At 35.7% G+C, this 64,357-nt stretch overlaps 10 protein-coding genes across 13 annotated transcripts; 3 read left to right on the top strand and 7 right to left on the bottom strand.

Annotated features, from left to right (window-relative positions):
• Window positions 1-6,884: 6,884 nt before the first annotated feature.
• On the bottom strand, window positions 6,885-12,136 carry LOC140890839 (COP9 signalosome complex subunit 4). Its single transcript, XM_073298959.1, has 14 exons — window positions 11,929-12,136; window positions 11,686-11,837; window positions 10,896-10,999; window positions 10,761-10,821; window positions 9,797-9,889; window positions 9,623-9,723; window positions 9,365-9,473; window positions 8,693-8,737; window positions 8,469-8,537; window positions 8,279-8,370; window positions 8,110-8,152; window positions 7,760-7,819; window positions 7,540-7,599; window positions 6,885-7,276 (listed from the first exon to the last, which is right to left on the bottom strand). Exons 1-14 carry the CDS (start codon window positions 12,056-12,058, stop codon window positions 7,202-7,204), a joined length of 1,194 nt encoding a protein of 397 aa, XP_073155060.1. The 5' UTR covers window positions 12,059-12,136; the 3' UTR covers window positions 6,885-7,201.
• Window positions 12,137-14,448: 2,312 nt separating this feature from the next.
• Window positions 14,449-20,715, top strand: LOC140875755 (probable protein phosphatase 2C 55). Of its 2 annotated transcripts, XM_073279547.1 has the most exons (7): window positions 14,449-14,744; window positions 15,301-16,216; window positions 16,718-17,042; window positions 17,265-17,414; window positions 18,918-19,208; window positions 19,451-19,500; window positions 20,320-20,715. In XM_073279547.1, the coding sequence occupies exons 2-6, from the start codon at window positions 15,462-15,464 to the stop codon at window positions 19,481-19,483; spliced, it is 1,554 nt and encodes a 517-aa protein (XP_073135648.1). In that variant the 5' UTR covers window positions 14,449-14,744; window positions 15,301-15,461; the 3' UTR covers window positions 19,484-19,500; window positions 20,320-20,715. The 2 variants fall into 2 exon arrangements, with proteins under 2 accessions (XP_073135648.1, XP_073135646.1); XM_073279545.1 differs by lacking the exon at window positions 20,320-20,715 and having other exon boundaries at window positions 19,451-20,291.
• Window positions 20,716-24,313: 3,598 nt separating this feature from the next.
• LOC140891688 (arabinosyltransferase RRA3-like) lies at window positions 24,314-26,554 on the top strand. The gene is made up of 2 exons (XM_073300294.1): window positions 24,314-24,696; window positions 25,263-26,554. The coding sequence occupies exons 1-2, from the start codon at window positions 24,520-24,522 to the stop codon at window positions 26,373-26,375; spliced, it is 1,290 nt and encodes a 429-aa protein (XP_073156395.1). The 5' UTR covers window positions 24,314-24,519; the 3' UTR covers window positions 26,376-26,554.
• A 2,243-nt stretch (window positions 26,555-28,797) lies between these two features.
• LOC140875416 (APO protein 4, mitochondrial) lies at window positions 28,798-31,386 on the bottom strand. Its single transcript, XM_073279092.1, has 2 exons — window positions 30,912-31,386; window positions 28,798-29,617 (listed from the first exon to the last, which is right to left on the bottom strand). The coding sequence occupies exons 1-2, from the start codon at window positions 31,178-31,180 to the stop codon at window positions 28,894-28,896; spliced, it is 993 nt and encodes a 330-aa protein (XP_073135193.1). The 5' UTR covers window positions 31,181-31,386; the 3' UTR covers window positions 28,798-28,893.
• A 987-nt stretch (window positions 31,387-32,373) lies between these two features.
• On the top strand, window positions 32,374-34,947 carry LOC140887541 (uncharacterized). The gene is made up of 8 exons (XM_073294833.1): window positions 32,374-33,173; window positions 33,260-33,788; window positions 33,856-33,910; window positions 34,003-34,067; window positions 34,142-34,207; window positions 34,278-34,355; window positions 34,434-34,610; window positions 34,682-34,947. The coding sequence occupies exons 1-8, from the start codon at window positions 32,800-32,802 to the stop codon at window positions 34,718-34,720; spliced, it is 1,383 nt and encodes a 460-aa protein (XP_073150934.1). The 5' UTR covers window positions 32,374-32,799; the 3' UTR covers window positions 34,721-34,947.
• Window positions 34,948-34,954: 7 nt separating this feature from the next.
• Window positions 34,955-38,399, bottom strand: LOC140887544 (lysophospholipid acyltransferase LPEAT1-like). 3 transcript variants are annotated; one of them, XM_073294856.1, is made up of 8 exons: window positions 37,710-38,399; window positions 36,987-37,237; window positions 36,508-36,572; window positions 36,224-36,292; window positions 35,955-36,088; window positions 35,644-35,784; window positions 35,344-35,407; window positions 34,955-35,112 (listed from the first exon to the last, which is right to left on the bottom strand). In XM_073294856.1, the coding sequence occupies exons 1-8, from the start codon at window positions 38,226-38,228 to the stop codon at window positions 35,093-35,095; spliced, it is 1,263 nt and encodes a 420-aa protein (XP_073150957.1). In that variant the 5' UTR covers window positions 38,229-38,399; the 3' UTR covers window positions 34,955-35,092. The 3 variants fall into 3 exon arrangements, with proteins under 3 accessions (XP_073150957.1, XP_073150964.1, XP_073150948.1); XM_073294863.1 differs by lacking the exon at window positions 34,955-35,112 and having other exon boundaries at window positions 35,119-35,407; window positions 36,987-37,024; window positions 37,118-37,237; window positions 37,710-38,398; XM_073294847.1 differs by lacking the exon at window positions 34,955-35,112 and having other exon boundaries at window positions 35,119-35,407.
• A 3,098-nt stretch (window positions 38,400-41,497) lies between these two features.
• LOC140875765 (anthocyanidin 3-O-glucosyltransferase 5-like) lies at window positions 41,498-43,060 on the bottom strand. Its single transcript, XM_073279552.1, has one exon. The coding sequence runs from the start codon at window positions 43,027-43,029 to the stop codon at window positions 41,584-41,586; it is 1,446 nt and encodes a 481-aa protein (XP_073135653.1). The 5' UTR covers window positions 43,030-43,060; the 3' UTR covers window positions 41,498-41,583.
• A 5,508-nt stretch (window positions 43,061-48,568) lies between these two features.
• LOC140865866 (protein FAR1-RELATED SEQUENCE 5-like) lies at window positions 48,569-50,065 on the bottom strand. The gene has a single exon (XM_073270697.1). The coding sequence runs from the start codon at window positions 50,063-50,065 to the stop codon at window positions 48,569-48,571; it is 1,497 nt and encodes a 498-aa protein (XP_073126798.1).
• A 6,545-nt stretch (window positions 50,066-56,610) lies between these two features.
• On the bottom strand, window positions 56,611-58,799 carry LOC140888374 (protein BRASSINAZOLE-RESISTANT 1-like). The gene is made up of 2 exons (XM_073296057.1): window positions 58,382-58,799; window positions 56,611-57,639 (listed from the first exon to the last, which is right to left on the bottom strand). The coding sequence occupies exons 1-2, from the start codon at window positions 58,667-58,669 to the stop codon at window positions 56,944-56,946; spliced, it is 984 nt and encodes a 327-aa protein (XP_073152158.1). The 5' UTR covers window positions 58,670-58,799; the 3' UTR covers window positions 56,611-56,943.
• A 2,592-nt stretch (window positions 58,800-61,391) lies between these two features.
• Window positions 61,392-61,868, bottom strand: LOC140865859 (uncharacterized). The gene has a single exon (XM_073270687.1). It carries the CDS (start codon window positions 61,866-61,868, stop codon window positions 61,392-61,394), a length of 477 nt encoding a protein of 158 aa, XP_073126788.1.
• Window positions 61,869-64,357: the final 2,489 nt, after the last annotated feature.

The following is a 64,357-nucleotide window of genomic DNA, read 5'->3' as shown; positions in this document are numbered from 1 at the left end:
AAGTGGTATCAAAGCCTTGACATAAAATTTCTTAAAATTCTGAGTATGCTCTGTGGTTGCATTGACTGATCTTCCACATCAGAAAAGATTTTTTGAAGATTTTATAAGGCAGGATTCTTGTAGTCAAAATGACGGCAAAATATGAGATAGAAAAGTTCAATGGGAGCAATGTTTTGCTGTGGAAATTGAAGGTGCAAGCAATTTTAACAAAAGAGCGTTACTTGGCAGCTATTGGAGATAGACCGGCGAACGTCACTGACGATCAAAAGTGGAATGAGATGAATCAAAATGTTGTTGCCAATTTGCACTTGGCAATAGCGGATGAAGTTTTGTTAAGTATCTCTGAAATAAAACTGCAAAAGTTATTTGGGATACTCTGACAAAATTGTACGAGGTCAAGTCACTACACAACAAAATTTTTCTAAAGAGAAAACTTTATACTCTTCGGATGGCAGAATCCTCATCGATGACCGACCATATCAACACATTGAATACTCTATTTTCTCGGCTCACGTCTATGGGGCATAAAATAGAGGAAAAAGAACGTGTGGAGCTTCTACTTCAAAGTCTACCAGATTCATACGATCAGCTCATCATCAATGTTACCAACAATGTTCATTCGGATAATTTGAATTTTGACGACGTCTTAACTGCAGTTCTTGGAGAAGAGAGTCGTCGAAGGAATAAGAAAGATGGGTTGGCAACGTCGAAGCAAGCAGAGGCTTTACCGATGACGAGAGGAAGATTGACGGAGCGTGACTCCAGTGGGAGCCACAGATATGGTAGATCCAAGTCAAGAAGTAAGAAGAAAAATATTTACTGCTTTAAATGTGGCGGTAAAGGGCACTTCAAGAGAGAGTGTACGAAAATTATCGAGAAGGGATCTCAAGAAAATGTTGCTAGTACTTCAGGCGGTGGTGAAATATTATTCAGCGAAGCAGCAACGGTTGCGGAAGGCAGACACAAATTTTGTGATGCATGGATTATGGATTCAAGAGCGACGTGGCATATGACGTCAAGAAAAGAATGGTTCGACCAGTATGAACCAGTCTCGGGAGGATCTGTATTCATGGGAAATGATCATGCCTTGGAAATCGCTGGGGTAGGTACCATTAAAATCAAAATGTTTGATGGTACTATTCGCACCATACAGGAGGTACGACATGTGAAGGGCCTGACAAAGAATCTTTTGTCTTTGGGGCAATTGGATGATATTGGGTACAAAACCCGTGTTGAGAAAGGGATCATGAAGATTGTAAAAGGCGCGCTTGTGGTTATGAAGGCGAAAAAGGTTGATGCAAATCTGTATGTATTGTTGGGGGAAACACACAAAGAGGCGGAACTAGTTGTTGCATCAATTGGTTCGGGAGAAGAATCAACAGTGTTGTGGCATAGAAAGCTTGGGCATATATATGTCAGAACGAGGAATGAAGATTCTCTCTGAACGGAAATTGTTGCCGGGGCTTACAAAAGTGACTCTACCCTTTTGTGAGCATTGTGTTACCAGTAAACAACACAGATTAAAGTTTGGCACATTTACTGCCAAAAGCAAAGGCATATTGGAGCTGATTCATTCTGATGTTTGGCAAGCACCGGTGGTATCCCTAGGAGGAGCGAGATATTTTGTCTCGTTTATTGATGATTTCTCTAGGAGATGTTGGGTGTATCCAATCAAGAAGAAGTCAGATGTTTTCGAAGTCTTCAAAGTTTTCAAAACGCGGGTTGAACTTGATTCTGATAAGAAAATCAAGTGTTTGAGGACTAACAATGGAGAAGAATATACCAGCGACGAGTTTGATGCATTCTGTCAGCATGAGGGCATCAAAAGACAGTTCACGACGGCGTACACGCCTCAGCAGAATGGAGTGGCGGAGCGGATGAACAGAACTTTGTTGGACAGAACAAGGGCCATGTTGAGTACTGCGGGTCTACCAAAGTCATTTTGGGCAGAAGCAGTCAAAACTGCTTTTTACATCAACAATCGTTCTTCTTCAGTGGCGATTGATTTGAAGACTCCGATGGAGGTGTGGACTGGCAAGCCAGCTGATTATTCTCGGCTACATACATTTGGAAGTCCGGTGTACGTTATGTACAATGAGCAAGAAAGATCAAAGTTGGATTCTAAATCCAGAAAGTGTATCTTCTTGGGCTATGTTGATGGAGTAAAGGGGTTTCGCTTGTGGGATCCTACTGTCCACAAGCTTATCATCAGTAGAGATGTTATCTTCGAGGAAGATAAAGTGAAGGGAGACAAAGGCACACTAAATTCAGAAACTACTATAATTCAGGTGAAAAATAATACAAACGAAGATCAAGTTTCTTGTAAAGCAGTACCAGAGCATGAGGTACAAGAACCAGTTGAGCTAGAGGTTTCCAAACTGAGGCAGTCAACTCGAGAGAGAAGACCACCAGGTTGGCTTTCAGATTATGTCACTGAAAGCAACATTGCATATTGTCTATTAACAGGGGATGGTGAGCCATCGAGTTTCCATGAGGCTACTCAAAGCTCGGATGTATCCCTATGGATGACAGCGATGCAGGAAGAATTGGAAGCATTGGACAGGAACAAAACTTGGGATCTTGTTACACTACCACGAGGGAGGAAAGCTATCGGTAACAGATGGGTCTATAAGATCAAGCGTGATGACAATAACCAAGTGGAGCAGTATCGTGCAAGATTGGTTGTCAAAGGGTATGCTCAGAAAAAAGGTATTGACTTCAATGAGATATTTTCTCCTGTGGTTCGACTTTCAACAGTCAGGGTAGTATTGGCATTGTGTGCGGTGTTTGACCTACATCTAAAACAGCTAGATGTGAAAACGGCATTTTTTCATGGTGATCTTGAAGAAGAAATCTATATGCTTCAGCCAGAAGGTTTTGCGGGAAAAGGCAAAGAGAACTTGGTTTGCAGGTTAAATAAATCTCTGTACGGTCTCAAACAGGCGCCGAGGTGTTGGTACAAGAGATTTGATTCCTATATCATGAGCCTTGGGTACAACAGACTCAGTGCAGACCCTTGTACATATTTCAAGAGGTATGGTGATGATGATTATATCATTTTGCTGTTGCATGTGGACGACATGTTGGTAGCAGGCCCCAACAAAGATCGGGTCCAAGAATTGAAGGCACAGTTGTCTAGGGAATTTGATATGAAGGACTTGGGACCAGCAAACAAGATTCTAGGGATGCAAGTTCACCGAGACAGAAGAAACGGGAAGATTTGGCTTTCCCAGAAAAATTATTTGAAGAAAGTCTTGCAACGCTTCAACATGCAAGATAGTAAGCCAGTTTCAACCCCTCTTCCTATTAACTTCAAGTTATCTTCTGAGATGTGTCCTAGCAGTGAATCAGAGAAGATGGAGATGTTTCGAGTACCGTATGCATCAGCAGTGCGAAATTTAATGTTCGCTATGATCTGTACTAGACCAGACATTGCACAAACAGTGGGAGCAGTCAGTCGGTATATGACGAATCCTGGACAAGAGCATTGGAGCACGGTTAAGAGGATCCTTAGATACATTAAGGGTACCTCGAATGCTGCATTATGTTTTGAAGGATTAGATTTTACACTCAGGGGCTATGTGGATTCAGACTACGCAGGTGATCCAGATAAGAGAAAATCTACTACTGGTTATGTGTTTACAGTTGCAGGAGGTACAGTCAGCTGGGTTTCAAAACTGCAAACAGTTGTGGCGTTATCTACAACGGAAGCTGAATACATGGCAGCTACTCAAGCTTGCAAGGAGGCAATATGGATTAAAAGGTTATTGGAGGAGCTTGGGCATAAACAAGAAAAGATTCCTCTGCTTTGTGATAGTCAGAGTGTCTTGCACATTGCAAGGAATCCAGCCTTTCATTCCAGGACTAAACACATTGGAGTCCAATTTTATTTTGTACGAGAGGTAGTAGAGGAAGGAAGTGTGGATATGCAAAAGATCCATACGAAGGATAACATAGCTGATATTCTGACCAAGCCAGTGAGCACCGAGAAGTTTGAGTGGTGTAGATCCTCAAGTGGCCTAGCAAAAACGTAAGCAGCGGGAAAATCAAGATTGAAAGGATGTGTGGAGATGTGTTTGATTCTCAATCAAATCTCCAAGTGGGAGAAATGTTGAGAGTTGGACCGACAACTCATTAATTCCCCACGACTTGCAATTCAGAAAATGCGTAAAACGCGATTTGCACGCGGTTTCCTTGCCTATAAATAGATAGGTTCTGAATCAGTTTCAAGCATCCCAATTCGAGTTCATTTCTCAGTTTATAACATTCAAGTGTTTTGAGTGTATTTCTATATATATTTGTGAGATAGGTTTTCTCCTGTATAAGAAAGTGAGTGTCTCTTTGGAAACACAGAGAGAGGTTGTAATTCTCCAAATATTATAGTTGAATCTTTTAATTTTGCCCGTGACTTTTACCCTAATAATTTTTTTGGGGTTTTCCACGTAAATCTTGGTGTCTATTTATACTTCAATTTACATAGTTTCTATCTCGTGATGCCGCACCTGGGACCAATAGGTCGGTTCGGAACCCACCATTAAACATCATTTTGGTAGATTAGAAAATTTTCAATCCAACCGGTTGGTTTTAAATAGCAACGTAAACCAACTCGACGAACGTAAGAACTTAACCCATTTTGACATATATGTAAACTAATGTAGGGAGACAAAATTCCATCACGCCACTGATTTGATTTTGCGTGATAGATTTGATTGGAGGAGGAATTTGAAGAGCAAATTTAAAATGATACAAATATTGAGTGCATTTCAAATTGATCACAATCACGATCCAATCTACATAAATCAACAAATTCATCCAAACAATTATGATTTCAAAAACCTCAATCCAACCACACCCTCACTTTTAGCCAATCATAGTTTAATTCTAATTTGCTTACATGATACATGACTCCAAGTTCTCAATGATTCCGTCAAACAAAAAAAACTAGATTGCACTTGTTTCGTCAAAACAATATATATGGACACAAATTTCAGCTATTACTTAATTAAACCTACAACTTCTATAATTCAAATTTCGTTTCTATTAAATTGGAGTCTAATAGAACAAAATATCCAGCTTGAAACCATCTTTAGACTTTTCCCTATTACTTGGTCCCAATTTTGTACATTCGAAAGACTCGTTCAACTGTGTAGCTAGGCAGCCGAAGATTTCGTTGTCCCATTCAGGTGTAATCCTCATTTTACAACTAAGATTTGGTATGTGGCAAACTGACAAATCCCATGCCGGCCTGTCCTTTTTCGAGCCCTCGGTTTATCCAATTCTCATGCACCATTATATATTACATGCTCCACAATCTCCACAGTCGAGAGCAAAAGATGGGAAGAGGTCCTAAATACCCACTCTCTTTTCTGGATCACTTCCAAATTTGTTGTCCCAAAAACCCAAATTCATTGGTTAGTAACCCTTTGCCTGCTGTCACATGCATCTTCTCCCCTGTCAACTCTAAATCATGCGACATTTCATTCCCAAGCTCCCCTATCCATCCAACATCCCATTCCAGACGATCATTAAAGATCAAATCACTTGACGACCGTGAAAGCCGATCAAAATCATGCACAAAGCACAGGATGATCATCGACGATGAATTCCAATCGAGTGGATACTCAAAACCAAGAACACAAGGCAAGATGAAGATGTACAACTCACCGGTTTCGAGTGACTCGGATGAAAACGATACGGCGATTGCATACTCGAGATTTGAGAAGAAAAGTAAAAAGGTCATGAAAATGAAATCAAAAGCAAGATTTTACTCCAGCACTCCATCTACTGATAGCAGTGATGAGACTCACAACCTATTTTCTTCCCCAACGAGATCTTGTAGCTATGGTCATCCATTGAACACTAAAACGATGCAGCAGAAGCATATCGGACCGCGAAGATTTAAACGATTCGGTTCAAAAGAATGGAAAGATGGCGAGTCTGCCGAAAACAAACCGATACCAGAGAGGTTCATGCCACAAATTTTGGTGAAGAGGTCAGTGGATCCCTACTGGGATTTCAAGAGATCGATGTTGGAAATGATTTGGGACCAAAAAATATCTGATCCCAAGGAAATGGAATGCCTGTTGATGAGCTTCCTCTCTCTCAATTCAACACAGCATCATAAAGTCATAGTAGAAGCTTTTTCAGATATTTGGAAGGAAATGTATTGTGGATCATGCAACTAACTAGTCATGGAACTTAGGATGAACTAATACTAATGAAATCTTTTATTCTTTACTCTTTTCGTGTTCTTTACTCTTTTCAAGGATGGACTATCAGGTGCAGTACGATTTAGTTGCATAGGTCTTGGAAAATTGAAATTGTTTAAACATTTTTTTAATCATGATTATTTTTTATTTTTATATCTTTACAAAAATATCCTTCAAACATAGAAGAAAAACAAATGTAAAGAAAATGTTAAAAACTGATGAGGTTATATTTCAAATTAATGTCAAACAAAAGTCATTTAATTGAATATTTCCTCGGAGAGACCCAATGACACCACTATTTTTCAAAAAAAAAATAATGTTCATGAGGTCAGGTGTTGACCTAAGCGCTTAAACAAACGATAGCTACTAGCTCCAAATGAAAAGCTAAAATAACTATACATCATCTATTGATCCCCAGTACGAAGTGCCAAATTTAGGTGTCACCCACTCGAACCACTCTGAACAATTTCGATTTCCTGACTCACATGAGGAATTTAACAGGCTGGACACAATTTCACGATGAAATTATCCTACCATGTACAAAACATAAAACCAATGGCACGAGTTCGTAGCTATTAGGTAACCAAATCAGGCTCATGAAATTTTATAAACTCCAGACAATTGAGCACGCGTTCAAAATCGTAATATTCGAGCTAGAAGTTCGATGTGAATCATATCCAATCACCTCCATCTCAAGAACAATCCTGATTCCAACCCGATCCTACTGTACCAAATCTTTGTTCCACAATCGTGTATTGTGTTCTCTACTACTCTTTTAAGTGAAAAACACACATCTATTATTTTTAGCACTCCAAGTATATACTTATTTATTTATAGTATACATACATGAATATAGGAAATCTGAAGACTGGAGTGGGAAAAAAAATCTCTTTACTCATAAAACCTTTGATCATGGGAATGCCTAGATCAAGTAAAGGTTTAACTTCATCGAATAGTATATATCACATAAATTAGACCAAAAAAATATGAAACTAGACAGGAATAGGCAAACCCTTCTTTGCCATGCCATCAAGAATGTCGTTAAGAGCTTGGCACAACCCTACAATCTGCCAATAAGAAACAACCCTAGTCAGCACACTCTGCAAAATGAATATATTCAACAGGACATGATAAAAATCTAATGTCATTTATTGATATGTGCAAGCTAAGATAATAATTCGAATCGAACAATTTTCCATCGATTCTACCATATTTTTGTCACTGAACATGATGTCAGAGTTGGGAGATGACCGCCGGACTTGCAAATTGACGTTTGCAAAAAAGAAAATAGACAATCAGGAATTCCTACTCATCAGTGATATTGTGGTACCTGTTGATCCCATTGTCGCAGTTCTTCAGTATCATCTTCAAAATGAATGACAGCTTCAACCTGACAAAGAATTTAGGCAGCTGCTGAGTTCCAATAAAATTGCTTGTAACAAAGTAAAACATGCTAAGAGTTGATAACATGTTGATAGCAAAGTTTCACGACTTCGGAACAAAATAACAATCTGAACCAAGGATCAAGCGGACGGCTCAAAAAGATTTACCTGGTCAATAGATCCCCTCATTCTATCTTCACATATCATTCTAGAAGCTATTTTCTCAGCCTGTCAGAATACAATGCTTTTGTGAGTATTCGTGTGGATAGGTTCTGTAATGGTACAGCACAATAGAAAACCATGTCTCTCAAGTGTAAGTGAAAATGCAGTTCAAAAGAAAAATAAATGTTATTCAAACTGTCCAGGTCGAGCCAGAACATGATCATCCATAAATTATACAGCAGATTTTCCCTCAAAAATTGAATTCACCAACGAAACATTGAAAAAATGAACACTTTTTTTCCTTCGTCAGTCAACCATTATATGCCCATGAAGCAGCAATTAAGATGGAAAATAACCTTCTGAGGAGCAATACCCAGCAATGTGCCCAACTCATCAAAGCTGTACAAGAACATTGTTGATATTAAATCAGATGTAACAACTAGGACAGCCCAATATTATGAATGACATGATTGTTCGCTACTAAAGTGTAAAAGAATCCAAAGGCGAACAGACTTTCCCACCCACCTTATATTTGTGTAAAGTTTGCTAGCACTCAAGAGATTGTGCTCAATCATTGCACGATCAAGAACCGTAAAATTGTCAGGCAAAAATGCTTTCTGTCAATAGGAACTCCAAAGAGATTATTGAGAATATTATCACGGACCAACAGCCAGAAAATGAAATGCCAGCAAAACATATAGAAAAAAACTCCAACCTGATGTGGTTTCAATTCTTCAGCAAAGGCATCTATTTCTGGTTTTCTCAAAATTCTCTCTAAATAAACCTGGGAAGTCTCATGCCAAACTTTATCAATTAGCAGGCATAAAAGTATGTTTATCCATGTGTGTGAACTGGTGACAAACAGCATCCGTGACATCGAGACTCATAAGAAGAGGTTTCACAGGACATGTAGTTAGTTATGAAGAAAGAACAGATCACCTTCTGCAAGATTGGGTAAATCTTAAGCTTGGAGCAACGTTCATCCTGGTGAAAGACATGGAAAAATAATCGCTCAAATTTCAAAGCAAAGTAACCTAGCCTCAAAATAAATTTTCCAGGACAATCAATTTCAGAGAAATCATCCATAAGACCATAGTGCCAACTGGAAAAATTGCTACTTAAAAGAGTTGGCTCCTGTTGAGTTCAAGGATTCTTCATATTCAACAAACTTTTGTCTAGCATTATTCATGAAATATTATAAAAATGTACATTTCATGCCACAGAATCTGTTCAGACTTCAGCGTCTACAGTATCGCTTCACCGGTTTTATTGTCCTAGTGAATGAAAAATTAATTCATGGCCAAGAAGATGACATCACTTAAAATCATAGAAATACTATATGCTGAATACAACCACATTCAATAATTACATTTTATCCCGAATAACAGATAGCAAAAGTGCCACAAAGTTAGTCAATTTTGCAGTTCCCTTGGCCAATAAGAGCGTAGTATGCTGAAAGCCAACACTGCAGTCCTTCAGAGAAAATTAATTTTATTTTGACTGGTGTTTTAAACCAGAAGGCTGTAAGAACCTGGATGACACTACTGATTTGTAGGTCTATCAACAAACATAGACAAACACCCGGCTCAACAGACAAGCAATGTTTTATACCTTGTACAACGTAGCAAGAACACGAGAACGTTGAGGACCTGCAGCAGCCAAAATTGTGCAAGTCACAGCAGCAGCTAAAGCTTGCTCCAGAGCTTCTTCATCGATCTCTCTGTGAGGTGCCAGCAATTCCATAAGCCAACATACCAGGAATCCAATTTTTCCCCGGAATAATTAGAAAAAAAAAGAGAGAAATCCCTATTTTTGAAATTAAAAAAATAATATATTTCACTCAAAAGACATCTATCTCATCACGCTTACTCATCTCCAATTTGCCGCTTCTCAATTTGTGAGATGCCATAATACCGTAGGGCAGCTTCCAAGAACTTCCTCTTCAAATCTAGTATCCTAGCATAGCAAACCTGGTAGAACAAGAATATGTACCGCATAATGTTGACATTTCAGACCACCGACACAACACAGCCAAATACCCACCTTGTACTGTAAATTCAACACTTCATGCTGACTGTTGCTAACTAAAAATGAAGCTTTGTTGATAAAAGCTTCCGCATTAACAGCGTCATCATCCTGCAAAACATGAAATGAACATGATTCCAACTACATCTCCACGGGCCACATTGGACAGGGTTTCATATAATAAAATAGAAATAAACGTAAATGAGCTGATACTTGAAAGTTGAAATCAATGCAATACCAAAATCCACGCACAATCCGTGGAAGCACACAAACATAAACATAAGTTGCGAATAAATCCTTCTGAAGGGAGAGAAAATAATTAGGAGAGATGTAATTAAAGGACATTATACCTTTCTAAATAAAACATCGAATACGTGAATTCTACATTTCACAAAAAGTTATACCTAGGGTAAATCCACTTGGTCGTGACAAAGAAATTAGGTACGAACTATTGTTAATATTTTTACAAAATGAGAACTGTGACAGAAACATTAGGTTCAGCACTACACATTGAGCTACTCGGAACTGCGCATGACTGAAAAGAAAATGGAGGGATTCAAGGAGAGATAACCGAACTTAGTATACAGAAAATCAATGTCTGCTTTCTGTGCCACCTCAGCTCTTGCTCGGTTACAGTAAGGAGGATATGATAGTGGCATTAAAAGTGCTGTAAAACTGCTAACAGGCACTCAGGATCGTAGTTCAAGACAAAAGCACCCATTCTGTTCTCTCTATACCACAATAATAATGAGTGAAACGCCACCGCCAGTTTTTTATGGATGCAATTTTGGGTTTATGTTATATGTTATCACCCAAAAACACCATGCAATTTTTATAAGCTGAAACTAAAGATATTGGTCACATTTTTTTAATAATAATGAGTGCCAAAATTGCTAGACCTATGTCTACTTGCATGCAAAGCAGAAACATGTACTTCAATATCAAGTTAAACAATTAGACTTCAACACCAGGACAAAAGTACCTCAAGGTAAAGACGAGCAATTTGGACGCATTTTGAAAGCCTAAAGGTATCATCAATCACCCTGCACATACAAGAGAATCACAGTATATTTCAAGAAATTTCAAAGCTAGCCGGAGAAGGAAATCAGCTCGAGACCTCATTCCAGAATCCAGATCAATGCCACTGAGCATCTGCGCAGCTTTTGACCATTCTTGTTCAGATTCATACAACTCAGCCAGTTTTTCTCTGATTATCAACACCTGTACTCACGATTGTCAGTGCAAAGACAAAGTTAGTGGGAAAACATTACATGGTAAAAACAGGGTTAAGAATAAACAGCTACAATTTGCATCGTGATTGTCGAGATATAAATCATAGTTGGCTATATCAATTAATAGGAAAGAAGCACGACAAATGCAGCAACTTGAGAGTTATGATGATATAAAATGAAGAATCAAGAGCATAAACTCGTGCCACGAAATGTCATGGGTGATTGTGCACATCGGTAAATAGCCGCACACAATTCCTAGGGCCAAAAACAAGATTATTACTCCTCTTTCCCACCACGTAAAGGTCCTCAAAAATTGATTAAAGCACGACTTCCGCGAATTAAAGAGAGCAACAATAATCTCACACCACAAAACAGGCACTGCATTTAACATTTGACCTAATGAATCTATCGATCTCCATGCCAATCACTTGCTTTTGTGTCAACTCTAAAAGCTCATATAACAAAGATTTCGGTGCGAAATGCGACTGAGCAACAATTAAACACGTTCACATTCTCTTGAAAACGTTGCCCAAACATATGCAGCTCGTACACGCGGGAGCAACAGCAACTCTATAACGTGTCATGGATATGATGCAACAAACGCGGCCGCTGGACTTGTCTCGGCTAAAGCAAATTGAACGGGAAAAAACCCCATAAATGAACTGGAAAACTAACCTGCTCCTCAAAGGAAACAACGCGAGGTTGAATTTGATTTAACGTATAATGGGAGATTTCTTTCTGAAACTCCGGCTCCAATTTCCCCAGCTCCTGGGCAAACGTTTGTACAAGTTGCCTCGACACCACAAGCGGAACATCATCCGATAACGCTGAAAGCATATACAATGCGGATTAAATAATCCATAGAACACATGAATAAGCACATTAAATCGGGAGAGAGGAAAAGTGAGAACCCTTAACTGTGATCAATGAATTGTTTCGCCTTCCCGACATTGTTCGAGGAGAGGACGGAGGCTAGAATGAGCTTGTACTGCTCGATCTTTTGACGCTGGTCGCTCATCGCCGCCGCGCTCGCGAATGCACTCTTCATTATTTGGGGTTTAGGGTTTTCTACAGTTTGAGAATTGAAGTTTCGGTTATGTTCTCTTTCAAACGATGGCCCGGCAGACCACAGTGGGCTAAATTTGGCATCGGAACGGTCATTTTCATAAGACGACACCGTTTTTACTTGAGGCATTAAATTATCTGATTAAAATTAAAATCTATTTGGCATCCAACTAATTTTTCATCAAATTAGTTAACAAATTAATAAAAATAATAGCATTGTTGTAATTCCATTATGTCAATGAAATTTAATAGTAATGTGGGTCTCGGTTTTGTTAAATCCAGTACAATCAAACTTACAGTAATGAAAGCGTAATCAATTCTTAAATTTATAAATATGATAAAATATTGATACAATGACAAGCACTCGTGACATCACAAACTGGCTAACCCACATTTCACTGTCCGCAATATCGATTTTACTCGAGATCCTGAAATCCTGTATTTGAAATTTATAATAAAAAGAAAAAAATATAAGTTAAGTCTTTAAGGACTTGGTGAGAGAATAAACTGGCTTTATACATTTATAACGAGACAAACAGTATCCGTGTAGTATTTCAATATGAGATGTTAGGTATCAGTAATAACGGATCAGTATAAAGCATTCTATTAGGTGAAATGCAGTGACTGTTCAGGATTCTGAAGTGAATATCGTAGGCTAAAGAGGTGGCTCCTACCAACATTCGGTGTAGCACTTTTTCCCACGAACTCAAGTAGCATCAGTACAATCGATCATTTACGATTCAAGTGAACTCACATTTCCGGACCGAAGTCACGTTGTTTAGTGGAATAGAAATCCGGTATAGAGATTGTTGTCCGAACTCAATTCAAGTCTTTCAGTCATTCGTTCATTTCATTCATTCAGTCATTCAATCAATATCCGATCGATAATCAATCAAGAATCAATAACAGTCCAGAGATCAAATATGCAGTACAATATGATCAATGAAACGAGAAATGAACGAGATGATGTGATATATGAATAAATCATAGTTTTTAAAATTTTACCATAAATTTCAGGCCAAGTGCCAAATAATAATATTGAGAACCCGGTAATGACCTTACGAAAAAAACCTCATCTCAATACTTACTATTTGAACCAGTCGATGAATCCAAGCCAATGTAAATTCCTATAAACATAATTTGAGTGATCTTAGATTGATTAGGACTGGTAGTGAGTGTCGAAATCTTTTAAACTTATTTTTGGACAAAACTTGTACCGGAAAGCCTTGATTAAAGCTTTAAAAATTCATAACAAATAAAACACAACTCCAAAAATCATCAAAATTTCCAGAAATGTCTAAAAATAGTGCAGAAATGGTCGGAAATCAAGAAACGCCGGATCGGGGGCGCGTGAAACTCACGCGTTGGTGTGGCGGCGCGTGTGGCGGCTCGACATCCACGCGCGACTGAGATTTGACAGGTAGACATATTATTTAATTATCTACAACTTTTATGTTGAACACATTTTGAAATTCTCGACCGATTTTGCTCAGATTTTGAAAAACTCATATGATGATCATGCTTGTTTTGTCCGTGTGAAAACAGTAATTTCGGCAACATTTAAGATGATCGACTGACATATTTCAAAACTAAAAAACATTTGAGATTGAACTCATTTAAAGAAAAAAACTACTTGATTTTATAGTATCATTTGAGATTGAACTCAAATATATCTTCAATTGAAAGATGTTTGATATCGTTGCATCATAGAAAGGATGATTAGATTAAGTATTTTTATTTTGTGAAAAAGTCTACATAAGTTTTTTTTTTTGTTTTTTGAGATCGAGTTTATCTATCTATTTATCATGTTTTGAAGCATACGATATAAAATAATTATTCGTGAAGTTCATAGTTAAGTAAATACAATTACGATATCATTTTTGTGGATGATGTGCCAAAATAAGCCGCTAGATATCGAGGTCCTACTTCTATAAAAATGGATCAATATTTATATTTATAGCTTAAAATACCAACATATTGTCATTTTTTTTTCTTTTATTTTGTTTTGAGTTCTATCTCATTTTAGTTTGGAGCAGCATGTCTTCTTTTTATAGTTCCGCAATATCGTTGCATGCCCTAATTTGTATCATGCACACGGTAAAAATTGGTACATATTACTTCGATATTTTAGATTTACCTTGACTTTCGATTTTTTGGGAGGGGGCACCAAATATGTTGTGTGTGTTTCTTGGGCATCAACGTTTGTTTTATGTTTTACGATTACATACTCAGGTTCAAATTAATGAAAAAATACAAAAAAATTGCAATATTTTATAAATAAAAATTTCGGGGGCAAAATAGACCTTACCATTGGCTCACTCCTTTTTGTGGAAAGCCAGCAAATCCAGTATTCCAGTGTTATTGACAAGTTAGCCCTCAAATTCCTAAATCAGTCAAAGCCGATTAGGGTTTTCCCGTTGATTTCCTTAAGCCGAGTCCGAAAATCAAATCAAATAGCCCCTGCGAAGCTCCTGGAGCCGCCTTAGTTCTAGAGCAGACGCGTGGCTGACATTTCATTCCTAATATATGTGAATCAAATCCAACGATTTGACACCACGAACCCTGAAACCCAAATTAGGTCTTATATTTTGAGCATTCCGTAGTTAATACCTTCGACGATACTTTTAAAACTTGATCAAATTGCTCCCGGTTCACCGATATTGATAAAGGTGAGGTTTTTTTTTTTTTTTCCAGTTGTGATTGATGAAGAGGGATTTGGATTAGTGATACCGGTAATTTTGTGTGTGCGTGTGGTTCTTTTCTTGATAATTATTTATATTTATTATTTGGATGGAAAAAGATGTGGATATTGGGAATGGGTTATGGATAATTTTTAATTCGGCATTAGTTTCTTGGCATGGTGATTATAAACTATGGTGGGAAATGAGTAGAATTTAGTATTTCCGAGTGTGGCGTGTAAAGCGCTCTCTTTTTGCGGGGTAGGGTTCTCGTGGCTTGTATTTGTGGATGAGTATTAAGCTGTGTTTTATTTTATTTTTATTAATTTTTTTGGAAAATATGCTGTATTTTATTTGGTGATTATAAACTATGGTGGAAATGGAATGCTCCAGCAGGCTCTAGCTTGGTAAAGTACCTAAATATTTTTGAAATCTCTCGTGATACTTTAAAAATATGCTGTTAGTTCTAAATTTCTCATGGTAATCCGTAGAAATAATGTCGTTATTTTTATCATCTTTACTTCATTGTTTTGCTTTCATTTGTCAGGTTTTCTTGTTCCATTACCTATCTTGGTGACGAAGGGGCTCCTAGTTGCATGGCTATTGCATAGATGAATTGAAGCATGATATTATCTTTTATTAGTAGTTCTCGTGGCTTCACCATTTGTAACAATAAAGCTTATCAATTTCGTCATTTGGGCCAAGGAAATGCCATCTAATTGTTTCTCTGGCCTTTCTCACGTAATCCGGAAAGGAATCCGGGGAACAATATCTGGAAAAGAACGTGGAATACAAGGTCAGGTAGATGTTTTGATTGACCAAGGAAAAAAGCTTATTGATCAATCAAATTTTTTAACCTCTGGGAAATTCACCGATCTGCCTGGATTTGTGCGTCCTGGCAGTCTTGCTGCCGCGCAGGCAAATTTGCACACAGCCAATCGAAGAAGGAATATTTCAGTTGTTGGAGCATTTTCTCGTGCAATTTCTATACCGTCTGTATCAGGCCCTTCATTTCAAGTTTGTGGATATCACATTGAGTGTCTGTTATCAGAGCCTAATAAAGTTTTGGGCAATAATTCTCAAAAGGAACTTATGTCTGTCTGTGGATCTAGGTCAGCTCTTGCTGGCTGCTCTATCAATAATTTGAATTATAGGCCTGCTAAACCTGGCGTGGCTGCATATCATTCTTTCACTCTATACAGCAGAAGAAGCTTTGGCATTAGTAGAAATGTGAGCATGAGTTTGGGAAACAAAGAGCAGCCGAATAACTTCTTTCTCTATGGGTATTTCACATACAATGCTGCGAAGCGAAAGGGGAATGGCAATACATTTCTGGGATTTGGTTTTGAGGGTTTCCATCTATCATCACCTTCTTGTTCCTCGGCTGGCACTGCTCATGACGTGTCCTTTGAAAATTCTACCAGGGAGGAACAACATTTAAGTTTTGCGGATTCATCAAAGCTGTATGTTGATTTCATTCCATTTGATTTTTTATATTCATTAAAAGCTATACTTTATCACGTATTGAAATTTTTTGGTCGAGTTTCACCTCCGCATATTAAATATTTATTACCGCATTTAGTTCAGATGTGTGCATCAGTTTCAGTTATGTCTTGGTTTGTGATCATTTGATTTTGTTTTTCGAATTTCTCTAACCCTTGCAAGAGTAAACTCTAAACTCATCATTTTTTGTGAAGAAATGTTTGCAAACGACCGCATATTTTTGTAAAACTTTCCTTCAACTGATTCATCCGTATAAAAAGTTTATCCGTCAGAGCATCATCTAATCCTACAGTTTTTCCATCAGAGCATCATCTAATCCTACATCCAGGTAGCAAATGGAGGCCTAGATGTTCTCATCAAACTGTATTTGGAAGCCATCTTGATGAGAGATCTGAAGCTTTTTTGCTATGTTGAATTGTTTTGCCAATTCTATTTTCGATTTATTCTTTTCTGGTATTCAGGAGCATCCCAACGGGCAGGACACTGAAACTAAAATCTGGGTCATGTTACCTGCCTCATCCCGACAAAGAAGAAACTGGTGGAGAGGATGCTCATTTCATTTGTACTGATCAACCAGCAATTGGTGTAGCTGATGGTGTTGGTGGATGGGCTGATCTTGGTGTCAATGCAGGGTATTATGCTCGTGAGTTAATGTCTAACTCGGTTAATGCAGTGCACGATGAACCAAGAGGTTCCATTGACCCAGCCAGAGTCTTAGAGAAAGCACATGCTAGCACAAAAGCAAAAGGGTCTTCCACTGCTTGTATTATTGCTCTCACAGATCAGGTATCCTGAAGTAAGCATATAGATCTTTTATTGTTATCATTACCATATGCAATAGTTGATCATCATGCGTTACACATCTAAAGTTGCTCTAGGAACCTTGAGAAAATCATTGATGTGATTTGTCGTTGATTTTTAAATGTTCGGATTTTATACGAAACAATTGATAAGCTCAATGCTTGCAAGTTGCATGGATTTATCATTCGTGCTTCCTTTCTTATGTAGGGTCTTCACGCCATTAATTTGGGGGATAGTGGGTTTATGGTTGTTAGGGATGGATGTACAGTTTTTAGATCCCCTGTTCAGCAGCATGATTTCAATTTTACTTATCAGCTGGAGAGTGGTGACTCGGGAGATTTGCCGAGCTCTGGACAGGTATATTACCTCTTGTTTCCTTTATAGTCAATTTCTGCTTATTGTTCTGATGCATTCATAGATATAGCAATAACCATCATTATTCATCATACACTTATTTTTCTTGGAGTTTATTCTCTCATGATGTCGCACGCACTTGGGAGTATCTGTAATTTGTAAAGTGACTGAGTGCAAGTTATCTAGGCTACGTAGTTCTCTAGTATAGCATTTGAGGTATTTAAGGTTGCTGTGCGCTTTCCTTGCATTTTACATTGTTTGATTGTGCGTATTAAATATTTGTTTTTCATTGATGATTTGACAACTGAGCAAAAGTACCTTGCAAGGTTCCAGAAACTTAGTTTTTTGAACTCTCATTATTAATTAATTCTGCTTTCCATGCATATTTACCGCTGGGTATTAAGGTAGTGTTTGCAGATGCTTAAAAAAAGTGATCATGGAATTTTCTTTACAAAATATTCAATATTTTGTGAATAGTTTGTACGAATATGGAATATTTTGTAAAGAGAATTCCATGATCACTTCAAAATATTGAATATTTTTGTAAAGAGAATTCCATTATCACTTTTTTTAAGAATTTGCAAACACTACCTAATTCCTGCAAGATATCAAGTATCTAGTCCTGGCTTTGAAAATATGTTCTCTCATTGACCCTTGTTTAAGATTGGAGGGCTGTTGCACCTAGTCGTGATAAAAAGCACCTGTCATGTGGATCCTTTATTCGAAGCATAGAGTTGTACATAAAAGCTAGTCCTGGCATATACCTGTATGGGTATTTTACCAGTACATTTACCTACTTCCATGCCCGTGCCTGTGCCCATGCCCATGCCCATGCCCACGATTCTATGTTCAACTTTTTTTTCTATATATTAGGACTTGTTCAATGCATTGATGACCGTCTTTGAAAATCTGACCCTTAATGGGAGTTCTCTATCCTTTTAATCAAATGGATATACCACAGTTTCTTTACACTAATGCTGTAGATTTTTTCACGCTTCGTGAGTAGTTTTCCACGTGTTATATATTCTCAATTGGTGATTCATGGCTTTATGATGTAGCACTCTAGCATTCAAATGTTATTTCTTTCTCCTTGAAGGCATAAACAAGATTGTCAATCACTTTTATCTGTCTTTTACAGTTTTACTTGGACATGACTTGTTATAGTCTTGATATTGGGAATGAAGTATGAACTATCTGAAACTAATAGAGTGTGTTTAGATAGAGAAACTTTTAAGTTATAGAAGTTTTAAAAACTGATGTTTCGATGAAGAATCTCGATTAAAGGGCTTAAAAACTCCATTTCCATAAGCCAGAAAAATTGGCTTTGAGGTTTATGGTTATGTTTATTCTTTAAAAAGGAAAGAAAAATTTATTTCATCACATATCCAAATATCAAAAGTCCTGCTTGTTGGGGCAGAAGACAATTTAAAAGTCGAGATTATTGAAGTTTTTTTAAACTATGTTTGCTGTTCAAACATGTCCTAAATGGTCTCATGTGTTACACAGGTATTTACCGTCCCCATTGCTCCTGGAGATGTCATAATTGCTGGGACTGATGGCCTTTTTGACAATTTGTACAACAATGACATTACTGCGGTTGTGGTCCACGCTGTGAGAGCTGGTTTAGCACCTCAGGTGACTGCACAGAAAATAGCAGCGTTGGCGCGGCAGCGGGCACTTGACAAAAACCGGCAGACTCCTTTCTCTGCTGCAGCCCAAGAAGCTGGATTCCGTTATTATGGTGGGAAGCTTGATGATATCACTGTAGTTGTTTCTTATATCACCAGTGACCAAAATGTATGGACTCCTTTTCTCCCAAATACACGCACACAGTTACACACACATTTATGAGAATTTGTCTTTGTGCTTGCATTCTGTCAACTTTCTTAGAACTTCTCGCGTTCTGTATTAGTTTATTGTGGGCAATATGACTCATTTCTTGCATTATTCGATGCAATTCCATGTTGTAAACGAGTAGTCATCTTGATTTGTTTTTTTCCTGAAATCAAATTGTGATGTTCGTGCACGTTCTGGTGCAGGAGGAAGGCCTGCTAACCAACAGCTCTAAATAGAGAAACAGTGGTATCTGGTATGTTTTTATTTTACGATGTTCCAAAGGCAATTTCATGGAATGTTTTGGCCCTATACCAAGGTTGATGCGTGCGTTTCACGATCGAGTTTATGTTGTTTTTGTGCCGTATGCCAATCTTGTTGTCTCTTGTGTATATATACTTGCTCTGGGCATTTTGCGTGTAATTCTTACTCCCAGATTTTAAACATTGCTGTACATATAAATAAATCTTGAAGGGTGAGTTTGCCCCTTGTTTTGTCTGCTTTTGTTTGGAGAGTGTGTATTCATGGATTTCACAGCTTGTCGCCACAATAATCTGGACTGTGATTGCCAAGTTATTTCCTCAATGATGTTTCCGTTTCTTTCCATAATTACATATTTTTCTATCTAACTTACTTGTCACTTTTAAAATTACAAAACTTTCTCAAATGTAGTTTCGTGAGAGTTCTTTCAAGTGATTTTTTCGTTTTGATCCCAGAGGTCATGTAAAATTTATACTTACGCATCAAGGTTGGGTCAAATTTATTGTTAGAGAAGTTTTTCCATCTTCAAGTTTTCATACGCAAGACTCGAATCTCGGATCTTATTGCTGCAAAATTTGATCTTGGCAATTCGAATTATTAATGCTTTTAATATGCATATGCATTTGTCATTCACTCCCATTTAATAGTAGGAACCCATATTACAAGGTTAATTCAACTCTGCCTCATTAATTAAAGGAACATTAATTATATTACGGATCATCTTTCCTTTTACACTTTTACCTATGTAAAAAAATAAAATGAGAGATGGTTAAACAGGTCAGGTTTTTCATTTTCATTTGGTTTATTTTAACAGATAATTGGACGGAAAGATTGATTTCGAAAAACGTTCGTAAATTGAAGGACAAAATTGGGTCAATTGAAAAATGAAGGACGAAATTGCTGGCTATTTGAGAAGGGGTCAAATTGATTTATGAGAAGAGTTTCATAGATATACATGTAGTAACCGATTTTCTTTTAGCGGTGCAAGCAGTCATGGCTGAGCAGGAGAATGTTGGATATGAAGGATTGTGCGCAAAAGACATCAAACGAAAATTGAAGAAACCGGTGGTTTCGGATTTTTTCCATGTTTCTAGATCGGCTAATAGAGTAGCCCATAATATTGCTTGTTTTGCTTCTTTCTTCCCCTCACCGTTTATTTTATTTGGGTGAATGGAGATTTTCCTTCTTGGTTGGTACGGCTTGTAATAGACGATTATCATCAATAAATTTACAAATTTTTCAGTAAAAAAAAATGAAGGACGAAATTGAGATTGCGTCACAAAACGAGAAACTAAACTTAGAATTATCCCATATATAATAATAGAATGAATATTACCAATATAAGAAGGTTAGTTCAACTCTCTGTCCATGTCAATTATATAATAAATTTCTTTTTTTTTAAAAAAAATACATTTGTATTAAATATATAGATAATTTATCCATGTTTAGTAATATTTCTTCTATTATTTTCTTTATCTATCCTTATTTAATTTAAGGTTTTGTAAATAAGTAACGGTTAGATAGATAAAAAAATCATTTATATAAATACTTATTAAGTAAGTGTTAAAAAAATAACAAATCATTTATATAAATACTTATTAAATAAAGGTAAATTTGAAAAATTATTTATTTTTTTGAATCTTTGAAAAATTATTTATACTTCATATTTTCAATAAATTTCTTAATCTTTGTTTAAAATATATATATAATTTGGATGAGATTGGTAGTTTTAATCTCTTTATTATTTTATTTATTTTTTGTATGAATCTCTCTTAGGTAGTGTTTGGTAGAGTTTATAGGAATCACTTATGAGTTTTTTCTTAACAAAATTTCAAAATTTTGTGAAATTTTGGTAGTATTTGGAAAAGCTTTTAGAAAAACTTACGTCAAATACCCCTGTGTAACAAATTTGAGCATTTCAATCCCTATCTTATATTTTTTTGTACTCACTTTTCCCAAAAAAATATTTTGGCTCATAAATTTATGAAAAGACGAAAGGGCCCTCAATTTAAAATAAGCATTTTGCTTAATTATTAATACATCATTTTCTCAATCGATATATTATATATTTGTTCCCATCGAATTAATTGTGCAAGGATTTATTTCTTTTTTTTATTTTTATCACTTGAAATCATACAAATGTGAAATGATACAAATAACATCGATTGAATTATTTTTTAAAATTATTGTTATTATATTATATCATTAAGACCATCTCCAGCAGCACACAAAAATAGCACACTACTGGAAATTGATGCAGAAAATTGCTCCAGCAGTGGACGGCATTTTAGGGGTTTTTTAAAGTTGTGAACAGAACTCCAAATTTGGAGTTGCACTGTTCACAACGGTATAATATTTTTTTTTCTTTTTCTTTTTAATTTTCTTTTTTTGTTTTTGTTTTGAACGGTCCAAATTTTCTTTTTTTTTTAGTTTTTTTTTGGTATTTTTATAATCTTAAATTATTTATTTTTTAAAACATTAATAATATTTTATATGTTACTTTTAAAATAATTTGTGGCATATATGATAAAAAAAAATTAACATAGGATAATTAACATTTTATAACAAAATTACATAATAAAACAAAATTATAAATTTGAAATACCGAAATACATTAATGCAAATTACATAAAATCACTGAAAACCACAAATTGAATCAAAAGTACATTATTTTATCTAATAATCCGGAAGACCACTGCCGGAACCTCCAATACATTATTTTATCTAATAATCCGGAAGACTACTGCCGGAACCTCCAAAATCTCCCAAATATTGTCCAAACATGTCGACGTTATTATTAGATCCTGATTGTTGTTCTTCTTCTCTTTTCTGCATAATTTTTTCCTGTTCCTTGCGAATAAACTCCCGTCGATGAAACATGGATTGCACTATAATAGTGTAAAATGTATAATAAAAATAAATTTACCACATTAATAATTGTATAATAAAAATAAATTATAAAATATATGTAAAAATAAATAATATATGGAATATTCTTTTGGTGTAGAGATTTGGAGACTGCTGGAAATGAAACATGGATTGCACTATAATAGTGTAAAATGTGGCACTATTTTATTGCTAACTGCCGGAGATGGTCTAACCACTTGAAAACATACATGAATTTTTTTAAAATAAAATACACGCATTATGCAACAACTGACACGCAAATAAATGTTTTTTTAGTTAAATTACAATTAATAATTATTAAAAATAATATATATTTGATATATTTTCCCATAAAAGTGTGGATAGAAGGGGAAAGAATCATAAGAGAAATGATTTTGTCAAAACATAATTCTTAAAAAATCAAAAAATAATGATTAAAAATATACGTTTCATAATAAAAATATATTTTTCTATTAAAATATTAAAAGTGAATATTATTTAATCTATTTTACCTATAAAAGTAAATAGAAGAACAAAATATTTCATTGTGACTTAAATTATTTTTTAGATTCAATACATGGACATTTGATGAAAATTGGTGAAAAAAATAAATGGCTTTGTTGGGATTGTATTTGCTAAAACATGAACCACTTGCACACCCAGGCGTGTGGATTCACGATTGCAAGAGTAGGAGTTTATAATTATATACTCCAAGAAAAGAAAAGAGAGGGATTCAAATGCTTGAAATCGTTATACGGTGAGATATTAGCTTATCAATAATTTCATGAGAGTATTTGGTGCAATTTTTCAAAGTTTTTAGGAAGCATTTTTCAACTTTTTTTTCACAAAATTCATAAAGTTTTGAAATTTAGTGAAGAAAAAGTTGAGAAGTGCTTCTTAAAAGCTCCCCAAACACCATCTTTGTTAACGAAGTTCTCCCAAACAATATCTTAGTGTGCTCGATATTTATTTATCTTAAATATTATAAATTATACATTTGATAATACAAACACTGTGTTTGGATCACGGGAATTAGACGGAATTTGGTGGGATTTGGAATTGGAATTACCGTCTTAGTGTTTGGCAACTTGGGATTTCAAAACGGGATTGATATTTGGTGGGATTTCATAGGATTTCAATTAGTTAAGTGAAATCTTGAGAAAATTGGTCGGATTTCACGGGATTTCACGGGATTTGAGTTTATAAAGCAATAAAATTATTTTTAATAATAAATTCATATACTTTACTTATAAATTTTAAGTTTTTTTTTTATAATTTTTTATAAAATATCATTTATCCAAAATTTATACTATCAAATTTTAAAATATATTTTAACTTTTTGCCAAACACAAAACGGAATTTCAATTACATGGATTTTAAAATCCAAATCCAAATCCAATTCTAATTCCAATTCCAATTCCAAATTCCATTTTTTAGACATCCAAACACACTGAAAGAGATAACGCAACGAGGCCGCGAGGAGAGGTGGATCCCAAAATTGCAACTTCATCCTTTATGATTGAGTAGCCGAAAAAATAAGGCTGGAAACTAAATAAATTCATGCTGTAAAAATCATACCAATCTAATTGATGAAATAAGACTTCTGCTTAATAGGGGAAAACACTTACTGGTAAATAAACAATATTTATTTTTTTTGGAAGGTAAATAAAAAAGATAAAAATGTAAGTTTTTTTTCCATAAAAATACAATAAATAAACTATTGGCAAAAATGTAATCGGGCAATTATTTCGATGATAGTTAATTAATAGCCTAATACCCACATCTGCTTAGTTGTCAACAGAATTAGGTAAAGGATAATTGCGCAGTCCTATATGAAAATTAAGTCAACTTTCACCTCAAGTTGACTTGGCTACGCCAGCCAATAAGATTTTGAAGAGCAGACCACACTCCGTGCTCTCGAAACATGCAATCGAAACTCGCTTGACTCCTTAAACGCATCAAAACCCACGACTTTGCCACTTTTCTGCTCTCCTGGACGGAAGCTGAGACACCGATCGATCACTAAACGAGGATGAAATTCATGGGTTTCTTGAAAGATTGTTGAGTGGTTGGCGTTGTTTTAAGTTTTCTTTAATCGGGGTTGTGTGGGGGATTCAGTTTCAGGGAAATGGCGGGTGGTCGGAAGGAGAAGAGCGGCCAATTGTCGAGCCGTGGATCTCGAATCGCCGCGGCAATTGGGATCGGGGTTTTAGCGGGATGCATCTTCGCGTTCTTGTTCCCCCATGGGTTTGTCTCCTCCAAGCCGCCTTCTGAAATTCGTCCGCTCTCCAAGTCTAATCTTGAGGTGTGCAATCCTTTCTCGTTCTTTTTTGTTCCTTTGTTTTTTCCCTTAAATTTCTTGGTTCCTCCATTATTCTCATCAGTGGTCATCAAGGGGGAACCCCAGGAGTTACTTTAATTTTAGTGCTTTTTAGAAGGAATGTGTAGAAAATTCCATTTTTTTTCCATTTTGAGTTGTGCAACTACCAGTGATTGTTCATTCATGTTGGAAGTGGTGGTGTTTTTCAAGGAATTAGTTTGTGAAAAAAAATTACTTTTACTTCTTGCATAATTCAGAATGGATAGCGAAACTTTTAGTCGGTGAGAAGTGAGAATGATACAGTGTGTAGGTTTCTTATTCTCTAGCTGTTCTATGAACAGTGAAATATGTGAATTTCATTTTCAATGAAACTCGATGTGCAGAGCAAAATTTTGTAAGGCAGATAGATGTTTGTACATGTTTGACGATGTGTATGTGGTCTCTGGGAAATCTTACTCCGAACCTAATCATGTAGAGATCCTTCCTAATGAGAATATGATGGAAACCATAACCGTGACTATATCTGATGTAGTGTTATGATTATTCCATAGGCCGATTCTTCTTCATGTGAATCAACGGAAAAAATAAATATTCTGAAAGCTGATATAATGAAGCTATCGGAAAAGAATGTTGAGCTGAAAAGGACAGTTAGAGAGTTGAATGAAAAGCTACGCCTGGCTGAACAGGGAAAAGGTCGTGCACAAGAACAGATTATGGTATTGGGTGAACCACACAAAGCTGGACCTTTCGGTACTGTTAAAGGCTTGAGGACGAATCCAACTGTCCTTCCCGATGAAAATGTGAATCCAAGACTTGCAAAGATTTTGGCAAAGGTTGCTGTGAACAAAGAGCTTATTGTTGCAATTGCCAACTCAAATGTAAAGTGGATGCTAGAGGTGTGGTTTACTAGCATTCAAAAACTGGGCATCCCAAATTATCTGGTAGTGGCATTAGATGATGGGATCCTAGAGTTTTGCAAGTCGAATGGCGTCCCCGTGTACCAAAGGGACCCTGATGAGGCTGTTGATTCTGTGGGAAAAACAGGTGGTAACCATGCTGTCTCAGGACTGAAATTCCGAATCTTGAGGGAGTTTCTGCAGCTTGGTTATGGCGTGCTGCTTTCAGATGTCGATATAGTATACTTGCAGAATCCATTCGACCATTTATACAGAGATTCTGACGTGGAGTCAATGTCTGATGGTCATAGTAACATGACAGCTTATGGATACAACGACGTATTTGATGAACCTTCAATGGGTTGGGCTAGGTACGCTCACACAATGCGAATATGGGTGTATAATTCAGGTTTCTTCTATATCAGGCCTACAGTTCCTTCAATTGAGCTCTTGGATCGAATTGCTGCTAGGCTTGCTCGAGAAAATGCTTGGGACCAAGCAGTTTTCAACGAAGAGCTCTTCTTCCCGTCACATCCTGGGTACATCGGGCTTCATGCAGCTAAGAGAACAATGGACCTTTACCTCTTTATGAACAGTAAGGTCCTTTTCAAGACCGTCAGAAAAGATGCGAATTTGAAGAAACTCATGCCAGTTATTGTTCATGTAAACTACCACCCGGATAAACTTCCAAGAATGAAAGCTGTTGTCGAGTTTTATGTAAATGGCAAGAAGGATGCACTCGACCCTTTCCCGGATGGGTCGGAATGACAGTGAAACTGGTCATAGATTTCTTGTTTAAGTTGTTGGTCTTTTTACTGTATACTGGATTCGCAACAGATTACATGTTTTTGTAAGGGGTCGTTTGCTAACATCGCGTAAACATCTTACTTTCCTTTCATGTATCATGTTTTTCTTTTTAAATGCTGAAGCGTCTTTTTAGCTCCTCAGTCCTCAGTGTAATACTTTTCATATTTGACTTATCCATGCAACGCACTGATCTCTTATCTCAATTGGATATAGTTCTGAGTTCAATAATTGATATCCAATTATACGTATGGACTAATAAATTAAGTCTATAAGTTCAAAATTTCGTGGTACAATCATTGTATTCAGAACTGATCCAAGAATCGAATAGAGGGCAAAATGGTGTGGATTTGTATCCGTTGATAATTCAGCATTTTAAAGCTTATGGCACCTGTCAACTTCAGTGGTTTCCGTTGGTAGGATTTAATTGAGAGACTATGCACTGAGAGAAATACGTTTTGAAAATGCACCGCAAGAAACTCTCCCGGTGTAACCTAGCATCGCCTTTGTTTAATGCTATCCTTTCTGCATGCTGGCTGCGTGTATGTATGAAGAATTCTATATTGAGATTCCATAATTTTTACAAAATAAAATCATTGATGGTGTGTTTGGTAGGGGTGATAACCGACGGATTATTAATTAGTCCGACGTTTGTCTCGTTTTTACTGCATTTCTGGATAACCCTCGGCCAGTGATACATTCACTGTGCAAGCATGAAATGAGTGGATTGTTGTCCTCAAAATTCGGTGGTATTGTAGTCATTTTTTAAATAGTAGATTGGATTAAAAGTTGAGGTTACCATTTTACCCTTGGCTTTTGCTTTGTGATTTTACCCCCATTTTTGTCTGTCATTTCTTAGGAAGCTGTGAAGCTGCGTTGGAGAAGCAAAAATGGCGATCCGGGAATTTATTTGATTTTCTGCAATCGGGTTTTCAAATTGAAGATAAAATCAACCGCATTGTTGTGTTTCCTAACAAATGTTTTCCGTAAGTTAGTGCTGAATTTTTGTTTGGAAGAGTGAATTCAGATTTGTTTCAAATGTATAATTTAGTTTTGTATTTTGGTTTCTTTAAAGCACTTTACATGCTCAATCTGATTGTTTGCGGGGTTGCATTTGTCGACGACGAGTCCTCTCTTCTGTCCATCAAGGCTAATTTAGCTTCCGACCCTAACACCGTATTGGCTAAAAACTAAACGTAGTTTGTAGGAGAAAAATTTCGTGATCAGATTCAATTTCCAAGTGTGAGCAAAAATGCCGAGATGTTTCCTTAGCTTTTGGTGGAAACGACACTCAATTATTGTAGAGTTGGAAAAGGTGGTTGGAGGGTATTTTAGTTAAAAAAAATTTGTTTAGTAAAGGTAATCCATAATTGAAAAAACGAGTCAAACATACACACATGAATTGGTAATATGTATTTATCCATACATATCCTTGATTTAAACATTCACTTCAATAATCTCATCACATGTACCAAGCGTAGCTTGAAGGTTATGATTCTAACGGCCGACTGCAACAAAAAAATGCTAGTCAGCCAGCCTAGCGGGCTCTAGGCAGCCCTAGTCTGAAATGAAATTTTTGTTTGAGCTTTTAAATCATAAGTCCACTAAAAAGCTGGCAGAAAAATTTTATTATCCTTCCACGAAAACCTTTTCAACGTCTTTTCAAAAAAAAAAAAAAAGAGAAGAAAATATGGAGAATAACAAGTAGAGAAATTTATGGAGAAGAAATATAGTAAATTTGTGGAATTTCATAAGTAATGTAATTTTTAACTCATTTTAAATTTGATGTTATCGTGTTGAAGTTATAATATTTGATTTATTATGTTATACTGAACAATCCGCCTAACAGCACCTAGTCCCCCGCATAGGCGACCTAGGCGCTGGTTTGACGCCCGACTGGCACCTAGCGAATTTTAGAACCCTGCATTATCTACATGTTAACGAGATGCTAGCATAAAGATAAGACACTACATCAAAGAATTCAATTTTAATTTGACCATGTGAGGTCCATATATTTTTTATGACTCCCCATGTTCAAATTAATTTTCGCCCTTATATTTAGTATTAGAGTAATACCTCTAGGCTCCGTTTGGTTTGAGTGATATGATAAGTAATATATAGATAAACAATGTAATGTAATAAAAACAAATAAAAAATGATAGTTAATATAATATTTAATTAATAGATTATAGTTTATTTGATTTGATCGAATTTTATATAAAAATAAAAATTATCATTTTGTCTTCGTAATAATAAATAAAATGTGAATAATATTATTTATAAGGGGTAATAAAATAATTTAAATTCAATGATTTGATTGATGTAAGATAAATAATTAATGATTTGATTGATGTAAAATAAATAATTAATAGATTGATAAATAATATGACGAGAAAAACATGAGATTGAATAAGATAAATTATACATACATTAATAATAATCCCTACCAAACGGAGTTAGCATAAACTCTACCACCACTCATTCAAACAGGAGTTGTTATGCCATCCATTTTCATCATACAATAGTATTTTGACGGCACCACTGCACCAGCTTTGCTGCACAGGTCCACCACAGCAGGAGCACGCCCATAAAATTCGCGCCCTTTATCAAGAAGTACAGGCGGATCTTGTCGCCTCCTATACCAAACTATATTCATGGGAACCAAGTCATCAACTTTTGCCTTCTCCCAGAAATGGGTTCCGTTCCAACTCTGAAACTTAAAAACCCCACACATTCGAGCTTTGTGACCAGATGGCCCTACGTGAACTTCTGAGCAATGCTTACAAACTCTTGCAGGATATACTAGCAATAATTTTTGCACCCCAGATCTCAAAATCTCCCATGCTTTTAGTGTTCGTATACCTACTGTTCTCAGGTCATAGTCTAATAATGATTCGGGTGTGATATTATCATTTCTTGGACTATGTGAGCCAGTGGTACTCGAAGAAAGAGTAGGATCGTCAATATTTACACCTGCCTGGAGACACAGTTCCAAGATTGCTGGAATCCGATCATGATCAAACCTTTCGTGGTGTTCGATTACTTTCTGAAACATTTTCTGCAAATGATATGTTTCTACTGGAACTATCACATCATTTATGCCTCCTTTAACCCAATTATGGACCTTGTTCTTAGCATGATGCCTGTAACCTGGGCAAGTTTGAATCAAATGGCCACCTTCACCAATGTACACTTCTGGGCAGTATCTGATGCAATAAAAAACTTTAAGTATAAAAAAAGTTGCTAATGAGAATAATCTACAACCTAAGATGTTGCAATCTACAAAATGGATAATCATTAGCTTTAATATTTGTCATAAAATTCTGTTGTATCCAGATCACCTTCTGTATGATTACGAGAATTATACAGCATATGATACAAACTGAAAACAAAATTATACAAGAAACTGCAATTTGATTAACTAAAGATAATGACCAATCCTCACAAAGAGTATGGCCCAATGGCCCTTAGAGCGGAAAATATTCCTCACGGAATGATCTTCCCTCTCCCTAGGAACTGCCAGCAACATTACTTCCAAACAAAAACTACCCTGCCCAAAATAACTAATCCCCCTCTTTTATGGTAGTGTTTGGGAGCAATCCCAAACACTAACTGTATGTTACTTTTATAACTACCTATATGTTACTTCTATAGCTACCCAATTTGGACCCAGCCCACTATCCCTTAACCCAAACCCATAACAGCGTATGCCTAAAAATTAGCTCATATAAATAAATTATATCTAGAGTAGAACTTGTTGAAATATATACAAATGTTGAAAATGTGAAGTTCTGAAGAATTACTTCCAAGCCAGCTGAACCTGCCAAAGATAAGAATTGGCGAAAGCATTCAAATAACTCGAGTCTTAGTTTGTGACACAAGATAAAAAGACACTAACTGCAAAAGCAACACCAATTTGGGAAGCATGAAACAAAACAAGATACTACAATGTCATGGAATCATATGGCTTCCAAACAATTAATCGGGATAAATCATAGTTAATGGATTTAAATCTTTTTAAGTTTGTGGCACAAGATACAATCACCCAAAATGTTCAACACATAAAAAACAACACAATCGTCCGTGAACAATTAGGACAGAGCACTCTCCAACACGTCAGCAGGCTGGGTACTATGTTAATTCTATTTTGGCTCGAGATTACTAGCTGAAATCTCCTTGAGTTCGACTAATTAGTTCATCTAACAAGGCCAGAACAAATTTCCTTGTCCCATAGAGCCTTCAACGATCAATCAAATCATAATTAGCAAAGAAACGATGAAAAGCATTCAACGAAACGCCCATTTCTAATAAGCAAAAAATTTCATCCACCAGGTTCACAACTAAAACAAAGTAAAATCTTCTGATAAAACACAAAATTCATCTGTCACTGCACAGAATCGCCTGCCCGGTCTCTTAATCGCATCAATAAATCTTAAAAACACCCAGATTCACATTCTACAGAAACAATCACGAAGAAAGGGAAAAAAGGTGAGAACTTACTTGCAAGACCACACGGGAGCGTGATGGATAAGGGTCGAAACGCCATCGTAGAGGGCATTTCGGGCCCCAAGAACTTCGCGGGCTACCTGGAGCATGCCTTTGACAGGATATTCCTTAGACCGTTCCTCGATTCGATTTAATATCATGGGTCTAAGCTTCTTGAAATCCAACCTCGAATTGGATTTTGTGCCGTATAATCTGAACCCCTCACTCATTTCATCTGGAATCATGGAACAGTTCGACCAGAGTTTCCGGTTCCTGAGAATCATATCTGCACAATCCAACTTCTAAAGTTTTCAACCAGAATCTCAAAGGATTGACGGCGGCCAGAGAATAGCTCGTACGGGAAATTGAGGGTGGATTCGATACACGTGATTTCAATTTTCAGGAGCTGCACTGCCTAACCTTGGGTTTAGTAGTTCCCGAGCCATTGGTTTTACTCGATTATGCTCGATTATGATATGCACGTCACCCACTTATGAGTGGCGTTAGATTTCAACCTAACATATGAATAATACAAGATTTAATGTTTTATGATTTGTTACATCAACAATATATAATAAATTATGTCTATGTGTAAAAATACGAACCGTTAAATGCATGATTTTGATATTATCCATATGTTAGTATAGCATCTATCGTGTTTGGCATTGACCTTGCCCTAACGTTGATGCTGCAAGGCAAGGACAGGAGGATTTTTATGAAATTATATATACTTCCACATGGATTTTTTTACAATTTTCTAAGGTGGGCCGGTGGCACAAGTAAATAAATTTTGCAAAACATTTTTTTTCCCTATTCAATTCATAAAAAGTTATTAGATTTTGTTTTTTGTGGAAATATTACTTTTCAATGAACGACCCATCAATTTCAAGTTAATTTTTTTTTTTAAAAAAAGATCGAAATTAGAAAAAAAATTGCAAGCCACTAATCTAAAACTACAAATTCGCTCGTAAAAGGACTAAAATCGAAATAAAACCAAGCTACAAGGCCAACAATATAAAATTTTCAATTTTTACTCATTATTTTATAATTTTTCAAGCAAAATTAGTTTTTTAATATAAAGCTAAGAATGTTCGACTGTAAGTATAGAGTTTGAATATATTTTTATTTAAAGACGTGTGAGCATGTAAATTCGAGTTGGCGCATCAAATAATTATTATCATATATTTATATTTTTTTAATAAAAAAAATCCACGATAGCAAATAACTGAAGTGGATGTGTTTGATGTACTTGAGTTTCCAACATCATGCTCTTGTGTGTTGGTCCTCTGTGTACTGTAAACCACAAAAAAAGTGTATAAATAATTGATATGTCACACATTGTAGTGAATAGGCACCAACAAATTTATCAAAAAGACTTCGTTTATTGTATTTTAGCATGAAATTTAGATCAGCCCACCTGTTGCGTCGTTTGGATTTTTGCACTTTTTTGCTTTCTTATCCGAAATTTGATCAAAAAATATGATGCCACTCATACCCAACTTGTGGCTTCAATTTCGCACTAAAATCTTCATCTATTCCCACTTTATCACTCTTCTTCCCTTAATTCTTTCTCCAAATTCAGAACCCAATTCTAAATTCTTATTTCATGCCAAAAAATTAAAAAGAAAAAAAAGCAGTCCCGCATTCCATTGGGGGAAAAAAGAGCAATCTTTTTCCCAAGTCGTTAGGATTCGAATTCCAATGCAGGTTCCAGTTGAATCTGTGTGTCTTTTTTTGATCACGCAGCAATCTGCGTGTTTCTTGTTCTTCAACGAATGATCTTTTTTCAGTCTGAAATACAAACTCTCGTGTTCAAGAATCAAGAAATCCTGCTTTCTCTGTCTTTTTCCTAATCATATATGATATAACTCAGTAGCCAAGAAGCAGAAATTGATGCAGAACAATGGAGAAATACATGCAGAGCCAAATACAAAACAAAAACTCAGAAAGTTTGGATTATAAGGATGTATTTGGGGGTCCACCGAGGCGATTTTCAATGCAAGAAGTGAGAGTAAGACACAGCCTCAGTGATTTATTGGCCTCCGAACATGGCGGACCCAAGGAAAAGATCATGTTCAGTGAAGCAAGGGTAGCGAGAAGGCCGAGTCTAAGTAATGATTTCTTCGATGACATATTTAGAGGCGACGACTCTTACAGTTCGCCATCGCGGACCCATCACGATTGGGAAAATTTGTACGGCACGAGTCAGAGTTCGAGGATCACGAGCCCTGCTGGTATAGGCGAGTTTTTTGGCACTTCACTGCCTACTCAAACAAGGTACTCGAGTTTTTGTCTTTCTGTTTAAGAATTTTTGACACTCGATTTGGATACAGAAGCAGTAACTTATTTCGCCTGTATACCAGTCTTCCAGCCAAATGGAGAAAAGCCGTGTTTTCTCCGTCTCTCTCTCAGAATCAGGGCCAGTTTGATGGTACCACAAATCGAGTAAACATGGCTCGTCCTCGCCCGTCAAGTTCGTCTTTCAGATTCTATCATCGAAGTCCCTTAGCTTCTTTTAGCAGCGAGGATTCGTCGTCCACTGCCACACCTGATCCCAAAGACAATGTCCAAAGCTCGAAAAGAAACACCAACGCAATGGAATCTCCAGCAAGTGGTGATCGGTTCCATTTCTCGATATACAAATGGGCGGGCAGAGGAGTTCCAGTGCTCACGCCTCATATTGAGAGGAGTAACGTTAAAGAATCGAGCACAAATGATAGGTTTCCGAGCTCTGGTGGAAAAACTGCAGGTGAATTTACCCGGAACGAATCGCCAAGAGTGATGATGAATCAAGATTTGTCGGCAAATATAAAGCCTGATTCCTTGAAAACAGAATGTGAGGAAAAAGAGACTAAAGGAGTGAACTTGAACGCTGCACAAGGGAAAGAACAAGTGAGTTCCCTGTTTCATTCAGCCTAATAAAAAAACGAGACACACTAATGTTTTCTTGTTTCTTTAGGAACGTGAAATTCTGAACAAGGATGAAGCGCGAGTTAAGACCTCAAGTTTTCGAAGTAACAATTTTTATACTATACCGAAGGATTTTTTTTCCCATCGGGCCATGTTTAGTTGATCTGATGGTCGTTATTTGTTTCTGCTTTTGCAGAATCGTTTAGCTCGGAGTCCAAGATACTGGAAAATTTGGATGACCCTTTTGAAGACGACTTCCTGGTACACAAAACTGCTGATTCTTTTCATTAGAATCACAGTCCTGGTTGTCCTTTTAACCCATGATGTTTTAACAGGTTCAAGAATTGTCCGCCGATGATGAAAATGTTACCGAGAGTGATGAACATTGCGCTGAAACAAAAGTAAGTTCAGAATTTCACTTGTTTAAAATGAAAATCGGAGCGTTGCATGTATAACTTAAACCTGATTCAGGCTTTAGAAACTAAAATCCTGCAATGGTCGGTTGGGAAGAAAGGAAACATCCGTTCGCTGCTGGCGAATTTGCAATTTGTAAGCAGCATTCATGATTTTCCTCAGAATTTCAAATCATCATCATCATCATCCCTGTTTCTAACTTTAGTCACACAGGTGCTTTGGCCTGGAAATGGTTGGAGACCAATTCCCCTGGTTGATCTGATAGAGGTTAATGCAGTGAAAAGAGCGTACCAGAGGGCTTTGCTACGCATACATCCAGACAAGTTGCAGCAAAACGATGCTGCTTCGCATCATAAGTATATAGCACAGAGAGTTTTTGACATTCTTCAGGTATGTTCGTGTTTGATCATGAGGTCTACCCACTTGGGAATTCGTTCTTGAATCATCTTATTTTCTTGTAGGAGGCGTGGGATCAGTTCACTGCTCTTTCCCCTCTATAAGAGGGAAGAAAATACAACTGGGACAGCAATAAAAAAAAGTGATTACTGGTGAGGATTTTACTCGTGAATGCTGGCGTATATAGAACTTTTAGTGGAGAAATGTGTCTAGGTTGGATTGATTGATTAAAGAACATGTATATTTTTTGCTCTGTTTCACAGTGTGTATCATCTGCGTGTTACTTTCATTTTTTTTTTAATAAAGTTGGCGGAGATGTTTGTCAGAAGAATGGATTAGGACCTTTTCCCTGAAACAAATTACATTATATGGGTTGGCTGCAACTAAGATTACTACAAGAAAAATCGACATACAGAACGCATAAACACATGATAAAAAAAAAAACAAAAAAAGCATAAACACAAAGCGAACGAGGATTATTGTTGATAGAACAATCCTGCAGGAACACCAAAGAGAATAACAAACGTTAAACCATGTGATGACACAATATAAGTAACATTTTTATCACACATTTACACAGGCATAACGTAAATATTCTGGTTCCTTTGGAGTAAAACCACTCGGAACATCTATCTTGCAATCTTTTAAACTAGGCAACTTTTCAGAGCCAGGCCATAAAGTTATCAATCATCTTTCTGCTGTAAAACAGCGTGCATGCTAAGATTACCATCGAGAGCTGTAAGATAAACTCGTTTTTCGGCCAATCCAACATCTGAAAGTATCAAATTACCCTGCATCATTAGGGCGAAAGCAAAAGATACGTTAAGCCTCAAACGAAGGTAGCCAAGATTCTAAACACAAGTATTTGAAGTCTCCGACCATTTTTTATCTTATCGAGTATAGCAAAAGTCAGTAAATTTTACGCCAAAGCTAGCAAAAAATACTTGGTTGGTCTCATTTAATTCCTAAATCCTAAGTTGCAATAATAATTTAAATATACAACCAATGAAATTTAGGCAATAGATACCTTGAGAGCCATTAGCTGTCTCACATTTTCAGCATAAAGCTTCGGATCTTTCTTTTCCTGTTCTGATGGGTGATAAACTGGCAATTTGGTCACTTGGATATAATTGACAAACTGGCAAAGTAGAAAAATTAAGTGGCGCATCTGCACAAAATGAACGTTATATCAGCATTTAGCACACTCACGACAAGTTTGGCACGAAAGAATCATCTAATAATTACACATTCATCTTCTTACCTAATACAAAAACAAAAATATACATACCGAGAAATTAAGAAACAAAAACTAAAATTTCAAACTGGAAGAAGTCTCACCCCGGAAATAGAATCCCATGCAGCACTAAACCTCTGGTACGGATATCTTAGAATGACCGGAAGAACGGGTGTTTTCGCCAAAAATGCACCGGTTTTGAATTTAAGAAGGTAGTCTCCGTTCGTGGTCGTGCCTTCTGTCAAAGGACCAAAAGAAGCAAAAAAGAGTATTTTAACTAATATTATGTCCTAATATTAGACTAATTTGAGCATACAGCACAAAACTGGGAAATAACCAAACATAAGCTTTAGGCTGCCTTTAAAAACATAACCTGGGAAAAGCATCATCCGTGGAGCTGACTTATCTTGCCGAGCTTCCAGAATTCTTTCGTTAACAATACCTGAAACAAAATCCAACATTTTTAGCATAACAATAGAATATCTGGTTTTGATGATTTCTAACTGGGCAATTAATTTGATGTTAACGTTGTTTTGGTTTTCGTAGGTTTTGTATTAAAGCAAAATACGCGTTATTCACATCTTTGAGTTTACTCAACTTCAATTAACTATGGTTTTTCCAAGATATCAACCCACATATAAACTCAAATTATTCTACCTGAGACACCCTTGAAGTCTGAAGATTTTAACCCCCGGTGTACGTAGACACAACCAAGACATTTGCTGTCACATGAACAAGATTAACAATGTAAGACACCTTTTCAAGTGTGTATTTTATCATCGAACGGTGATCAACTTGTAACTTATTCGACAATTCTTTGAAAGGAAGAAAACTAAAAAGACATTCTTATTTGGCCAGTAAAAGGTCATTCATGAAGAAACTTGTAACAAGAGTTTTATATCACAAAACAATGTATTTTTACTTTCAACAAAACAAATATTGTACTTCATATTTGGAAAAACAATCCGACAATACTTATTGACTAGACTGGTTTTATACTTGTTATCACCAATGATTCACATGTTCAAATCCAAAAGAGAAGGCCAAAAAGAGACATCAGGAAAATGGAGATGCATTTGTCATCATTGAAATACCGTCTACATATAAAGTGTAAAAAAATTATTGATTGAACGAACCTTATGAGACCAACAAGAGGAAGTTCAGCCACTGATCTCTTCAGAAAAATTGCCAAGTAAATAAGCAAGAAAATATAAAGACGTGAATGAGCCAACGAGGTACATAAGCACACACATCCAAGAGACCTAACCTTCGCAACAAAGCTTGGGAAAGAGGAAGACATGTGGTACAAAATATCTATATATGATACATGATTCGACACAATAGCACCAGGTCTTTCCAACTCTTCAGTTTGATCCATAAAGGCGGGCTGAAAGTTCAAAATGCATAAGCAAAAAACATTACATTTTTTTACAAGACAATGCATAAACAAGAAACTAACATCCAAGTGTTAGTAAATCAAATCATTACTCATAGAATCATTCCTTGTCATGAATAATTAATTATCGCGCTCGTACTCCTAGCATGATATGACAATCAACTCAAAGTAATGGCCATATGAGAAATCATATGAGCAGAACAGCCATGTAGCATATTACTTCCATTAAAAAGCGCAAGCAAGCTTAACCCTTAACTCTTAGCACAAGCTCAAAGGTGACTTCTTTCGCATTTCATTGAATTAAAGGACCAAAGAAACAACATTTTTTACATGGAATGCAGACAACTTTCTTATTCGTCTCACTTTATGTAAATGGTTATAGATGTTCATTGTGAGTATTATAAACCATTGTTAACTTCTTTTTCTAACCAACGTGGGATACCGAAAGAACACAATAATTAACCTCATCATTCAACTGCCCATCAACTTCTTTGCTTAGATCGGCCTCCCGAATGAAATAAAACCCGAAAACAAACAGCGAAAGCCTTGCCAGAAACCTGCCGCTCCGCACAATCACCACCCTCTGCCACCCCCTCATGTGAGCGTAATCTTCCCGGCCATCCTCCCTGTTAGGAAAGCAAAACGCCGTGCAAAGCCTACAGATCACGTAATAAATAACTAAAATACTCGACCCCATCGCCACTCTCGTAGGTACCAAGAAAAGCAGACCCACAGCAAGCAAAATCTTTTCCGGCCAAGGCAACTCCCCCCTGCCCAGCGCCCCGTACACGTCGTACCGAACAAACGCGGCGCACTTTTTCTCGAGCTCTTCTATCCTTCGATCGGATACAAGGGATTGGGTTTTGGGCAGACGAATTTCCGGGTCGGGCTCGAGGAGCGGGTGGTCGTCTTCCACGGGTATGTTGGGGTCCGGCCGCCGTTCTACGGGTTTTGAAGTCAGGGTTTTGATCTCGGACTCCATTGCTAACAAATTTCCTTCGAGAATATGATCGATTTGTGTTGTTTTCCAGTGTGTTAACTCGCTGGCAAGCCAGTTTTTGCATCGTTTTCGTGGAGACACGGCAAGTGTACAAGGATTCTCTGGGAGAGATGCTGCACGTGGAGGAAGCAGATGCTTCAACTCTTGACAAGCTTGCTCGCGTCGTCTATGTATTTTGGGGCCCAATGCTTCCGAAAATTATTTTCTTTTATAATTAAAAAAATCAAATTTTGTGTAGGTATAAAAATATTGAAAATAACGATTAACAATTATGACAAAAAATTACATGTTATTCAATTTATAGTTTTAATCCACTATTTTACAACGTTTGACTTTCAATTTTAATCATTTTCCATCAACACATTGTCCGGAAAAAGAATAAGCATCGATAATTTATAACTCATATGTCGCTATGTGTCGAATTTACTAAAAGAAATGGTTCTAATCATACTAGATCGGATCTGTAAAGTTGGAGCCAAATTAAATATTGCCCTTGAGAATCATGATCAAGCCTAGATTCGAATAAAGCATCAATTCCGACTAAATTATGATGGGACAAAAAAATAGACAATACATATAGATTCTATGTGAGTTCAAGGACATAAAGATCAAGTATTGCGATCATGTAATATGAAAATTTAAATATATTATATTTTCATCAAATAACACATTCATATCCATCCTCAAAATTTTAAAATACATCATTGCTTTTAAAATTTCGAACGTCTTTCTCGTATATCATAAAAATCATCTACAATTTAATGTATAACTAACTTTTTAGCAACTTACTTTCCAATATACTTATATACACTAACAAACAATCATTAAAAAATTCATTTTTTTTATCTTATTACGAAATATACATGATCTTATATTCCTAGCAAAAAAAATTGTTATATGGTAGTAGTGGAAATTGGAAGCGTGAGAATAATTTATAAATCTTTAATCTAATCAATAATCTATAAAAACAACAAATTATACCAAAAAAAAAAACTGTCTATATAATTGATGGACAATAATTAAAAACTCTACAAGAACCATGAAAAATATTGAAAAATGCGACACTCATTACGCAGCATAAATAGAATTAACAAAGTGAGAGTCCAACAATAATTACGAAATTAATCAACAATGTAGTTGTTATACGAGAAGAATACCACCATCTTTTTCTTCAATCGCTAAACATCCTACATGATAAACGAAACAGATGAAAGCGAACGAGTAAATTATAAAAAGAAAAAATATACGCTACTAACATATATTTAATAAGTAACACTTCTGTGAGACGGTCTCATTCGTGAGATGGGTCAATCCTACCCATATTTATAATAATAAGTAATACTTTTAGCATAAAATGCAATATTTTTTAATGGATAACTCATATAAGATATCCGTCTAAAAAAAATGACCCTTAAGACCGTCTCATAAGATTTTTTGTCATATTTAATTTAACTTCAAAGTAATTTCATGATAGTTAATATACATATTTTCTTAATTAAGTAATATGAAATGGGATGAAATCTAATTTTCATAATTTTATTTTGTAAATTGATATTATAAAAATATATGAGAAAATTGCTTTTTTGGTCCTGTATATTTGTCACTTTGCGATTTTAATGCTCTATATTTTCATATTTCAGTTTTATCTGTTGCATATGTTAATTGGTGCGTTTTTGTCATGTGTTGTAGTTGTAGGGAGTTTGATTATCTTGGCAAAAACTTGGGCGAAAAAATTGAATTCTATCACATTTGGAGTTGCCAAGAGGAAAGTTTGAGAAATTGAGCAAACTAGAAGAGGTCTTGAGGCAAGGCGTGGGCGCGCTGAGTTCTACGATGTTACTATCTGCTGTGAATAGAAGATTTCAGAATTTGAGAAGAAAATATCATATTTTAGGAATTCTAAATTATGATATTTAATATATGGATGACTTTTTGAAGATTTGAAGTTTTTGAATAAAAAGATTATGTAGAGATTTTTTATTCCATAAAAATTTTTTAATTTACTCATAAATAATATTATCTTTTCCTAAACTTTTTTTGAAAAAATCTTCTCTCTCATCCTAAGTTTTACACGTTAATTAGGGATTTGAGGGAGACAGAATTCTGCTTTGCACGTTCTGCACTGCATGGCAAAAGACAGTGAATATTTTCTTCTTCTTTTCTTCTTAATAATTTTTAGGTTTAATCTTTTATATTTTTTGGGAATTATGAAGCCAACTATGCTTGGCTAAGTTTTTAGTTCTGATTCAAGGAATATTTCTTGTATTTCGATTTATCGCTGTGAGGTTTTGAGTTTGAATTGATATTCTTGTTTGTTTCTAGTATTTGCTAATTTATGATTTATTTCATGAAAGTTGTGGGTCGATTAATCTGACAAATTAATTTGATTTATGATTTTCTATTGCTAATCATGAGTTCAGTGATCCGTAATTGTCATGAATGATTAATCTTGAGTAGCGATAGATTAGGTGTGTTATGGTATCATAGTATGTTTGATCTAAATAAATTAACGAAACTAAATTTAATAGTTGCAGCTATCTCGATTGTTAGATTTTAGGATTAACTGTTTTCACAAATCGAAAAGCTATTTTTAATTAATATGGAACGCTATCGTGCCCAGTTGGTTATTAATGATAAGTTTTGACTGAATGCTGGGTTTGGTTAATTAAAATAAGAGAACACAAAAATCTTAGTGGTTATCCCTATGATTTTAAAGTTAATTGTTAGAATTGCATGAATAAATTATTTGTTAGCCGATGACCAGTGATATAATTGAAATACGAAAATTCCTTGAATCAGAGTTTGGTAAAATATTTGAATTTTTCATTTAATTATTTTCTTCTTCTTATTTATTAAATTCTCACATTAGTTTTAATTTGTTATTTTTTATTGCAAAACCAAAAACCTCCATTTTAGTTACATTTATTTGAAAGAAATAAATATATGTTCCCTATGGATTCGACCTTGCTCACTACTACATTCGTTTTGTTAGGGAGTAGGAATTTTAATTTTGTTGGCTGAATCATTAATCTTTTTTTCGATGTAGCGCTGATGTGGCAGTAATGCAATACTGATGTGTAACTGACATGTACAGTGTCATGTAAGCATTTTCGAATAAAAAAGACCGAAATTGCCAAAAATCAAAACATATAAAACTAAAACTGAAATATAAAAAAATAAAATATTAAAATAATAAAATGACAAACATACATATCAAAATTGCACTTTTCCCAAAATATATTTATTAATAACATAATTTACCCATGTCAACTCCAGCAAGGAATCATCACTTTTAATATTCAGATATAATATTAATATATATTTTACTTATAATAATTTATATTTTAAGATTAGATTTCCAAATATCGACAAGCAGAGAAAGCGAACGATCCGAGGAGCCACCGCTTTCTAAAGCCTCATTTGCACTTCGTTTCAGCTCCGCCGCTCTACGCCTCAGCATCTTCCCCTTCTCCCCTTCCATTACTTCCCTAACCACCGTCTCAATCTCCTTTCTACCCACGACCACTTCCCCTATCTCCGCCGCGGCCTTCACCGCCACCCCTATTTCCTCAACCAGCATGGTGGCGTTCATTCTCTGCTCCGCATACATCGGCCATGCAATCATCGGAACGCCTTGAACCAAGCTCTCCAACGCAGAATTCCACCCACAATGAGACAAAAACCCTCCGGTTGACCCGTGGCGGAGAATAGGCAGCTGCGGCGCCCACGAAGGGACGACAACTCCGACCCCGCTGGTTTTCTCAAGAAACCCGTCCGGCAAGTACGCCGACGGGTCATCCTCGTCGCTTCCGACTGTGAAATATGTACCAGAAGCACTTGCGTCGCTGGGCTTGCGAACCACGAGAAGGAACCTTTGCTGGCTCATTTCCAAACCCCAGGCTAGTTCAACCAGCTGCTTGCTCGACAAAGTTCCTCCACTCCCAAGAGCCACGAACAGTACAGATTCACAGGGCTGATTATCCAGCCATGCAAGAATTTCAGCGTCCTTTTCCGTCAAAGTTTCCTCTTCTTTGATCAACGGGCCGATAGGGAAAACGGGTGGAGTGGGTATGCTTCGGAAGAAAGAATTTTGTTTCAGCGCTGTGATACGCTGAACATCAAGATTCTCCCATGTATTCACCAAGATCCCGGCGGCATATTGCAACCGGCTTACATTAAACAAGTACCACTTGTACTCGTCGTTCTTTCTATCCTTGACTTGATCTACTAGGTCCTCCGTGCGCATGTTTTTACATCCGGGGATTTCAACAGGAACCGGAAGATCGACGAATTCGCCCTCTACTTCCAGGTCTAGCGTCGGGAGATAGAGAGAAAGTGCTAGCAGAGGGGTTGAGGCGGTGAAAAAGGAGTAAACGGGAATCGAGAGCTCTTCGCAAATCGAAATGACGTCGGTTGTAAAAATGTCGATGATTAGAGCGACGGGGGTGGGATTGAGGTCGATTAACATGGGTTTAAGAGGCTTAATGGATTCCGTGGTGATGACGCAGATTTGGGTGAGAATCCTCATGTCTTGTGAAATAATAGCAGAAACGTCGGCTTCCGGGAGGCAGATGATTCTGAGATGAGGCGAGAGTTGGGCGGCGGCGCGTGTGAATTGATCCTGGGCGGCGGAGGAGTGTGTGGTGATGAGGAAGAAGCTTACTTGGAAGGCATGGTCGAAAACAAGGCGTTTAGCGAGCTGGAAGAGTGGGATTACGTGTCCCATGCCGGGACTCGGGAGGAACGCCACGTGGGGTTTCATTTCTTCCGGTGGAGTTTGCATGGAGCTAGTACAGTGAGTACTGGAGGCTCTCTCTTCTTTATTTATACCACGCCTTGCATCAGATTCTTCCCTCGTATGATTTTTATATATAAAGTCTATTTAAATTTATATATGTACTTTATTTAGAAAAATTCTTTAAAAAAAATGTAATACTAATTATTATACATGTAACATCTCCCTTTTTTTTCTTTTTTTTTTTGTGTTATCACATTGCATATTAATTACAACCAATGAAAGACACTTAAAATTACATGATTATCTTACATGCATTTTTGAAAGATTTTTTTCAAATCAAATGGAGGAATAATATATAATTTTAAATGTCATGTGTACTTTAGGTAACTACATAAACAATATATAGCTGAAATGACAATCATTGATTAGATATACAAAAGTGTCATGTGACTTTGCGTCAGATTTTGTTCAGGTGTTTGGTTGTTCATAATATCAAAATTAACTCCTAGTTTACTTATTTAAATATTATATATAGAATTGATAATGTTAATTCACTACGTATCTGACATATGGAACTCATGTTTTTCAAGAAGTGGCAACGTTAAGATGGATGCAGATATATAATATCTATATTTATCAATACAAGCAAGTCTATCCAAAGTTCTCTATACATGACTACATACCCAATTGTTTGTCCTTTGTTCATGCCTCGTCTCCGAGTCAATGGATCGAATGATATAAAAATAATTCTCCCAAATAAAAATAAACATTTTGTTTTCATTTCTACAAGTTAGCTAGATTGGGGAAAGACTTTTCGTGTCAGAAACTTAAAATATTGGATCATTATTGATATGCTCGATAAAGTCAGAAGTTCGTATTAATACCACCTTAGATATTAGTCGCTAATTAACAATATATATCTTGACAGATTCCCAGCATCACATGCAGTGGATCTATGTCATATTCTTGGGTATACTTCTATCGTTTTCAAGGAATTTATACACTTTGTCTGCTTCGGATGCTATTCGCCCAATAAAGTCGATTTTTACCTGATAAGTTGCATCATGCCCTATGAGCCTCTCGTGTGTATATGCACATAGAGGTGTCAAATTGTATTTAGTTATGCGGGTTGGTCCGTTTCGCCATATAAAATAGGTGAATTAAGTTATAACTTCAATTCACCAAATAACGAACCGCCTCGTTCCGCATAATAGTATGTTGTGGCGGGTTGCGAGTCGAGGATCCACCCCAATCACCAATTACACATAAGTCCGACGAGTTAACCCTCCCCGCCACCTAAAATAGATGAGTTGGATTGATATTTTCATCCTGCCTCGCCCCGCTTAATGATACTTATAGATTACACACGATTTTATTGATATAATTTGAGCTATGAAATACAGTAGAGAGAAGTTGGAGAAAAAATCGAAAAAAATAGAGATCATATAAAATTACTAATATATAAACTCTTATCAATAAAGTTAAATAACAAATATTATATATGAAAGATGATATTCTAAACAAGTTTTTGTGTCATATTTACATGCCAAAGTTAGTTAGAAAGAGACGCTCAAATGTAATCATATAGTAATAGTGTGTATGCGTGTGTGCGTGTATATACATACATATATATATATATATATAGAAAACTTTTCAGTTGTTCAACCATGTTTTTCCACTTGATTTGCTTAGTGGTTTTTTTTTCGCATCACTAAAACCCGCTACCAAATTTTAGTGGTCGCAAACCAAGTGGAAAAACATATTTGGGCAGCTAAAAATTCTTCTATACATATAATAGACATATACCGATATGTTGCTTCCCGTATTAAATATGTATGTTCCCCCGATTCTTTTCACTCTTGTTGAAAACTATATGAAAAATAAAATAAAATTTAAAATTTTCTAATTTAAGTAAGTTTTTTAGAATTTTTTACACAAAACAAGACAATATTTTGTCTTTATTATGGCCGTAAATTAAATATCATCGGTCATCTCAATCAACCTATGCCCCGTCTGCCCAGATCAACAGCGCATTTGATCTGCAAATGATTATTGGCTGACGGATCCTTATTTGAACACTGCACGAATAGGGTACGTAGCACAGACTCTCTCCAATAAATGATATATATATATATATATATATATATATATATTTATATATATATATATATATATATATATATATATAGATTTGATATTGTAAGAAATAATTAGTGAGCACTTATGTGCACCCAATCTATGTGGCAGCCATGTCACTTTTCTTTATTAAATAATATAATATATTAATATGGAGAAAGGGGCGTGAACTCTTCTCCCTCTGCGTCCAATTCTCTTTCGTCTCTCTTGAAATATTTCTCCAAAAAATTTTAGACGATCGTTGCCGCTGCCGCCAACCCCCACCGCATATTCTCTCACTCGTCTCACGATTTCAGATTCTGAAACCCTTTACTTGTCTCTACAAAAATTCATCTCCTCAAATTTTAAGTGGCCGCTAGCCATCGCCGTCGCAGTCGCAGACACCGTCCCTGCCGCTCCCGCCTCTTTGGGTAATTTTATAATTCAATTTTATAGCTTCTCCTATATGAAAATTTTGTCTTGTTTCTTGTGTTTGGCAATTCGGGCTATTGAAATTGTGTAAAATAGGATATTGTTGTTTTTTTTAAAAAAAAACGTTTAAATTTTATAATATTTTGCCAAAAAACTAAAGTTTATGCGTGTATACAAGTGACGATGGCAAATTGAATGAATTTTGCTATTTTGGTCAAAGCAGGAAGCTTTTCTATGTCTTGTTGGTGGTGGTGGAACATGATATGGTATTTTGTATTTCAGATTAATTAGTATTAGGAATTTTTTTTTAAAAAAAAAAAAAGAAAAAGAAAATTCCCTCACACAATTTTTTTTTTCTGCATGTCTTCTTGGTGGTGATGGAATTAACAAATAAATTTCTCGATCCCAACATTTTTCTAACACTTTTATTCACTTACACAGCTGGATCCATCTTGTCTCCATTACACAAAAATTTTCATCTTTTCTTTTAGTTCGTTTTCATATTTTCTTTTCACCATTTAATTTTCAGCTTTATGATTATAGTAACTTTCTAATTTTTTTTTGTTTATTGTTTTATATACATCACTTAGATTTGTAATGATGTTGTGTTGGATTCAGCAAACGAGAATAGTAGATGCATCAAGTGTTGTATATTTAATGAAAGACGTAAAAAAACAAATAAATCTACAGAAGTCAATGGTGATGATTGAATATCATATGACATTGTACTTCAAAGTGGTTGAAGTTAAACTTAGATTCTTTAAATGTATTTTGAAGATGATCGTGATTTTTTCATGAATTATTTAGGGTGGTCAAGCTGCTAGGGTGGTCAAGCTGCTGCTACTGTACATCAAAGTATACTTCGTCGTCTAGCTATGTGGTCATGCTTTTGATATTTCCGCCAAATCACAAGTCTTAATTATCTCTTTAGTCAAAAATAAACTTAATTTTTCACTTTTTTTATTTTGTACAAGTTAGATGTTTTCATTTATTGGCATCTTAACTATCATTCTAGAGGATGGCGTTCTAGTAAAAGATTAGCTCGTACCCCCTCCAGGGATTCCTGGGGCATGAGTTAAGCATATAGTTGATTGCTCTTTCTTTCGATGTAGCGTTGGTACTTTTTTTGGAGTCTCTCTCTGTAGGCGTGCAAAACAAGAAGAGAGCCACTGCTCTTCAGGGCGGTGAGGTGGACAATTCCTTACTCCAGCTTCAGAGGAGCATCTTTGCATGAATCAATACTAACTCCTCAGTCAGCTGACCTTCGATTTTGGAGATTAGAGCAGAAGGACTCCGTAACGGCGGAGAAGGGTTTCGCCTCGAATCCAAACGATTTCTTGTCTTTTCTTAAGATATTTCTACTTAGGACTTGATCAAGGTCTCTCGAGCCTCCGAAACATAAAGTTAAGATGCCTTTTTTTCTTTTTTCTTTTTTCTTTAATAGAAAATGTGACATTTTGAATTATATTATTTCTATCCATTGTACTTTCTTGGATTGTTTTTCAATTGGGGTAAAATGATCGTTTTTTTTCCATTACACAACTCGACAGCAGCAGAATTTCGGAAATAGGTATAATTCTTTTGGAACACACAGAATTGAATGTTTGAACCTGCTCCACGATGGGGTCAAAAGCTCCATTCAGTTCAATATTGAAGTGAGCCAGCAGAGTAACATTGCCATTTTAGCACCAACAGACCAATTAACAAAGCATATCAAATAGGAATTGAAATAAACAAATAATGGACAAATGCATGAAGAAAGTCCATATTTTGACATCTTAAAACCCATATGACACCATTGAACTATAAAAATGATAATCGATTTTCCTAGATTGCACAGTAGTATATAACTAAAGTGCAAGTAAATATAAGAATCAAAATGAAGTTATGGCTTCCGGTCTCAGAGAATATTCAAGGAGCAAGAGAAAAAACAAATATGATATGTTCAATAACTACTTATGGAAAGCAATGGGAAACTTAAATTTTATAAGCAATATTCCACTGCATATCAGAGAAGACAAAAACAGTAGGTACCACATGCTGATTTAAGCAAAACGTTATTGAGATTTGAAACCACAAGAAACGAGAAAAAAAATTCAAAAACAGTATATAACCACCATTTGAATTTAAAATATGAAATAAAATACCAAAACAAAAAACAAATTGCTCTAACATCATCCCTTGGACACTTCTATGCAATATGTTCATCAATGATCCATCATCCCTTGAACACTTCTTCATCTGTGCTGCCATCGCTCATAGGATGAGTATGTACAGCTGATCTGGTAAACAACACGTTACAAAACTTAATTAATTTAATTTGTTCTTTTTTAAAAAAATTATAAAAACAAACAAAAATTAATCGACGCATACCCGTCATTTAAAATTGGACAATTGCGTTTGTCGTGTAACACACCACGACGTCCACATCCATGACATACCCTAGCATTTGAGGTTGACTTCTCTTTTGATGATTTTAATCTCTTTCCACATCCTTTTGCTCTCACTTCAGAAGGATCGATAATTCTAAGGGCCCCATCCATCGTTTTCTGTCTTTGACTTCCATTGGTGAATGTTTTACTATTGTTCATATCTTTAATTTTTTTGTGGATAAGATCGAATTGTTCATTCAAGAAATTTGCCCCCTCATCAGTCAAAGATGCATCATCAACTAATATTGATGCTTTGTGAGATAACCTCGAGTGTCTTGACATCAAAGACCTTTGTAGATCATTGCTGATATTTTCTTCACACATAACATATGTTGCTCCAACCTTTGCCTCTCTTGTCCATCGTTTGAGTATATATTTATCAGGTAACTGAGACACTTGGTTGATACGAAAAAAAACTAACATATGTCTGCATGGAATGCCCTCGAAATCAAATTTCTTACAGCTACATGATATATAGTCACTTTGTTTGTCATGCATGAGCACTCTTGGTTTGGAGAAAGAACTACTTTGAAAATTCATAACATTGTAGACCACTGACTCAACTCCTGTAGAGACTTGTTGCACATTATAACCATCACTCTCAATCATTTCACTTTGGAACTCAACCCATTTTTTTTTGTGTACACCTTAACCATTTGAGTTTCCATTGGCCATTTTGTCTTAATCTTGGGATGCTCATTAATATCAATATGGTCAGCAACTAACTCATTGTGTCTTTGATGTTTGAGTGCCCTATTGAAACGGATAATAAAATCCATCAATGAGTTTTTTTTTGAAACATGCCTCTTGAAAAATGAATGGGAACTCTCAGATCTCTGGCTACTTGACATTCCAGCTGAAAATACATGGTTAAAATAAGTTGGCACCCACTTATGTCGTATTTCATACATCAATGACAACCAATCATTTTTCTCCAATTTTGTTCGCTTGATAACCTCTTCCCAGGATTTCTCAAATTCAGCAGGTGTTGTAGAATTTGTAATGACATTCTTTATGCTTTGATAATGGTCACGAAAACTCACGGGGTCTATTTTATCTGGGAATTTGTTTAGTATGTGCCACAGACAATATCGATGCACCGTTTGAGGGAAAACTTGTGCGATGGCTTTCGTCATTGCAGGATCCTGGTCAGTAATGATCACATTTGGTGCACCTCTAGGCATAGCTTCAATGAACTTGTTGAGCAACCAAACAAAAGATTCGGTTTTTTCGTCACTTAAAAAGCCGCAACCAAAAACAATTGTTTGATGATGATGATTAACTCCTACAAATGGCGCAAAAATCATCCCATATTTGTTGGTGTTGTACGTCGTGTCAAACACAACTACATCACCAAACACATTGTATGCACACCTTGATACAGGATCCGCCCAAAAACACCTACGAAATCTGTTATCTGAATTAGTCTCAAAATCAAAGAAAAAAGTTGAGTTTCTCTCTTTCTCCAATGCAAAAAACTCAGTCAGTGTTACGGCATCGATGCCCTTTTGTTCATCCCTTAGTTCTTTCTCATAGTTTCTAATATCTCTTTCCGTACAACCTACATGCTCTGGCCCTCCATACTCTATCTCCAATAACCGCATTTGTTGACAAGTTGGCACATTGGCTTCTGAAAATTGTTGAGTCAATGCTTTCTTTGCTACTGAAACATTACGATGTGAGCGTAGCAAATGCACCTTTGAAGGAGTCGAGAGCGGATGATTGTGACTTTCCTTGAAGTTACTGACCAACCAATTATTTCCAGTTTGTTCCTTAACTATTGAAATTCTTGACTCACAGCCAGTTCTAATTTCACCACGATCTCTTTTCCTTTTCACTTTATCAAAATATTCTTGTTCATTCGCCCGGATTTCATCTCTATGGCCTTCTTTAGAGCATACAAATCGTTTCCAAACAACTTCATTTGACATCTTATTTTTCTTGCTAGTGCTTATTCTAGCGCTAAATCCGGCTTCTCGTGCATATTGGTTATAGAACAAGAATGCCTCCTCTATTGAAGCGAATTTCATCCCAATTTTGGGTTTTCGATCATCTAAAACTGGGGGAATGTATAGCTGATCATCACCGTTATTTTCTTCCATCGCAGGCAAAAATATGTAACTATACAAGATGAATGAAGATTGCAATTGTTAGGTGTTCTGTCATGAAGTTTTCAGCTTTTGCAAAGAGTAAAGAAAATTTTTAAATCATAAACAGAACATGTAAATCACAAACAATCACAAGTTTTTGCAACCACATAAATTTAGGACCGAATTTTTTTGTTAATTTTGTGTGAGGGAATTAGCTTTTTCTTTTTTTTTAAAAAAATAAAAATAAAAATTCCTAATATTACTTAATCTGAAGTACAAAATATCATATCATGTTCCACCACCACCACCAAGACATAGAAAGGCTTCCTGCTTTGACCAAAATAGCAAAATTTAACATTCAATTTGCCATCGTCACTTGTATACACGCATAAACTTTAGTTTTTTGGCAAAATATTATAAAATTTAAACGTTTTTTTTATAAAAAAAAAACAATATCATATTTTACACAATTTCAATAGCCCGAATTGTCAAACACAAGAAACAAGAAAAAAATTTCATATAGGAGAAGCTATAAAATTGAATTATAAAATTACCCAAAGAGGCGGGAGCGGCAGGGACGGTGTCTGCGACTGCGACGGCGATGGCTAGCGGCCACTTAAAATTTGAGGAGATGAATTTTTGTAGAGACGAGTAAAGGGTTTCAGAATCTGAAATCGTGAGACGAGTGAGAGAATATGCGGTGGGGGTTGGCGGCAGCGGCAACGATCGTCTAAAATTTTTTGGAGAAATATTTCAAGAGAGACGAAAGAGAATCTGGACGCAGAGAGAGAAGAGTTCACGCCGCTTTCTCCATATTAATATATTATATTATTTAATAAAAAAAAATGACATGGCTGCCACATAGATTGGGTGCACATAAGTGCTCACTAATTATTTCTCACAATATCAAATCTCTATATATATATATATATATATATATATATATATATATATATTTATTTATTTATTTGTGTGTTATATATGTTTACTTCTTAAGTTTGATTATATATTATCGAAATTTAAATTTTAATCTTGTACATTCAATTTTTATCATATATATATATATAAAGAGTACTATATTAGATCATACACTCAACGTCACATCAAAAAAATATATAATTGCCTTCAAGGGGGTGTTCAAGTTGTTGGAGTAGGTGAACTCTTGGCCATAGGTCAGGAGTTCGATTCCCCCTGCCAATACCTTCTTGGACTATCCTGTCACATAGGGCTTGCCTAGTGTGGTTTACATGACTGGCGTAGTTTGCAGGCTATTGCGTTAATCCGAGGGTTTATCCAAAGCGCACCAAAAAATAGCGGTTGCGGGTTTTCACGTCACAAAAAATATATATAATTGTCAAAAAAAATCTTTATATAATAGTTTTTATTTGATTTTCCAAAATATTTATATGTATATATATATAATATAATCGTGTGAATTAGTAATATAGATTTTTTTATAAATGATATTTTGTAAAAATTTGAAGAAAATCTAAAATTTATGAGTAAGTTACATAAATTCAATACTGAAATTATTTTTATTATTTTAAAATTCAAAAATCTCATGAAATCCTACCAAATTTGAAATATCATCAAATTCCAATTTTATTTTGAAATATAATGTCAAACACTAAAATGATATATTTTGAAATTACAAATCCCATCAAATTTCATCATATTCCATGAGATTTTTTATTATTAATTTTAAAATAAATTCAAATTTAATTTAAGTCTCCACGGATTGCAAAAATACTGCAATCCTACAGAAAAAATCAGTGTCCGCTCCACTGCCAGCAAACGCATGGGGACTCGCAATTTGCAAGTCCCCATGTGCAAGCAATATCAGTTTGATAAAAATCAACTGAATCAGCAATAATGACAAGATATGTCAAAAAAGAGAATTGTTGTACAATACAAAAGAAAGTAGTCATAGAAAAATTAGTGTAAGAGAATTGTTTCCAATATCAAGGAATGTCAGAGGAAATAAACTTTAGAGATTTGCAATAGACGCTTATTACTTGAAGAATCTCGAGAACATCAAGAAATAATCCATTGGAAAGCTTTGACGAACATCAAAAAGAAAATGTTTGAGAGTTTCATCAAATATAAAAAAGGGAAAAATTGTTGGAACTACAGAGTTTTGATATTGACAAAATTCAGTCTACATCACAAATCCACTGATTCTATCAAACTCTAGCCGAGCACAAAAAGGATAAACTTGACAAAAATATCTATAAGCTAAACTGATCACATCAATTAAGTTGACTGGTAGCATGTCCAAGGTGAAGAAGATAAACTGCGTACAATTTATGTAGAATCAATTTCACTCAGTTATCGTATCAGTCGAGCAGAGATCAACTGAAACTATGAAGATAACCGGATTCAATTTACGGAGCTAAACTAAATCAATTGCCTTTAACTAAACTGATTCCTAAATCGATCAAGAGTCTAAGAAAGCTAAACGAAATCGCCGGAACTCTTGTGGATAAAATTTTTGTACAAAGACAATGCGCCAAAAGCAAAGACACAACAGTGTATCATCCTGTCATAGAATGTCTGCGAAAAAGACAAGCTAACGGATTGATTTGAATTCAAATGAACCGTTGTCCGTCGAGTATAAATACCCATCTTTGGGACACTTCAAATCATCCGAATCCTCAAAGATTCTCACATACATATTCAAGCAATAAGAGACAAACTTAATTCCTTCAATTTATCTTTTCAATCGAGAGAACAAGCAAAAACATTTAAAAGTTTATATTCAAGAGTCGAAGAACACAATAACGCATATTATAATTGAAGATCAATTAGTGCTAAAGTGTTGTAACAAGTGTTATATCAGTGTAATCAATTGAAGTGCTGCAAAACTCGTTGTAACAAGAAGCAGTCTTGAATGTTTCTAAGAGTTCTGGGATATACAGTATGTATAAGTCCTAGTCTTGGAGTGAGCTGTTGCAAAGTGTTGTAATAGTCAAATTCTTCTAGAGTGAATCATTTCGAGGTGGAAGAAGGGGTGACGTAGAAGTTTTAAAATATCCGAACATCCATAAACAATTCGTGTATTTATTATTTCATCAGTTTATCACTTACACACAAAGTCCATCAAATTTCCAGTTCAATATGTTAGTTGACCTCATTTTCTACTTGTTTAAGTTGGTCAATTAACATCGACATACGAGAAGGAAGGGATTCAGTTGACTAACCCCAACTGAACCTGTAGCGACTCAATCCGGATCCACTAATAATCAGAGTTAATTAAGCATGCATAAAACTTAAGCAAAATAAAACTATAGTTAACAACGGAAATTAAAGGAAACTAAATCTAAATACAGTCGGCAGAATACAACCGACAGAAAAAGCAATAAATAAACACTGTTTTATATAACCAAATCGAACAATGTATCAAATCCCTAATCACTAAGGGAAACTCACTGGAATCCTGTCCCCTGGTCTCCACCCAGCTGCGATCCTCCAGAAAATACAGAAATACTGGACGTGAGTGACTACGCTCAATAATAAAGCAATGATATATAAAAATATATGAAGCATGCAAATGGATTTAAAACTCGATAAAACTCAGTCTGCTCAAGAGCGCCAACAAATATACAGTACCGTGCTGAATAGCTAATCCGCGGGGTACTCGTATACTCCCCTATCACCGTAGCGTCAGTCTTCGCGCCATCTCTCGGTGATAGAAAAAACCATACGGGGCTAAGCCTCCCCACCTGACCCACATCTCATGAGATGCTGTCGGATATAAATCATGCATGTGCTAAAACAGTAAAACATGGTATATACAAAGCACATAAAAATGCAACATATAAGATCATATATCATGCCGACTATCTCGGTGAGTACTTACGTACCTCTATCTCAGTAGGCAAAACCCTAGTACACCGCTCTAGGTGACTAGGTTCCAAGACTACAATACAATAGTATCTGAGTCATTATTATTGCTCTAAAACCTTAAATAAGCTAATAGATACTCCCTAATATTTTTAGGGACCCAAAGTTATCCTGCGTCTGTCTCCAGACCGTTGCTGTCGAAAGTCCAAACTCTTGGACACAGCTCCGCTACGACCTTTCGAAAAGCCTCGCCAACTCCCTAGGTACGCATAAAAGCTAGGAAACCGCCTAAAGACACTAAGAATCGAGAGAAGAGAGAAGAAATGGTGTAAGAAAAGTGGCCCTCGGACCCTATATTTATAGAGCACGATCGGAGCATCCGATCTGCCCATCGGAGCCACGCGTCCAGAAAACACATCGGAGCGTCCGATGTCCCCTCATGGACGTCATCCCTTACGTCATCATGCTGACGTCACTTTCGAACAGTTGGTTGTCTCAGTTCGGAATGTCCAAACCACGATCAGAGCGTCCGATCGCCACAACTTCTGAACTCCAACGTAGCTTCCGATCCGACTCTCAACTCGGGACCTTCCGGGCTATTATAGAGTATTCTAAATCCATTTTCAAACTTCTTAGGCCCATTTGAAAATTCTTTAATCACGATTTACCCAATTTAATCATGATTACCAAGTTAATTACTCATTTTGGGTACGGGTCACTACAGAACCAAATCAAACATTTTGTGAATCAACTGTTACAGTGATATTCGAAGATCGGTCTTTTGATCAGTTGATCAAAATACAACCCCAAAACCGATCTCAACACATGTTTAAGCTTTGATTAATTAGTGATTCTGGGACGAATTACTACAATAACCATCCCTCACATTTGAAACCATTTTCAAAATCATCCTTGACTTTTCAAATGACTTCAATAGCACCCATCATCTCTTTTGTTGAAATAAGACCAATTATTTGCATTTTTTAGTTATTTGACTTAAATGTCCTTTTGTCTTTTTTGAATAGCGTAAAAATTATAATTATTCAATATGGCTCTATTAAAATATAATAATTTCTATAAAAATAACTAATTATATAAAAATAAATTAATATTTTATAATAATATGTTGGGTGCGATAATTGCCTTACTAGGAGAGTTATTGAACCGTGATTCTCGAGTTGTTGTATGATTTAAATTATTAGAGTTGCACCATTATCATCGGCTATAAATTTTGATAGAACGAAGAACGTTAGATTCGTAATCAGAGACGGATCCATTCACGGGCTCTCATGGGCTGTAGCCCAGCCCTAAATTTTAATTTTTTTTTACTACCCATAGCCCATTTAAAGTTTTTACTTAGATATCATCACCGCCTTTCAGCCCAGCCCACTTCCTTCTTATCATCCTATCACTCGGTAGCCGGCCTCTTCGCATTTTCCTTCCTTCCCTCAAGTAACCTCTGTTTTTTTTCTTTCTCCTTTCTTAATCATGTGGTTTATTTGATCATCTATATTTTTACCTTGTGAAAATTTTGCTCAAATTTTGTGAGTGGATTACGATTGTCTCTGTGTTTAATTCATATACTTATTTGCTTTATATGATATTGTCTATTACAACTTACACGTATAAAATCTAATTTATTTCTTGATTTAATAATCATGCTGAGTTTGAGGAATTAATATAATAATGCATGTAATTAAATTTTACAGTTTTGTTTTTTCAAAAATTTTCCTCTAGTCTTGACCATCTATTTCAAGAATTAGACATTTTAAAATATTATTGTGCATGGAATGAAAAATAAAATTCTGCACTCATACAATCTGTTTTTTCTCAAAGTTATGTTTTAAAATATCATACGGCTCAACTTCGTTGAGCTAGCTGTATAATATTATATATATATATATATATATATATATATAATTTGTTATATTTTTTTGTAATAATTATAAAATTTTAAAATAAGTTTAAGTCCACCCAAATTCTAATTCCTAGATTCATCCCTGTTTGTAATTGATATTAGAGTTAATGTCATGATTTCGATTCATATTAAACACAATGAATACAATTATTGAGAGGTGGATTGTTGGATGCAAAAGTTAAAATTTGACTAAAATTTGAAACACATATATAAAAAAATATAGCACATTTATATATTTTAAAATTCAAATATAATAATATCGATGATAAAGATAAATATTTATATACAATTAATTATTAGTAATAGTAATAATATTAATTTTCTATGAATGTTAAAAAATAAAATTATTTTTCTCAATGGACAAAAGTACCCCCTTTTGTTTTTTGACTAAGGGGTGGGGTTAGTGGGCATAGAACCCAAGACCTCTCCCAATTGTGGGAGAGGTGATGCCATTTGACCAAGACCCCTTTAATTTTAGTATTTGAAGTTTCAACAGACATTCTAATCGAAGATAGGAAAGAGTGCAAAATGATGGTTTTAATATGATTTAAGGCTGAAATTGGCACACACAAAAAGAAAAAAAAAAATAATTTAATGATATAGTATGTCTAGAAGGATGCAGTTGTCATATAAAATATTTTCCATTAGTACAAAATATAAAAATATAAAAAAGAAATAAATTGATCAAAAAATAATTATTTACATAGGACTAAAAGAATCTGCTGATGCTCATGCAAAATCCATTACTACCAAAAAGAGTACAGAATCATTGATTTGAACAGAAGGAAAAAATAGCTAAAATGTAAATCCATCAATGACTGAGAATGTATAGTCTACAGTAACTGACATGAAAAAAATGACACAATATATGTATCTACATGTGAAGCTCCTAGAAGAATACCATGAAATAATTACCATAAACTGAAGAAGCAAATAAGGGGGTAAGCAGATAAAAACGAAAAAACCAATCCAACTTAAAACTAGGAATTGACTCAAGTTTCAATCTTAATTTCATCATCACTAATATCATCTACAACTCAAGAGTCTTTCACGACGATTTTGTACTTCTGAATCAACCGCAACACCTTATAAGTGTGAAAGATGTCTCAGATTTAAGGGAGGCCATGACTTAAGTTCGAGTATTCCCATTGCCTAGGGTGAGTTCAAGATCATCCATCCCCATCTCATGAATTCTCTCCCCTTCCCATGGTTTAACAGCCATATTCTCAAAGTCGAATTCAGGACACTTTCCCTCATTTGGAGTAGCACCCTTGGACGGAACACATTGAGCAACAGGTTTCACCAGATTAAAAGTTGGAGATGTTGGAACCACGTTGGTTGCATTTGCATATGCTTGAAAGTTCATCCATTGACCCGAATCGACAGTGGATGTGTCAGATTCGTCACACTCGGGTATAGCACACACTGGTTTGAAACGCTGGGTACGAGTCGGACTAGCTGGGGCAGAAGCTGCAAAACAAGGGATATTGAAGGCAGACATGGATTCCTTGGCAAGAGTCTCTAAATTGAAAGCGTTCTTGGGGATTCGGGTGGGGGACGATACAGGTGGAGTAACAGGGGCACTGTTTGATATCCGGAGAGGAGGAAGAGACGTGGGGAGTGAGTTAAGAAGGAAGGCGAATGGGTGAAATGGAGCATTGACATTTTGACGAGTAGGGCTCGGGCACAGAGAGGAAGATGGGCTCGGTTGATATGAAGGAATGGGGCTCGCAAAATACGAAGACGGCGGGCTAGGATTCCTGGACGAACTCGGGGTAATGTTGGCTGAAATGCCTCCTATTTCCATTGGGCATGGCTTGCATCCCTGCATGTTGATTGATACATAAGATCAGATGGAAAAGGTTCCACTCACATTCAATAAAGCACAATTAGCACTTAAAGTTTCAAGAAATCAACCGCATATTTCTTAATCAGTGTGGAGCCGATTCCACTTCCATGACTAATTTTCTTAGTTTTGCCACCACCACAAAACAATACTCAGTTCCCTCTGCATCAAATAAACCTTAAACACAGCAATTTTTTAAGACAAATTTTGCAGAAATAAAGGTCAATGCAGCAGCAATCAGAACTACCCTTCCCCAAGAAACAATTGCAACATGAAGAAATCAACAAACCCTAAAACAGAAACAGCAATCTTGATCAAAATTTGGAGAACCTGCGTCCCAAACTTGAAGTTCCACGCAAATCCAAGGAAACCCAATACTCAAACACAAAACCCCATCAGTAAGAAAGATCCAGCCAAGGAAATAAAGGTCAATGCAGCAGCAATCAGAACTACCCTTCCCCAAGAAACAATTGCAACATGAAGAAATCAACAAACCCTAAAACAGAAACAGCAATCTTGATCAAAATTTGGAGAACCTGCGTCCCAAACTTGAAGGTCCACGCAAATCCAAGGAAACCCAATACTCAAACACAAAACCCCATCAGTAAGAAAGATCCAGCCACAAAATATTAAGAGAGGGAAAAAAAACCCAGATGACAAAAAAAGGAAATTCCAAAAGAAACTTTGAAAAATTGCCAGAAAAATTTAGTTAAAAGCTAACCTTTCGATAAGTAGAGCCATCGGGCTCAACGATCCAACCAGCCTCAGCACAAAGCGCTTTCAATACTTCATTATTGTCGCAGTGCTTAGGCAAATCGTAGCTCCCCTGTGCCCTTAACCCAGCATAAATCTTGGCCGCAATTGCCCTCCTCCTCCTCTCTCTCCGCCTGTTGTTCTCCCTTTCTCTCCAAGAAGGCTTCCTCCGGCCCGACCCATCCCCTCCGCCGCGGCCTCCGTCGCCATTTCCAGATGCGGCGGATGAAGAAATCGACCCTCCAGCTTCCCACATCACTTTTCTCCCTCCTCAGTCCTCTCTCTCCCTCCCTGAATATATATAGATAATAATAGCGTATATTGCGTTGCAGGATGTAGCGTAGAGTACTCACGAGGAATACGCTTCCTTCCCAAGTGTGGAAGAATCTGTGTGAAGTGGTGTTGTATTTAATAATGTGCATGTGTTCGGACAGGGAGGGAGAATTAAATAATAATACTGTTTTTTTGATAATTTATTTCAATTAATTTCGCCTTATTTTCGTAATATTATTTATTTATTTTTTAATTAATAATTTTACATCAATTAAATCAAATAAATTATAATCTATTCATCAAATCAAATAATGTATTAATTATTATTTTTCATTTATTTTTAATTTACATTATATTACTTATCTATGGATTACTTATCCTATCACTCAAACTAAACGGTGCCTAAAAGCAAGCTCACGTTACCACCAACATTGTCCAATCATTTATTGGAAACCTAATTATAATTTTATATATTTGTTATTTTATATCTTATTAAAAATATTATTTTTCATCGAACGGGTCGACACATCTCACAAAAAAAAATATATGTTTAAATATGATTTAATTTTTAAAAAAATAAAAAAATATATGTGAGTAAGTTCATTTATTTTTTATTATATTTTTAGAAATAATATGATTAATAATAATAATAAATATAAATATTATTTAATTCGAGTCAAATTCAAGTAAAAAAAATTAAAAATTTTTAAACTTGCAATCGAGTTCGAACTTATATATTACTTAATATGAGTCAAATTCGAGTCTTAAACTTTTACTATGTTTAAGTGATTTGGTTAGTTTATACAGTGTTTTAAAAATCGGACCGGACCTGTCGGTTCGATCGGTTCGACCGGGAACCGATCACTGGTCCGGTTCGGAATACCCCTAAAAATCATTTTAACGGTTCAACCGCTCAGAACCGGTCAAGAATCGGTCAAAACCGGTCGAACCGGCCAAGAACCTGTCCCAAGAACAGGCCAGAAAACCGGTTGAACCGTTTTTCGAATTTTTTTATTTTTTTAAAAATTGTTTTTTTTTAATTTTAAAATCTTAATTAATATTTTATTATATATATATATATATATATATACACATGATTATTTGAAATTTGTACTTCGTTAAAAATATTATTTTTTATTATTATATTTTTTTAATTAATTAATTAATTTTTAAAAATATAATATATATATAATTAATATTTTGAATATATTTATATAGTTATTTATTTTTTAAACTATGATAAATATATTTTTGTTTATTTATATACATCTTTTAGATTTTTAAAATTTAAAAGATATTATTAATTATATTATATTATATAAACGGTTTTTCGGTTCGACCGTCCGGTTAAAACGGTCGAACCAATTGGACCATTTTTTTAAGGTAGACCGGTTCGATCACCGGTCCGGTTATGAAAACATTGAGTTTATATTCCTATTAAGACATTTACATATTCTCTATATTTTTTTTGAAAGCTAAATCAACGCATGCTTAAATAAACAAATTAATTTTTTAATCACAAAGTCAGTAAAATAAAAGAAATTAAGTGGACAGTCAGACGTACACTACTGTTTTTTGAAAACTAAATCAACACATATTTAAATAAATAAATATTTTTAAAAAAAAAAACAATAAATGAGCAAAACTTCAAGAATTTTCCGAACACAAATTCACAATTATGCGTTAATCAAATTATCATAATTAATTTGTATTAATCAAAGTACTAGCAAAATAAAATAAAAATAAGTTCCCCGACAAACATGCATATATATATATATATATATATATATATATATAGTTTTGTTATGTTGCCCACCTCCCGTGCCCATCTCCATGCTCACCTATGAGGTGACAATCATCCAATGGATGAGATGAATCATATACAAATAGTTCATCCAATGGATGAGTGCCACCTCATAGGTGGACATGGAGGTGGGCACCATAACAAAACTATATATATATATATATATATATATATATATATATATATATAAGAAAACTAAACCAACACATATATTTTTTATATGAACACATATCATAGATGGTAAATAAAGGAAGTACAAAATACGTTGGGCATACCCAAGGATCGCAAAATCAGTGTATCAACTGAGAATAAAAAATAACATCATAAATACATCTCAAAATGTAAACATGCCTAAATGAATGTCTAACATGTATAAAGATCAGTCAGCAACAAGTGATTGGTGAACATGAATCATAATCCTCCGAAAAATAGCATCCACGTTCGGTCTCTCATCCTCGAAAATAGCCCTGCTACGGGCAGTCCAGATATGATAAATCAAAGCTTGCTATCCCCGAGTGGCATCTCCTCGATCTCAAAGTCGTCCCACGAAATCTACCACGGAGCAGCCTCAATAAACCTGGCATCGAACTTGCCGAGAACTGTACCTCTAGCCAAATCCAAAACCTATCCCATAGCTGTCTAGACGTTGCACACTCGAAGAATAAAATGTTGTGCAATTTCATTTACACCTCCACATAACCCACAACCCTTATTCAAAATGTAAGGCTGTCGGTCCTTAGTCAAGCATTTTCCATGTGAAAAAATCCAAAGGGTAAAACGATGTTTGGGTAGGATGTGTGGTTTCCAAATGCATGGTTTCCACGACCATCTACCCATAACGTGTCCTTCTTCATATGAATGTTCCACAAAGTCTTAGCAAGAAGAGCCTTATTCCATGCCCTCAAGTCCCGAATACCCAAACCTCCATCCTTCTCCAAGCAATAGGAGGGTGCCTGCTCGTCCACATGAAACCCCTACATACCGTCTCAATCTTATCTATCACTCCACTGGGGATGGGCAACACTGACAGCCAAAAACATTCCATACCCTGCACCACCGATCCGATCAACTCCAATTTCCCGGCATAAGAAAGTGTGTGTCTTGGCCAGGATGCAATCTTTGCCGAGATTGCACCCACCAATACACCATAATCAGCTTCCCTCAATCTAGCCGCAACCAAAGGAATACCCAAGTAGCGAGTTGGGAGAGACCCCTGACGAAACCCACACATCCGCAAAATCTCCTCACGATCTGGCTCCTCAACCCCTGCCATGAAGATGTTACATTTCATTGCATTGGGTTTGAGTCTTGTCGTCCTCCCAAATCCGTCCACACACTCCAACATAATCCCGACACTCGTCACATCACCCCTAGCCATAATCAACAAATCATCCGCATAAACGAGATGGGTGCATGATACTCAGAAACTCAAATCTCGGGTGTAAGTTGAAGTCATGATTCCGAGAGACCATCAAAAGAGACCTAGAAAGCATCTCCATGCAAATAGTAAATAAGAACGAGGGATAGAGGGTCCCCCTGCCGCAAGCCCCTAGCTCCTTTAAAGAACCTATGCAGCTATCCATTAAAGGAGATAGAGAAGGAGGTGGCAGTAACACACTCCATGATCCAGCCCACAAACAGCGGCGAAAACTGCAAAAGGCGAAAAGTATCCCGCAAGAACTCCCAATGCATTGTATCAAATGCCTTTTGCAGATCAATCTTCATAATACATCTTGGTGAGGCACTCTTCCTAGCATAATGTTTGAACATTTTCTAAGCCAGTGCATGTTCTCAACAATCGATCTCCTCGGAACAAATGCCCCTTTAGCCTGATTAATCAATGGACCAATCACTCCTTCCAGTCTGTTAGCCAAAATCTTGTAGAACACTGAACAACAAGAAATCAGACTATACTCACTGACGGTGGTAGCATGATAAAACATGATAAAACAAATAATGACATTTTTGTCCATCCATATTTTGGACCAAATTCAATTAGTCTAATGAGTTTGTGCATTATAAAATAGTAACGATATTATTTGTAAAAATAAAATAAAAAATAAGTGAACTGACATACATACACCTTATTTTTTTATTTTTTGAAAACTAAATCATATTTAAATAGGTAGTTCTCCTTTGATACCAGGGAAGGATCCAAGATTTAAGGTTTGGGGGGCCGCATATAAAGTGACGGCAATGTTGGGCGGTGTCAAAGCTATCAATTTCCAGCGAGGACTATTAGCTTCGTTGTTTTGACTCGCGTTACTTTCTTAAAAATTTATGTTTGAGTGTGAGAATGTATAGAAAGACAAAAAAAAATAAGAAACTTTTTTTTTTGAGAGCCACAAGATTCGTCACTATTAATGAAATCAAATTTGAACTTAATAAAAATCCTAATTTTTTTGTTATTTTATATTTTATTTTAAAATTTTAATTTAAAATTCGGAAGTATTTTTTTTACTAATTTTTAGACCTTTTTCAATTCAAAAAAAGTGAATTTTTTTAGTTCTATAGGAAATACTCAAGCTTAACGTCAATACATGAAAACAAAATAATAATAATAATAATTCAATTTAATCAAAGCTTAATAATAAACATTAAAAATGATATGTCAATTAATTCCTGAACTCAAGACAAATAAATAAATAAAAATTAAAAGAGGACCTCAATGCCTCTCTCCTATTGCCTAAGTAGAAACGACAATGTCATATAGTCTAGGCTAAAGATCTAACTATTAACTAGATAACTTATTAATATATACTATGATCCATTTGGTACCAAAGATTAGCTAAGATTGGGGTGGATTGTGGTGTTAATCTCTTGTTTGGTTAATTTTTTATTAAACCTTTTACCTATCTAATGTTGCCTAGAAATGACCAAGTTGGATAAATGAGGGTTAAATAAACCCATGGCACACCCTGATATTATTTCTCATTCTTTTTATCTTACTCACTTTCCATCAATACCCCCAACCTAAAAAGCGCACCAAATCTCTTCTCTTCTCAATTACTTTTAAATTCTAATTCTCACTGTCCTTCAATTCTCCTTCGGTTCTATATTTTCAACCTTTCAGCTTTTCAAAATCAAAACCCCAAAAACACCGATGTCAAATGGAGGTGGATCTGCGTTTGAGGTAGTGAAATTGTATAAAACAACATGACCAGAAACATGTTGCTTATAAAAAGCAGACGAGCCTGAGGAGCGTTCTTCTCGACAAAGTAAACGCACTAAACCAGCTTCCCCGCCGGTTTTTCTCCAAGTAAGTTGAGGAAACGTTGTGAAAGAAGTATAAGGTTGATTTACTCTGTTCGAACGAAGATGAACCCGCACAATCAAAATTTACTCATTTGAGTCTAGGATTGACCTGTAATATCGAAGATCTGGAGATTTTCGACCCCTTTTTTTAGATCGATGCAATTTTATTTTTGATGTCGGCAAGGTTTTTCTAAAAGTACAGGGAGGAAACGTTTGGGGAAGAAGTGAAATATTAGGTATTAATATAATTGTTCAACAAAATATAAAGGGTATTTTTGACAAAAAATTTAAACCATTACTTAATTTTATTCCTAAAAATCAAACCGAACACCGTATTATTTTCAACACAAATTATCAATCCTTATTTGTCATATCTTTTATCATTCATTTACTAATCATTCAATAATCCTATCAATTGAACCAAACACTGCGTATATACATATTTGACAAAAAATTTCATATATAATACTAAAAAAATTTAAAATTTTCGTATAGATCCGCCCCTGTTTGATATGGTGTCAGGAATCTATATTCGTGAGACAAATTGACCGGATCTATACCTGAGTAAAAATAATAGTTTTGACATAAAAAAAATACTTTATCATAGGTTAG

The sequence above is a fragment of the Henckelia pumila genome, chromosome 1 (genome assembly GCF_033568475.1).
Source record: "Henckelia pumila isolate YLH828 chromosome 1, ASM3356847v2, whole genome shotgun sequence".
Lineage (NCBI taxonomy): Eukaryota > Viridiplantae > Streptophyta > Magnoliopsida > Lamiales > Gesneriaceae > Henckelia > Henckelia pumila.
This window is presented reverse-complemented; position numbering and strand designations above follow the sequence as displayed.

Coding starts and splice junctions, on each gene's coding strand:
- LOC140875416 (XM_073279092.1), bottom strand. CDS start 31,180: ATGATTCTCAGGAACCGGAAACTCTGGTCGAACTGTTCCATGATTCCA. Junction 29,618..30,911: donor GCTCCCGTGTGGTCTTGCAA/GTAAGTTCTCAC, acceptor TTATTGCATCAG/ATACTGCCCAGAAGTGTACA.
- LOC140891688 (XM_073300294.1), top strand. CDS start 24,520: ATGGCGGGTGGTCGGAAGGAGAAGAGCGGCCAATTGTCGAGCCGTGGA. Junction 24,697..25,262: donor TCTCCAAGTCTAATCTTGAG/GTGTGCAATCCT, acceptor ATTATTCCATAG/GCCGATTCTTCTTCATGTGA.
- LOC140865866 (XM_073270697.1), bottom strand. CDS start 50,065: ATGGAAGAAAATAACGGTGATGATCAGCTATACATTCCCCCAGTTTTA.
- LOC140890839 (XM_073298959.1), bottom strand. CDS start 12,058: ATGAAGAGTGCATTCGCGAGCGCGGCGGCGATGAGCGACCAGCGTCAA. Junction 9,890..10,760: donor TTGCTCGTCTTTACCTTGAG/GTACTTTTGTCC, acceptor CATGTTTTGCAG/GATGATGACGCTGTTAATGC. Junction 7,820..8,109: donor TGGGTATTGCTCCTCAGAAG/GTTATTTTCCAT, acceptor GTATTCTGACAG/GCTGAGAAAATAGCTTCTAG.
- LOC140887544 (XM_073294847.1), bottom strand. CDS start 38,228: ATGGAGTCCGAGATCAAAACCCTGACTTCAAAACCCGTAGAACGGCGG. Junction 37,238..37,709: donor ATGGGCAGTTGAATGATGAG/GTTAATTATTGT, acceptor TTGAACTTTCAG/CCCGCCTTTATGGATCAAAC. Junction 36,573..36,986: donor CCTCTTGTTGGTCTCATAAG/GTTCGTTCAATC, acceptor TTCATGTGACAG/CAAATGTCTTGGTTGTGTCT.
- LOC140875765 (XM_073279552.1), bottom strand. CDS start 43,029: ATGCAAACTCCACCGGAAGAAATGAAACCCCACGTGGCGTTCCTCCCG.
- LOC140887541 (XM_073294833.1), top strand. CDS start 32,800: ATGGAGAAATACATGCAGAGCCAAATACAAAACAAAAACTCAGAAAGT. Junction 33,789..33,855: donor CTGCACAAGGGAAAGAACAA/GTGAGTTCCCTG, acceptor TTGTTTCTTTAG/GAACGTGAAATTCTGAACAA. Junction 34,068..34,141: donor CTTTTGAAGACGACTTCCTG/GTACACAAAACT, acceptor ATGTTTTAACAG/GTTCAAGAATTGTCCGCCGA.
- LOC140888374 (XM_073296057.1), bottom strand. CDS start 58,669: ATGTGGGAAGCTGGAGGGTCGATTTCTTCATCCGCCGCATCTGGAAAT. Junction 57,640..58,381: donor ATGGCTCTACTTATCGAAAG/GTTAGCTTTTAA, acceptor ATCAACATGCAG/GGATGCAAGCCATGCCCAAT.
- LOC140875755 (XM_073279547.1), top strand. CDS start 15,462: ATGCCATCTAATTGTTTCTCTGGCCTTTCTCACGTAATCCGGAAAGGA. Junction 16,217..16,717: donor TTTGCGGATTCATCAAAGCT/GTATGTTGATTT, acceptor TCTGGTATTCAG/GAGCATCCCAACGGGCAGGA. Junction 17,043..17,264: donor TTATTGCTCTCACAGATCAG/GTATCCTGAAGT, acceptor TTTCTTATGTAG/GGTCTTCACGCCATTAATTT.
- LOC140865859 (XM_073270687.1), bottom strand. CDS start 61,868: ATGGCTAGGGGTGATGTGACGAGTGTCGGGATTATGTTGGAGTGTGTG.